At 36.8% G+C, this 72,089-nt stretch overlaps 1 protein-coding gene and 3 pseudogenes across 1 annotated transcript; all 4 read left to right on the top strand.

The window, feature by feature from the left end:
* The first annotated feature begins 12,620 nt into the window (after window positions 1-12,620).
* LOC113295200 lies at window positions 12,621-17,795 on the top strand (annotated as a pseudogene).
* Window positions 17,796-19,355: 1,560 nt separating this feature from the next.
* LOC113295199 (cytosolic enolase 3-like) lies at window positions 19,356-25,020 on the top strand. The gene is made up of 13 exons (XM_026543545.1): window positions 19,356-19,413; window positions 19,528-19,670; window positions 19,781-19,935; window positions 19,998-20,091; window positions 20,702-20,773; window positions 20,863-20,979; window positions 21,902-21,982; window positions 22,993-23,099; window positions 23,179-23,282; window positions 23,386-23,484; window positions 23,590-23,675; window positions 24,136-24,222; window positions 24,946-25,020. Exons 1-13 carry the CDS (start codon window positions 19,356-19,358, stop codon window positions 25,018-25,020), a joined length of 1,278 nt encoding a protein of 425 aa, XP_026399330.1.
* Window positions 25,021-36,677: 11,657 nt separating this feature from the next.
* Window positions 36,678-45,371, top strand: LOC113295198 (annotated as a pseudogene).
* Window positions 45,372-46,810: 1,439 nt separating this feature from the next.
* Window positions 46,811-52,577, top strand: LOC113295196 (annotated as a pseudogene).
* Window positions 52,578-72,089: the final 19,512 nt, after the last annotated feature.

Raw genomic sequence — 72,089 nt, 5'->3', positions numbered from 1 at the left:
TCAAAAGAAACTAGTCGTGCCTCGAAAACAACATACAATCAGTTGGTAATACGTATTGATAAACCTCCGATTATACTACTCGAATGAAACTGAGAATTCTGTTGACAAAACAACCTATAATCGGCAGTGAGAAACTATCATTAGCTTCTGATTATTCATAATCGGTAGCTTTGGTTCAACAATTTCCTACCGACTGTATGGAATAATTGTACGTAATTTCAGTACAGTTCTGCAAAGGTACGCATCAACGCCCATATTTTCAAAAAATAAAAAAGAGACGTTGGGACTCTCATCTATATAAGGAGGGCAAACTCTTGTTATTTATGCACTAACCAACATATATATAGCATCGTGTATTCTACATATAGATTTTCCACCGTCTACTCTTGTGAATTCATTCTATATTTCGACATACAAGCATGGAAACGTTTGACACAGCTGAAGATTTGGTCATTGTGAAAACATGGTATCATGAAACATGACGTGAAGATGTCATAGCAGGAAGGTTAACACCCGAAGTCTTTTGGGAGAGGGTATATAGCCAATTTGTGATAGAGTATGGAAATCCAAATCAAAGATCACTCTAACAAGTTCATGATCCTTTCCGAGTTGTCCAAAAAGGGGTAAATGATTACAGAACGATACAAAAGAGGACATTTAACACCAACCACTTAAGCTTGTCGATCCAACAATTTGTAAGTATTTGCATAATTCTTTTAAATAACACCGGGTGTCTAATATTTCTTAGTAAAACGAAGTTAACATTATTTTGTGTTTGTTTATGTGGGAGACACTCGCAAAAAGACAGTACTTAGTGGAAAAGGGTGAAGAATTCACTTATGATGGGAGTTATGAATTCCTGAAGTCCGTAACAACAGTATAAAGATTGATCGATAGTTGCAATCGGATGTTATTAAGTTACCAATCCTAACGATTATTTTTAATTGGAAGTTTATGTAATATGTTGTCTACCGATTCTGGGAAAATTTTCAGTTTTTTTTGTCAGAGTTTGGTGACAATCGGATGTTTATGTAATATGTTTCCTACCGATTCTGGGAAAAAATTTCAGTTTTTTTTTGTCAGAGTTTGGTGACAATCGGATGTTTATGTAATATGTTATTTACCGATTCTGGGAAAAAATTTCAAATATTTTATCATGGTGACAATCGGAAGCTAAATTATAAAAGTTAATAACCGATTATAACATTGATTATGTCTGTTTATAAAAGCTTGTACAATCGGTTGATATATTACTAATATATAACTACCGATTATAGCTTAATACTTCACAGTATTTTCCAAAAAACTCCAAAAAATACATCTTTCAAAAGTAACGATCATTCATCTTCATCATCCGAGGGAACCAATTCGAGTACGCCTTCCGGAAAGTTTTCTTTCATGACACGATCCCAATCCAACATGTTGTTCTCATATTGTTTTAACCAATCCTTACAATGATTCGTTGGGAAGTGCTCCGTCCAACCACCCACCGGAGGTAATGGGCAATCTTTCTTTACTCTTAAACCGATAAAATGCATCTCATTCACAAATTCCATAACAATTCTTCTATCTTTAACCGATTCATCGCAAACCGCCCTTGTAGGTGCAAACGTAAAAGAATGTCCATACTTAGGAGGAACAAAGAAATGTACCACGCAATTCAAAATGTCCGCTAAGAGATATCCACATTTAGGAATTGTCATCCAATACTTGGATAGATTGTCTTCAATCCCTTTCGGCACTTTACACGCGCAACTAAGTCTTTGAATTATAGTTCTTTGTCGTGTCTATCTCCTTCCTTCATCATCCCAATATAGAAATCCTTGTCCTTGATTAGTTGTACCGCCATCTTAGTTCTTAAATCTTTCCATTGGGTGACATCTTCGTTCACCGCCTCTCCAAAGTAACCAATTTGTTTCGTAGCGACGTGAAACCCACAATTTCTATCCCCATAAACCTCGTCGGTGGACAAAAAAAATGGAACAAGGAGTGGAGGGAGTTGTTCCATATACTCTTCTATAATCGTATACCTTGATCGTGTTGGTCTTCCATTAAAATCCCTAGGACAACGAAGAGTACCATACTTCTCTCTTATAGTCACCATTTCCGTTGATTGTGTTTGTTGCGAGTCGCTCATTTGATCAATAACTACGAAGCTAGTTTGGGTCTCCACCAACACAACTTCTTCCACCGCTTCCGCTTGACTTACTTGAGAAGGCTCGGTAGAGACCTTTGGCCTCACTTGTCGGACGGTCGGTACACTTTGATCTTTTCTTGGACGACCAATTTTCTTTGGTACCGGCTCATCTTCAAATTTGGCTTCCGAACGCTCATGCCTACACAATATTCTTTTATTAGACAAATACTCCTTCAATTCTTTTCTTTCAATGGTCCTAAACACTTTGGTGTTTGGCCTACCCGCACTCTTTTGCTTGATAGGTTCATCAACCTCCCTTCAACGAGGGTGAAGAGCTTGCTCCAAATCATGAATCAATATTTGCTTCTTGGCGCCATTTGATGAGCATAACACTCGGATATTCTTGCACACAATTCCGACTCCATGAACGACGGACCATCAACTACGGGGGTGCTTGGAGTGAAAGTTAATTCCTTCCAAAATGGATGAATATCATTGATGTCAATCACATCGACGTACCTACCCATTTTATGATGACATGGGAGACCAATACCTATCATGTCCTTGCAAACACAAACCGTATTCTCGTCATCATAAGCTTTATATAACTTCAATTGTTCCATCATGTGATTTATTGCCCATTTTGAAACTTTATGAACTATGCCCCTTAGAAGCAATCTTTCTTTTTCATGTTCCGTAGGAAATTTATGCACACAAATTGCATAGAATCCTTAATCTTTACGAGATCACGATTGGTGAATTCATGGATTGCTTCTTGGATCGACACAACTTCATTTTGATTACCTATAAGTATTTTCTTTAATCGGCCATGAGACCCCTCTGCAATTCTCGTCGCATCGTTCTTGAAGTTACGATATTCATATGTCTATGTATACACAAACCTCTCCTTAATCGGTAACCATTGTGTTTTACAATACTCAACGGCCTTTGGGTAGTCCGTTCCATATTCATCCTCAAACTTCTTCAAGTTACATTCGTATCTTTCCTCGGTTATTGACCAAACGATCTTGTCCCATGCTTTCATGAACGCTCTCCAAATCATTCCATCCTCCTTCCATTTTTCATCAAATAACCTCTTCTCTTCCTCTCTTTGTTCCACGGTTAATTTACTAATGCGCTCGTCCTCTTCCTTCGACATCTTGGTACCTTTCCTTGGTTTTTTAGCTTGGAAATGGAGATGGAAATTGTGTTTGATGTTGCATTGAATGTGCCACGTACATTGCAAATTTCAGGCTTTAGGAAACACTAACGCTATTGCATGCATTAAGGCTTGATAGTTATCCGTTACAATAACCCTTGGAAAATTATCGCCATTATAAATGGACCTCAACGTCTCCAACATCCAAATGAAACTCACGTTGTTCTCATGATCGAATATATTCTAATACTTCTGGCAAAAGTATTCCTTGCGTTTATCAGAGAAATTCTGGTACATTCAAGTCTAGAAAATGGAGTCCCATCCATTCTGATCCCCTTGAACCTGTTTCAAGAGGTCCTAGACTTAGTCCTCAGAAGAAGCTTTCAGAAGGATATGTTAAAATTGATATGTCCTATGTTTATGGACTGAGGAATAACCATAAAAGGAAGGCCAAACAAAAGCCATAGTCATCTAATGAGCTAAATGCTCATACTTGTGCTAATTAATCACAAGGTTGATCTCTCACCCATCAAAAATCCTAGTGGTGTGAGAATTGAATAGGTATACTTTATGGAAAGTAACCTTGATTATCTAGCTATTTTATTATCATTCTTAGATAGATAATCAGTATCTTACTCATGGGTATTTTGGCTTTGCGTTTAAACTCTTTGATAGTTGCTTTTGCCTATTTCTTTTTATTTCTTACCCGAGTTTCGTTTATGGGATTTCAGTTTTACCCATAAGGGCTTGTGTACGGTTTGGGTTTTGACTAACATCTTTATCTTCAAACCCTAGTTCTCTCAAACCATTTATATACCCTTCCTATTGTGTGGTGGCGTTCACTCTAGGTTTCTTTTCTATGGCTTCTTCTTCATGGGATTTTCCTAAAGACTTTGTTGACAACGGTATATATTTTGAGTTTGATAAAGAGAAAGGAAGTCTTGTTGAAGTTGAAGGATCTCTTTCTCAACCTCTTGTTTTCCACTCAGATTTTGAGGAAAAGATTCTATCTAAAGTGATGATTGATTCTCAACAACTAGTTGGGACTATTAAGTGTCTTGATGCTATGATAGCTAAGATTGAAAAGGTTGATTGTTATCTTGATCCCTTGAAGAACCATGTTAAAGGGCCTCACAAAAAGGATAGTTCCTCTAAGGTTGCCAACTCTCAGAAGCTCAATAATCACAAGACTCATGAACCTTCAGAATCGTCCAATTGATGTTATTGTATTTGGTTTTTGTTAAGAGTCTATCTTGTTTAGTTGCCTAGGAAGTCTTCTTTTTGGATTAGTTGGAAGAATAACTTGTGTTATGATAGCCAAGATTGTGACTACACATAGCTATCTTTTGTTTCATTCTCTTTTGTTATTTTTTAGGTTTTTGGTATTAAAATTCTAAAAATATTTTGAGGATGATTGTTATTGCAACTTTTATTGGTTTCATATATTGCAATATTGTTTATGGGATATGTATTGTTCACGGCCGTGAACTTGAAGGTCCCATATGTTGTCGAAAGTAAAGTCGTTAATAATCGGTATTCGGACGAATCGACTTTTGACAATTACAAACGTTAAGCCTATGCAATCATGTATTTGATGGAAAATAGGATGTGAACGTTTGTTTTGCAAGGATAAAGTCTATTATGTCACTTTGTGATGCAAAGATAGAATTGATCCTTGTATATCCACGGTTTTGGTCTTCATTGATCTATCTTATGAAAAACCGTGAAGGCTCCATTATGTGTCTTATGTCGAGTACCTTACAACTAATTCGATTATGTTGGCTTTGTTGGTTATTCCATGAGATACTATATGTTGATCATATGAAACTAAATTAATCGACTAGTTTGGTTATTTAGTTTTGTACTCCGTAAGTCTTCTTTTCTTCTTACTTATGTTGAGTATTGTACGGTTAGGTGTGTCAATCCTTTGATACCTTAATCGGGGTTCCATAAGTTTTCTTGTGTTGAGCCCAAAATAATTAAATTGATTACTTCGGTGATTAGTTTGGTTATTGGTTTCTTTGTATTCCAATTAGATTAATTATAGGTTCACTTGTAATTAATCTAGTTGAGTTTTCATATATTCCACAAGTTCTCGTGTTGCGTATATGAACGGCTACACTATCATGTTCTATTGGTTTATGTAGTCATTTATTCCGTAAGGTTTTCCGTATGTTGAGTATCCTAATATTCCGTAAGGTTCTCCTTATGTTGAGTATCCTAATATTCTGTAAGGTTCTCCTTATGTTGAGTATTTGAACGGTTAAGTTGGTTATCTCCGTATGATTAACTTATTCGTAGCTCGTTGCTCCGTGAGTTTACTTATGTTGAGCACCTTTCATTTAAATTGATCACTTTTGTGGTTTTGATTTAATTGCTTATTCAGTTAAGATATTCATGGGTTTACTTGTGAGTATTTTGGTTGAGTATTGGATATAGAAAATCATTCGCGTGGTTTTTGGTGTCCAAATAAAATCCTTATTTTCTTTCGAAATTAAGGTCGCTCATGTTGTTCTCTTGGGAATGACATCAAATGGGGAGAGTTCTTTTTAACTTGTGCTTAATGGCAATATCTTGCGGGGAGTGCGGCTGTGGAATTTTGTAGGGGTTATCTTGTATCTTCAAACTCCTTGATGAATGTTGTTAGCTTCGGCTATAGGATTGCATCTAAAAATTTAAGATGATGTGTGTCTTTTATTTTGGTCATGAAATGTCTCTTGTGGAAATTTCATTATGAACCCGTTCTTTTACCTTTGCCGATTTTATTGACAAAAAGGGGGAGAAATATTGTAGTTCACACTACATAATACATATGGTTTTCAGATCATTGTGTAAGGGGGAGTGGTTTCCATGATCGATATAGAGTATTGACTAAGGGGGAGTGATACATATCACCATAGTATTATTGTTAAAGTCGTGATGCAATTGGACTTTGATGTTTCATAATAATACTATGACATTGTTTAATAATGATTGAGAATATCGATTTCTCTCATTATTTATGCTATGGATCTTCAATAACGGTGATGCTAAACTTACAACCTTTGGGATCATTGGAGTACTTGGAAGGACGAATATTTCAAGGAACGTTGAAGATTAGACTATGGAATAGGAGCCACTAAAGTTTATCTTTTTTTGTATTCAATATGTATTAATAGTTTTGTCACTAAAATTGACAAAGGGGGAGATTGTTAGAGCATAGCTCGGTTAACCTCGCATGCGTTGCTATATCAAGCATGTTTGTCAATGTTAGTGACCAAAACTATAAAGTCTTGATTTCTAGCCTATTAACAAAGTCTCGGACTAGGATAGGAAAAGTGTAGTTGAGCTCAAGGACTTTATGGCGATTCAACGACAACGACGAAGATCTACACAAGGAAGCATGGAACTTCATCAACAAAAAGGTATGTGAAGACTTGAACTTATCTATCACTCAAAAGTCTATCTATTCTATCTCCTACTTCTTATGATACAAAAGTCGTATGCTATATAGACTAGATCAAACACATTTTAGATTTCAATCTGAGTATTCAATGCTTATCTTTTTCTCGAAATTCATTTGTTGGTAAAGATTTTTGCTTTGATCAGGTTTATCTTCATCTTTCAATCACTAAGTTGAGAATTGCTCTGTCGTGAAGACAATCTGTGAATAACGGTTGAGATAGCGCCCTCTGAGAATGTCTCAATGATTGAAATGAGAGTTAGATTACATAACCATGTGTTCCTTGATCCTAAGTTCTTTGAACTTTGTTGAGCAAGAGAAATCGGTAGGATTGTGGAATTGGCTTGCCAAGTCCGCGAACTGACGGAAGTTCTCGACCGAGAATTTCTGCTGGGATTTCCTAAACTCTTTTGTGTGATCAAGTCCGCGAACTGGCAGAAGTTCTCGACCCGAGAATTTCTACTGAGTTTTGGAAAACTCAAACCGATGCTTAAGTCCGCGAACTTGTTTGTGTACTTAAGAGGTTATGATCTAAAGATGTGCTCTATACATAAACATTAAATTACTAAGGAATGCTTAATGCAAACTGTGGCTATAATGTTCACTGAGCCGATTCAATCGAATCTAAAACATCTTGAGTTCAATTGTGTCTTGTGTAGTTACATAAGATCTCATAGCAATTGAATGACTCTCTAACTAGTTTGTTTGAAGCCAAGTGAACTAGTTATGATGAATGAGGAACCAGGTCAATATGAGAAGCTCATATGGTTGCCTTTTGGTTACTGAATTGAACCAACATGAACGTACACGTTTGGGACGGTTTTCACGAACCTGGAAAAAGTTTACAAGTGTGTTTGACAAGCTTTGTTTTTCGATCTAACGGTTGAGAAATATTAGCTTGAATCTAAATCAGGTTTCATCTAACAGTGAATAGAGTTTGCTTAATATCTAAGAAAAAACCCTGATTTGAAAGGATATATAAAGGAGACATCTAGCTAAAGCAAAACTTAATCCCCACACACCTTTCTTGTGTGATACTAGTGCGCTCGCTAGAGTTGATATCCATTAACCCTTGAGTTTCTTCTCTAAATTCAGGTTAACGACTTAAAGACTTTATTGGGATTGTGAAGCCAGACGGATACTACTTTTATCGTAGTTGTGTGATCTGATATTACTTTTCTATCGTACGAGTACAATCGATTGATTGGGTTGAGAACGTTTGAGTTCTCCGATAGGTAAGATAAAGAAGTCACGAACGTTCTTCGTCTCACCGTTTGCGATTCCTCGATATTCTTCTTGTGTATTCAGGAATTGAGTATTGAGAGGTGATTGATTTATCTAGGCCGTTCTTCGGGAATATAAGACTGGATTAATCAATTGGTTCCTGTGCTACCTTGATCATATCAAAAAAAAGGAACAAAACTAGGGTATATCTATGGGAGACAGATTTATCCTTTGATAGACATTTCTGTGTGATACAGATTTGTTTATTATCAAATCCTGCGATTTTGGGCGTAGAAACTCTTTGTTGTGGGTGAGATCAGCAAAGGGAATCAAGTGCGTAGTATCCTGCTGGGATCAGAGGCGTAGGGGTGCAACTGTACCTTGTATCAGTGGGAGACTGATAGGGGATCAACTATAGTCCAGTCCGAAGTTAATTGGTAGTAGGCTAGTGTCTGTAGCGGCTTAATACAGTGTGTATCTAATCTGGACTAGGTCCCGGGGTTTTTCTGCATTTGCGGTTTCCTCGTTAAAAAAATTTCTGGTGCCTGTGTTATTTCTTTTCCGCATTATATTTTATATAATTGAAATAATACAGGTTGTGCGTTGAAGCTTAATCAATTAGAGATCCAATCTTGTGATTGTTGATTTCATTGATTAACACTTGGATATTGGTTTTTTGATACCGTCCAAGTTATCTCTTGTGTTTGATTATAAAAGACTCGCTATTGTTTAGCTTGAGTAAATCAAAACAAGAAGAGAGGTAATCACTCCTTGAGACACTATATTCTAGATTGAGTCTGACTGTCTAGTTGATTCTTTAGTAGAGTGTTTAGGAGATTGTCCATACAGATTGCTAACCGAAATATTGGGTGGTGTTGTTAGACCCCCTCTTTTTCAGTAAGTTCTTGGGGAGTGCGTCCGTCTTGATGTCGTATAGGTGTGTCCTCTCCATGTGCTCCTAGGTGTGCGTCATTAAGTTGAAGGATAGTCCTGTCCCGTCTTCCTTCATCTCCTAGAGATCCTTCATCATGGGGTTGTGGGGTAAGCGCTGCGATGCGTGCTGCTAACTCGATACGTCGCTTTTCTGTCAACTGAAACTCGATTAGTGTCTGTTGGAGTTCAGTGAGTACTTCGACATCATTGTTGTCAGTACGTTGTGCGCCATCGCTCCCTGCAGCAGCAATCTGTTCCAAGTGTATCATAGTCAGTGTCCTATCTCTGAGATCAGAGGTCAGTGGAGTCGCCAATGTAAATAAAGTATAACTTCCATAGGATCAAACCTCTAAGTTACACTAAAATTGATAGAAAATAACTCTGATCCAGAAAGTAGTACACTGCTCTAGTTTACACATAAATGGAAAAGTATTCAAAATGAATCTAAACTTCTCTCTTGAGGGGGTATTTATAGCTTTCCAAAATTCCTTTGAGTCATCTGATGACGTACAGGTGTACGATGTTGACCTTATGAATATTTTCGTACGCTGATCATGGTACACGTGTCTCTGCTGACGTCATCTTTCTTTTGGCATCCGTTTAACAGGTTCTGGGCAGTCTCCGATGGGACCCACTACTGCTGACGTGTGCTTTCCCTTTTAAACTATCTCTTCCTTCTCGTTTGCTCGTTCTTTCTTTCTTCTTCATATGCATTCTCCATGTCTTCGGTCAGTGCACCTCTAAACGCACTCTTCATGATTCTTGCCAGTGCGTCTCCCAAACACACTCTCCATAGTCCCAGACGCACTCTCCGAGTTCCATACGCACTCTCAGCAGCTCTGGCAAGTGCGCTTCATCGACGCACTCTCCAAGTCCTCCTGTCAGTACGTCCCTTGGGTGTACTCTCTGCATCCCTGGCCAGTGCGTCTCACCGATGCACTCTCCATCATACTCTTCAAATCTAGTGTCTATGACCAGTACCCAGGTAACAAATCTAGAGTCTGTGACCAGTACCAAGGTAACATATAAGGTGCCGATACAATAATTTGTAAACCTTTTCACCCTCTCTAAACCCAATTTACCTACATAGATATTGTTAAAATGATTACACCTCCCTTCTAATGTCTGTACTATTTGATTTGCTTTGCAGTCATCGATCACAACGACATTTCTGCTATATTTGGGGGATTTGACTAGGTCGTTGCTACGATTATCATCGGCCTCCCAGCTGTGGACATGGTTTTCCCGTCAAAAGTACACCACATACTCTTAGCACCCTTCCATGTTATTTTATTTTCTATGTTTCACTAACCTGTTGTGTACTGAGTTAGTTAACAAGTTGTTTGTTACCTTATTGCGCATGTTGTTATTGGAACGGACAATGGGAGAGGCCCCTATAATTGCGTCATTAGAGAAGATTATAAATATGGAGGTTGATTATAAGATTGTTAGCCATTCCTTCTCATATACAAATGTTAATCAAAGCTTTAATGCCACCAATACCCATCAACGTCTTTTCATTCAATACATAGTTCTGACTTCTTATAACATCTGCCGGGAGCTAATGCGTTACTCATGTTTTTGTAACATAACAGACAACCAGTTCAGACATGTCAAACATTTCTGAATTCATGACAAGCTTTAGTGTTTCAATGAGATAAATGAACCTATTGGGTAGGACTCCCATTAAAGTTGCTTATTTTAGATTAATGCAATCATGTAGTAAATGTTGGCTAAACAGCTTATTCTTCTAATTCATCGTTGAGTGTTGCTTTTTTAGATCTATAAGATGTTTGATACCAGTGGTAATCCCAATTTTTGATTGACTAATTTATTTCTAAAAGTGTTTTGGGCTTATTCTTGGTTACAAGATGAAGTTTCCATCCAGGTTTGAATAGCTATCATTTTGTTAAATGCTTATTGTAGCCGTGGTCAAATACTCAAGCCATCAAAATTTAGTTACTGGCAAGAGAATATGACTCTGTAGGATCATATATATTGAACCAGTGATTAACTTTTTTATATCTATGGTCCCTTGATTGATTTTCATACAAGTAATCCAGCTAGATTTTCCGGTAAGAAAGAACGTTGTTAATATACGCACTAAACCGTGAAATTATGGTTACAGGATCCGTTCACTAACCCCATGTGCATGATTCCCTTTTTTACCCAAAAACTAACTAAAAGAAAATGTGTAGCATTAAGCAGGGTAGTACCAAGATGTGTTCCTCGTCCAAGGCTAGAAATCTGCTCTAATACTAGCCGCGACACATCAAGGCTAAAGATCTGATCTCTTAGGTAAAACTCCTCCGCACAAAGTGAAGCACTGCCTGACAGTCGCTAACAAAAACAAAATCCTGTAAAATGCTATGCAAAAACTGTAAATAAATTTCGCAATTACCTTCTTAATGCGACAAATTAAAGCTATTTTGAATAATAATAAAGAAAAAATGCTTAAACCTACTAGAAGAAACAATTAGAAATACCTTGATGAGAGACCAATTAAGTAAGTAGGGGACATGAAAACAAAAACAATTTACGTCATAAAAAGTCGTTCTTTGGTTTAAATTATTTTAAAATTGTATTCTCAAACTAATTTTTAATAATTTTTTAAAATATATCCATACCCTATATATAATGATTTTTGTACAAAATTTAGGTTCATGTAAGATGCATATGTTGGAACCAAATTTTTTATTTTTTTTGAGAATAAGGCGATTTATATTTAAAACCCGCTAACTGACTTGGAAAATCAATATTGGACCCAAGTATAAAAAAATAATTTATGCACCGGTTAGCATCGACTACATTAACAAATTAACATTGGAATGTAGCAAGAACAAACCAAAGCCGGCGAATTTTTCCGTATTGGTCGTTTGCGAATAATACTGCCGTCTGAATGCAACTCCGTACCATTAACATTGGAATGTAGCAAGAACAAACCAGTATTGGTCGTTTGCGAATAATACTGCCGTCTGAATGCAACTCCGTACCATTAACATTGGAATGTAGCAAGAACAAACCAAAGCCGGCGAATTATTCCGTATTGGTCGTTTGCGAATAATACTGCCGTCTGAATGCAACTCCGTACCTGAGTTATGCAATTAGTTACTGGGCCCATTATAGAAACGCCTACTAACTCCCAACTATGGGCCCAATCGCTCATTTCCCATGTTTTATTTCGATTTTCCAAAAATCGTTCACAGAGAGGTTCGAACCTTAGCGTCTTTGGTTATTGCTCCAATGCCAAACCACTGACTCACGTCTCAATTGTTGCATATCAGTGTGAGTATTACATATATACAGTGTAAAATTGAGAAATCATACCAAACTCGTATAAAAATATGTTTAATTATTATTTAGTATACGCCGAATTTTGTGTGCCGAACTCATATTTCAAAAACGAATTATACACGTACGTATGCTGTTCCGTTTTATAGCTGAACCACGAACTGTTGACCGAATTTGATCATTAGGAATCCGAATAATACACGTACGTTTATCGTTCCGTATGTTTGTCGTTCTACGAATTACTAACTAGGGTCACACCCTAGTGTCCATATATATGTTGAGGTGCATACCTACATAATAAACAAACGCAGCCAAGTAATTAAAACATGAAAGAGATTACAACAACTCATCTCTCTCTTCAATCTTCAAACTTCCCACTTACTCTCTCTCTTTCTCTTTCTTCGTTCTCCCGTAAAACCCTAGTTACGAAAAACATGTCGAATTCCAGATATGAAAATTCTTCTTCATCAGTAAGCAGTGAAAGAGTAGCAGTTATTCGGAAAGATCACAATGTTAAGGTACATATCTTGTTCTCTGATTTTTTTTTTTTTTCAATTTCTAGGATTTTGTCCTGTGTCTAAAATTAGATTTTGGATAATATCAATCTAATTTTTGTGCAGGTTGTCATTCGAATACGTCCTCTTAGTACTTCTGAAATATTAATCGAAGGCCTAAACAAATGTGTTAGGCAGGATAATACTCATACAATTACTTGGACATGGCACCCAGAGTCTCGTTATACATTTGATCTTGTTGCAGATGAGAATGTCACCCAGGTAGGCTTTGTCCTATTATTGATGATTACTGTGTTTTACTGTCATAGTGTATGGATCTCAATATTACTATATTGTAACAGGAAAATCTGTTCAATGTGGCTGGATTGCCAATGGTTGAGAATTGTCTTTTGCATATGGAAAAGTGAGTTATTAAATTGCTGCACAAATAAGTGGTTTAAGTGGTTTTATGTTTATTTGCTCTACTTTTTAGAGTTTATAATAATTAAACCTTAATTGTTTGGTGATTAGTTTTGTTGAGCATTCATACTTCTCTTCATAGATTGTAGTCTAAAGGTTTAACAAAATTTTCTTTACAGACTGGGAGTGGGAAGACATATACAATGATGGGAGACATTGATGGAGGAGCCCAAGGTATGACACCGAGAGTTTTTGAGCACTTGTTCACAAGAATCCAAAAGGTATGAGTTATTCTTCTAAACTTGTAACATATGAAATTGAAAAATCTATTCCATCTTTTATGTTTTTGCTAAGTGTTTCAATTTCTATCTTCAGTGGTTTTTATAATTGTGTTGGATTTTGTTTCGTAAGATGAAGAGGCTCGCAAAGATGAAAAGCTGATATTTACTTGCAAGTGCTCATATTTGCAGATATACAAAGAGCAGATTTTAGATCTTTTAGACCCATCAACAACTAATTTACATGTAATAAACAATAACTTGCTTGTATGCATCTTTTTTCCATCAACCATATCTCTCCACATCATACTTGTGTATTTGTTAGTTCTCTTCAATAGAACACTACTTAGAATTCTTTTAATATCTTATGCTTTTAACTCTTTCAGCTGAATTATTTAAGGAATAACGAGACTCTAAATTTGTTCCATCATCTTTCCTGTACGAATTTAATTTCATTTTTTCTATTTTAGTTGAAATTTTGGTTTATCTTCTTTCAGATTAGAGAACATTGTAAGAAAGGTGTTTATGTGGAGAATCTGAAGGAGATGGAAGTTACTTGTGCACGGGAAGTTATCCAACTCCTCGCTCAGGTATATAACAACCTTCTTTTTGCTCTACAGTAGACAGTTGTTACATGATTATATGCCGGCCGGGTTGGAGATTAGTTACTGGTTTATGCATTGCACCTCAGCATTTCTAATGTACCTTCATTCAGCTTGATTATCCTGCTGATATAATGTTTTAAGCATTTCATGAGTGTTTGAAAATAACATACATTGTATTATCCGTTGCTAATGGTCAAAGCATTGGCTGAGCAGTGAGTAATTAAGAATGATTATGCTCATGTTTACAGCGAACAAATAACAGAAAGGTGGCTCCCACAGAGATGAACAATAAAAATAGTCGTTCTCATAGTGTTTTCACATGTATAATTGAGAGTAAGGTGGGTATATGTTACCAACAACAACAAGTAAAGCTTACATATTTTTGGGGTTTATTTTATAATCATATGATATGAACGGTTTTCGTTTTTTTATGCAGTGGGGGGTTTAAGGTGTTACTCACCATCGATTTGCACGGCTTAATCTTGTGGATTTAGCTGGTTCAAAGAGGTAATACCCGTATAATATTCCATAACCAATATTAAGAGGATATCTATTTGGAAAATTAAAAATGTTTCTCTCCATATCTTTTTGATCATAAAGGCATGGTTAAATTGTAGGCAAAAGAGATCTGGTGCTCAAGGTGAATGCCTAAAAGAAGCCTCAAATATCAACAAGTCGCTTTCGACCTTGGGGTTTGTACCATTGCCAAATGTCATTTTTTTTAACCTTATGTAGACGTGTCTGTGCATTTGGAAGAAGTTATAATTGAGTTTGTTTGGTGGCCTGCAGTAAAGTAATTATGAATCTAGTAAGCATCTCCCGTGGAAAGTCAGTTCACGTCAACTACCGTGATTCGAGGCTCACATATTTGCTTCAGGTAGATAATCCATTAAAAATGCTAATGTTGTTTCCACTATATGTATCTTATCACTATTATATACCGTGCAAGTGTACCCTTGATACTATCATTGAAATTCTTAATTTCTTATTTTCTTGGTGACATAAGATTGAGGTTCCGACAGAAAGTGTGAGTAAGTTAAAATACTTGCAATATTCTCGACTGTTGCACGAAAAAGAAACAAATAGCCATGACTGTATTGTTACGGCAGGACATGTGAACATGTTTGTAAATATCAATGCCACTTTTGTCCAGGACTCACTTGATGGGAATTCAAAAACAACAATGATTGCTAATATAAGTCCTGCTAATTGGTCAGTGATTCATCTAAACCGTTATTTTTTCTTTTGTTAATTTCTCCAAGTGTCTTTGTATTTACAATTACCTTACCTCGATGTTCTTAGTTTATTATTTTTATCTTCTCCGGCTTTACGCAGTAACTCACTGGAGACTCAGGACACTCTGAAATTTGCACAACGTGCTAAATTTATCAAGAACAATGTATGTGTGATTCGCTTTTCCGCTTGTGAATCTACCCCCCTCATGATGTGTAATTGTTTACTTGAAGAGATAAAATGATTCATTATACCCGATGCTTTAACAGCTATAATTGTCCATTTCCGCAGGCATTCGTGAATGAAGATGCATCTGGAGATGTGCATGCCATGCGTATCCAGATTCAACAACTCACGGTTTTGATTACATCCGCTTTCCTTATTTAAGTACTGGATTGCTATGATATCTATTGGGTGTCAGATTAATAGTTCACCAAAACTTCTGGCTTAATCAATATGAACGTTTTAAAATTACATTCTCTAGTATTTGATCATCCTAAATGGCCTTCCTGTTGCTATTATATCTTTCATGTATACATTGGATCATATCAAAAACTTCTACAGTGAACTTTCACTTATTTAGTTTACCAAATTTATCTTTCTTTCTTACGTCCTATTGTTAAGTTAAGATATTGTAGCTCATTTCTGATTTTGGTTTACATACAGAAAGAGGTGAACCAACTTCGGGGTTTGGTTACAGGAGGAATTGAGAACTAGGAAGTTGATTTTCCTAGTGTCTCCTTTTCCGGGTCTCCAGGCTCCTTTAAGTGGGAAGGATTACAGGGATCATTTAGTCCACTAAGTCCACTAACGTGTGATAGAAAGAAGCCCGATGTATGGGTTCAACCACTCTTAAATTTGTTGGTGCTGCCTTATCCCCTAAAATATTAATATCTGGTTAATATGTTACAGAATAAGGAGTTTGAAGCTGCTCTGGTTGGGGCCTTCAGGAGGGAAAAGGAGAAACAAATAGCAATGCAGTCACTGGCTGCTGAAAATCGGCAGCAATGCAATTGGTGAGAGAGCTGACTTCATATCTTGCATGATAAAATCTAGCTTGTTCTTTTATTTTTTCAGGAAATTGTTGCTGAAAGATTTAGGCTCCATCTACTTTGAACAGGTCAAACGAAGTGAAGACAAGATACATAATCTGGAAATGCTGCTTCAGTCTCGTGAGGCCGGAATCAAAAGGTTGGAGGATGTTGCATCTGGGAAGATGTCAGCTTAGGTGAATTTCTTACTGGAAAAGGAGGAAAACCTGAGAGAGATAGAGGTTCTCTGTCACCAGGTGGATAGTAACCTTGAAACGACCAGATTTGAGATGGAAAATCTACATTTGAAAGAAGAAATCCAAAGGCATGTGTTTCTTTCTTCCATTCAATCTTAGTTTATTTATTTTAACACTTCAAATTGTTACTTCGTGCACTAAAAACTATGCTAGTTAGTCTAGTATAATCAGCCTACAATTGTATTTTATCGATTGTAAAAAGAAAGGAAAGCTCTGTTAGGTTAGAATGGAAAAAGATATTTCGAGGAGACGTTTCTTAGATAACACACATGCACTTTTATGCAAGTCTATTAAAAGTCGTTTGCACTTGAGCATTCTTCTCAATTTAATTGAAATCATTGATAGAATCTGTGACATATCTTCTTATCTCGGTGTTGAACATTTGATATTCCAGATTATGGGTTTTTTCTAAGGAGGGAGAGCGCGAGATGATGAGTGAATAAATCATGATACTACGCAGTAAGGTATTCGGTGGGTAAGAATTGATTTTTGTCATTAGTTTGTATACCCTTCATTTTTATTTATTCCACTCTTTGTGCTTATATCATGTATAAATTGCAGTTGCTAGAAGCATTAGATTGGAAGCTTATGCATGAATCTGAATCTTCGATGGATCAGGTGGACAACATGCTTCTTTTGATGTTTTAAAGCATTTTGGATTAAACGATTTTATTTAGTTAACTGAAATTCTGAATTTGTTTCTTCGTTCAGAAAGGAAATTCTAGTCTGGCCAGCTTTGAGGATAGTTTGCTGACTTCTAGTCAGGTATGAAAGCCACCTTGATTCCAAGCATGCTTATAGTATAGATGCAGTTAAATAAGAGAGCTTGATTAGTTGTTTTACTTGAGCATCTCCACCATATGTCGGTTTCCTCTTTTAGGGGATACAATCACAAAGTTTCTAGGATCCTTTTATTGTCTAATGTTTTTTTTATGTATGTTAACTACTAGGATCCCACATCATCCTGCGGTTCTTCTATGAGTGCGGAGAATGAATTCCTTCGTATTCAGGTGATTTTCAACTACTTTTGGCTTGTTTAGATGGTTTCAAGTTTGTTTATACTTTAAATCAATTTCAATAACATATTGCTGAATTTTCTTGATTTTGCAGAGCAAAGTTGAAACACTTCAGAAGAAACTAGATTCATGCCTTGAAGAAAAAGAAAATCTGCAGAGGTTCTTGTTTTTTTTCTTTTTCTAACTTATTTCCTTTGCAGATTATACGGTTCATATGTTTGTTTCATGTTCGTTTCTGTAGTATTAACATGAGTGGGAATAACTCTATTGTATGATGAGAATGTGGTCATGGGGGATGGTATTTTGTGGTTATGTGGTGAACCTAAAGCTGTGATTTAACATAGTATGAACTGTTTTGAAACCGAATGAAAACATAAGAACTAGTAATATGGAGGAAGAAGCAAGAAATAATCAGATGGAGCTTAAAACCATGGTTGACGCAGTTTCAGATGCAAGTGAACGAGAAGCTAAAGCTTCTGAAACGGCAAGTATCCCGGCGAAGGAGAATGAAGAACTTCGTATCCAGGTGATTTTCAACTACTTTTGGCTTGTTTAGCTGGTTTCAAATCAATTTCAATAACATATTGCTGAATTTTCTTGACTTTGCAGGATACTCAAAACCAGAGAGGAGCTGTAACACTGCAGAAGAATCTAGATTCCTGCCTTAAAGAAAAAGAAAATTTTCAAAGGTTCTTGTTTTTTTTCTCTTTCAAACTTATTTCCTTTGCAGATTATACGATTCATATGTTTGTTTCAAGTTCGTTTCTGTAGTAGTAACATGAGTGGGAATAGCTCTATTGTATGATGAGAATGTGGTCATGGGGGATGGTATTTTGTGGTTTATGTGGTGAACCTAAAGCTGTGATTTAACATAGTATGAACTCTTTTGAAACCTTGCAGACAGGTTGATGGACAAGTCAACAGGGCTGAGAAAACTGAAGATAACACGATTGACCTTGCTTCTCAACCTGAGGAAGAAATAGATTCAGGAGCAACTCCAACTACAAGAATCTACCTTGAATGGAAATCATATGAGATTAAATTGTTGAAGACGCGTGCTAAAAACTTTGTGAAGGATGAAAAGATACAGTGGCAAAAGATTTTGACGATGGGGGGGGGGGTTCCAGGTAGGTCGGACCAAAAAGTAAACTGCAGAGCGAATGGCAGCGACTCATTAGTGCTGAAAAGAGGTTGGATAGCAGAAGTGGAAATTTGAGGAAGCCTCAAGGGAGGGTAAAGCCAGAAAAGAAGGATTAGGGGAAGTTGTGGGTAATAAGTGGAAAATCTGTTTTCAGTAGTTCTTCCTCAGCTATTTCTTCAACAAGTTTAGTCTTGGGACATAGTGATAAGTTCAGTTTTTCAATGGTACTTCAATTTTATCAACTGGTGCTGCTGTTACTTCATCGAATTGTGTTACATTCATCACTACTGTCCTGGTACAATTACTGTTGTAGTTGCTTCTTCTACAAAATTTATAACTCTGCTTACTGCAGCTGCTCCGCTACTTCTGATGCTATTTCATACTACTGCTGGGCTTGTTGCTGCAGTATTCATTGTTCTTTTGATTTTACTCTCTTGACTGTTGTTTAAGGGAGTGATTAATATTTTCAGTTTGGGTATCTTTACTGTTCTTTTCTCTTCAAACTGTTTCAGCCTCTACCTGTAACGTTTGAGAGGGGTGTATTAGGATAGTCTAGTCAGTCAGTTGACTATTGTCATTGTAATGCAGTCTGTGCAGGTTATGTGTCTTCTATAAATACTTATCTCATGTATTCTTAACAAACATCTAATAATATACCTGTTGTAAGCTTTCTACTGATTTCTCAAATATTACCATGGATCTGTCAGACAATATGGAACAGAATAAAGGAACTTCTTTTAAGGATTCAATTTGTACGTAGCCTAAGATAAATAAATTTCTCAGCTAATTCTCTTGCTCCATCTCCTCCGAGTTTCAATATTCTTCGAAATAGGGCATATAACATTTAGGGAAATCTTTTGTTTCAGTACTTCTTGATTTTGATCTAAAGGAGCTAGGCTCACAAATGTCAGTTCAGGAATATCTGGATAAGCATTTGCTTTCTCGTAAAATTGAAGATGTTGTAAATGCCGCTGTTAGAGCTAAGGCTCCAGACCCTGTATTGTTCATCGTAAGTCATTTTAGCCCTAACTATTCACTAATCTTCATCATTATTTATCTGAGATTTTTTTATTTTTTTGACTTGATGTCTTTTTGATAATTTTTAAAAATTTTGTTTAGTCGAATCATACGAGGAAAGCAGTCTGTTGTGTGATCACGAAGATTAAAGCTAGGCAAATCCTCGATAGCAAAGGGGTTCCCACTGTAGAAGTCGACCTTTACACGAATAAAGGGATGTTTAGAGTTGTAGCTCCGAGCGGAACTTCTTCTGGAATGTAGGTTTTGGCAATGTTCTCTAGTAATTAGAAAGTACATTTGTTTTTAGATATTTGTGAAGATTCTTATCTACATATGCTAATCTCACGTATGAGGCTCTTGAGTTACGTGATGGTGACAATGGGAAATATCTTGGAAAAGGTGTTAGCAGAGCTGTTAATAATATCAACGAGAATAGATTCTTGCACACACTTAGAAGCTCTAGGATACAAATGTTTTTTTACTTGGTCAATAAAATATATTAAAAAAGAAAAAACTATACAGGTCCCAGGCCTAATAGAAGCTATCCAAGAGGCCACCTTCTAAACAAGCCTATTTAAAACAGAAATAAACCTAGGATACAAATGAAAGGATGATTTTGGTGAGGATTGCCTCCAATATATTGAGATCTCTTCAGGAAATTCCTGTGCCATATGTATGGTTTTGGTGAGGATTGTCTTCAATTTTATTAAGATCTCTTCAGGAAATACTTGTGCCATATATGTAAACTCCATCTAGTCGCAACTAGGAAATTGATTACATCAGCAGCCTTTTCATGCTTTAAAGAAGAGTTTTGTGAAATAAGGAGTAACATAGTCTTGTCGGGTGAAAGGCTTAGAGATTCAAAAGATTGAAAACATTGATTTGATAGAATGAATTAAGAATGATCTAAGTAATTGTAAATGATATAATGTCGTAGGTTTTACCTTACACCACGTTGACAACAACCTTGTATCACTGTGAATGGTTAAGCACCGAACCTTGCTTTTATTATTTTTCATGCAGGGTCAACTTGGCGTAAATGCTATACTAGCCGTTTCAATTGCTGCTTGTAAAGCTGGTGCCGCCGAGAAGGAGGCATGAGTGCTACCATAACATTATCTCATTTATACTCAGTTTTGAGAATAAAATGCTTATTCTAAGAGCTTTCATATGGTCCATCGCAGGTTCCACTTTACAAGCACATAACAGATCTCTCTGGTAAAACCAACCTCGTTCTTCCTGTCCCTGCCTTCACAGTTATTAGTGGTGGAAAACACGCGGGAAATAATTTTTCCATCCAAGTATGCTCTATATAGATTCAGGTTACAAAGCCTTTGTTTATCTGTTAATATCTTCTCAAAATATATCATAAATACGTTGAATTTGATGTGAAAATTGGGGCCATCAGAAATTCTAGTGAGACGATTTTGAGCATCTAGGCTAGCTATGAGATGAGAAATTCCGGTTTGCATAATGCAACAACTACTAAGGTGCATCCTTCAGACTTACACCCACCAGTCAATTGCATCAAATTGTGTCAGTGCGACTCCGCATAAGTTCTCGGTTCATGAATATACATTTGAAACAATGATATATAAAGTTCACTAAACTTTAATCGAATCAAATTTTTATCTTCAGTATATCTAATTACATTACCTCTCATCTCATGAGAGAGAAAAGCCTTTTCGAGGTTGGTGATAGATGTAGTATGCCTAGTTGCTCGGTTACTTCTCAACACCCTTTTGATAGATGATTGTGTAGACATAATATCGGGTTAAACTGGTTGATGGCTCTTATAATATTTGATGTTCACATCCTTCTTGCTTGTACCTCTTAATTTGCATTGTCATGGTATCACTTTTAAGTCTCAAGTAACATGACAAGCTTTCATTTGCTTATGAGAGATATACATGAAAATAGGGCCATTTGGATCTCGAATAAGAATGTAACAGTGAGCTCTTATATTGTTATAAAGTTTGGAATCTTTGGATCTTGAATAAGAATGTAACAATGAGCTCTTATATTGTTATAAAAATGGAATTGCCTCTTACCTCTAGGGCATGTATTAGCAAATGAATTATTTAGTGGCTGAACATAACCCCTGAATTTTATGGTTTTTATCTGGTTACTATTTCAATTATAACATCACAGACATAGTTACTCCCAGATTATAGTTTTCCCTGAATTTCGTTCGATTTGAATTGACAATTGAAATACAATCAGGAAATCATGATTCTCCCTGTTGGTGCAAACTCATTTGAAGAGGCAGTGCAAATGGGCTCCGAGACATATCATTATCTGAAGGTAATTTCTCTAAAATATGTGTGTCTTTGTTATTTATATTTTGTATTGCATTGCTTGAGAGTTTTGATAGCTAATGTATGTTGGCCTGTATATTTGATGATACAAATAACTTTTCTAGGTCTTGCATTAGTCGGGATGTCTGTATGGTGAACTCGGAAATAGCTGGGCATATAGCCGCCTGTTTATTTATATTATCTGTGTATTGTTAAATTTCCTGTAATACTAAGATTTGCTCAGATGAGTTGTAGCCTTTTTGTTTTTGTTTTGTGTGTGGTTAGATCTATTCAAGTTGTAAAGGTCACATCTTTCAGATGAACCAAGAAGTATCACATCTCTGATTCCCATATCACCAAAGTGTAATGTTGTTATATTTTATACCAAATAAAGTTAATGCTCCATAATATTTAAGTTATTGTTCGTAAGTAATTTTCAAACATCTTCCCTTCTTTTTTAAGCTACAGGATGACCTTTTCGTGCTACTTCACTGAATACTTCACTGAATCCTTCAGTTATTGTTATCAGTTGAATCAAGTAATTGTTTGTTGGATCTTCACCTAGTTTCAAGAATCTGAATCCCAGGAATAACCTTCTTGTCCTGTCCCCTACTTGTCATGAATTCTCCATGCAGTGTCTGTGGATGACTTACAACTTTCCCTTATAAATGAAGTTTAATAGTCGTTTGTGATTAGTAATTCAATTGGGTCTCTCTCTTAGAAACCTCTTCATGATAGGAAACATAGTACATGAAAGGTTGGGGGTTATTAGGTGCCATATTGCATAGTGCAGGTACCATCCTGATGAGGGTACTTATTTTCGGTTCAGTGCAGCACATTGTCACGAAATGTTGGGGGTTATTAAGTGCCATATTGCATAACACAGGTACTGAAGTACCATCCTGATGAAGGCACTTATTTTCAGTTCAGTGGAGCACATTGTCACGAACTATCTGTTTTTCCGCTGAATGTGTCCTATGCTTTTTCTTTCTTCAACTCATGCGTCCTGCTTATTAGATAATTCTAATCCAATCTCAATCAGAGCAGGCTATTATCATCGAAAAGTACGGAAGAAATGGATGCAATGTCGGTGAAGATGGTGGATTTTCTCCAAATATCTCAAGGTAAGATGTGTTAAAACTTGCTGCGCGTGGAAGATAATTTATGGTGATGATTTAGTTGTTGCGATTTTTGTTCTGCCAGTTTCACTGAAGGCTTGGATCTCGTCAAGCAGGAAATTGACAGAGCAGGTTATAGTGAGCGAATTAAGATAGCCATGGATGTTGCGGCTACTGATTTTTGCATAGGTGAAGATTAATTCTTTTCCAATTGCAATTGATACAGCTAACGTAAAAGCATTTGACTATATGTTATTTTTTAACTGAAGAAAAAAGATGTGTTAATTCTTAGGTACAAAGTATGATTTAGACTACAAATCTCCCAATAAATCGGGGCAGAATTTCAAGACAGCAGAAGATATGGCCGAGCTGTATACAGAACTCTGCAAAGGTAGTGTTTTCTTGGTTCTGCTGAAGTTTGGGTTACTCTGTTATTTTATGGAGTTCTGTCATCCTAAAATTGTTCATTGTTCTTTTATTTGTTTGTTTTTGCCAGTTTACCCAATTGTGTCTATTGAGGATCCGTTTGACAAGGATGACTGGGAACATACAAAGTTATTTACAAGCCTTGGGATCTGCCAGGTCTGTTATCTTTCTGTTGGAGATCATAAGTTACAGTAAAAGATTTCTACATAACATGTCCGTTCCTTGCAGGCAAGCACCATTTGATATCTCATCTAGGGAATCACCAACAGAACTTATACAATATCTACAGAGGAGTCCATTTATTAGATCTAACTCTGCCCTTAGTATAATCACCCCTGTGGTATTGATATTTGGTGCAAATGAGTATTTTTATTTGACCAGTCACTTACTAATGTTTATCAATGATAATCTATAATTGAAATTTCATTCGGAACATTGTCATATAGTATATGTAGTTGGCCTACCGCTAACAGATACAGATTGTGGTATGTCTTGTCTTTTTGCCATATTCTGGCCAAGTTTGGTCGATGACATCATCATCTTTCATTATTTCCTTTCATAGAACTGTATCATGCAAAGTAAAAGCAAAGACAACTTTACAGAATTATTTTTCCAGGTTGCTGGAGATGACTTGTTGATGTCAAACCCGAAACGTACTGAGAAAGCAATAGATGAATTCACTTGCAATGCACTCGTTTTGAAGGTATTCTTACTGATGGTATTGTGTATTGGGATTAGTCTCCATTACCCTATAATAATATTTGGGTCTTTACATTTGGCGACTTCACTTGGACTAATCTTCGGTACCAATATCGTCTTCTACCCTACCCCGGAAAATATCTAGCCACTCCTACCTTACCTCGGAAAATGCTACCAACATCTACCAAGTCTTCAACCTCAATAGCAGCCTCGGCTTGGATATCACAAAATATTTCCAACCTAAAAAGCATCATCGTACCCATTTCTCCCCCTTTGCTCATCATCACAGTGAACCCCGAAGGCTTGGCTTATGTTGAATCCAAGGGAAAATTGGTTGTTCGATTTGGATTCGATTGAGAAGAGATGGAACAGAGGGAAGTTGATGGCTGCACATAAACTTCTTGTAGAATCCCACAGAGAAGAGTTTTCAATATTCAACCACCAGAGCTCCCCCGAACCATTAAGGAACGCAAGATGTGTTGCTTCTCTGCTGAAACAAAGAGAAAAGATGATGAGCGAAGCTGCATTGGAGTAGCGACAACAGTTCAAACGTAGCCGCAATCTCGAGCAGATAATTAACAGGATAACCAGAGCATGAACTTGGATACCTCAACATCTCACCCCGGCTTACTTTTTCTTTTATATCTCTTCGTGTTTTCTTATCGTGAATTTCCTAACGAGTCAATTCAATTACGTGATTACTAACTTCATTTACTTGCTGTTACAGAAAGATGAAGAACTGGACGAGTCACATGTACAACAACAAAGTAGACACATCGTCATACAAGACCCGGGAAAGTGACGAGCTAAGCATGTACATAAAAGCATCAACAAACACAAGCTCCCGATCACAAAATATTATCAAACCATCACCCCAACGTCAGTCGAAAGGAAAAGAAGTATCTAAGGTGGAGTGCAACTTTTGGGGTTGACGAACCGGCCGTACGCAAGTGTTGCTGTGGGTTACCAATGGTAGGGTAGGGTTGGCGGGTACGGGTAGGGTATGTGCACCCCTAGTTACCATCCTCAACTCCACCACCTGAACCCATTGCTTGGAATCGATGTCCAACTAGAGAAACAAATAAGGAGCGACAATGACTAGGGATCTCTGCATCCAGGATTTCAACATACAGAAGTTTAACTTTGCTTAACCTTGTGAGGCCTTAACATTACAAGCTGAAGGCATTATAGCTGGAGTAGTCTCTGACATATGGGAGATGTTGTTGAAGACTTTTATTGATGGAACGTTAGCATGCCCTTGTTGTTGTGCGAACAACCGACCACCTACAGAAACCAACGCAAATTTATTATCATTTATTAGTGATGAGTGATTAAGATTCACCCAAAATGATTTCACGAGTATGATAGCCACAACCATCTCAACTCATGACAGTACCACCAAGCTGATAGCATGGTCATCGTCACCTCCACTCCAAGGTGCAACATCGGGTCTACTACCTCCCGCCATGACAGTATTCATCCGCGTTCATCACTTACGACATCGACAACCCAAAATTTTCATCTAATAAATACCCAGCACAGTTGCCGACAGCGACTACTGACGAATTTTAACTGCCACCAAAAATTCACACCCACCATCGGATCATAACCCTTCCATGCCCGGAAGACACTACTGCCTTATACCATTAATCGCCGAAGTCAGCAAGAGGCATCATCAAATTTAAATACGAAGATCCAATCATCGAAATTAAAAAGATCCTCAAGAGACTACCGATTGTTTAAGTATGCAAATAAGAAATATTTAGAATTTTGCAATGGTGAAATTTGGGGCTCCTATATAATCGGAAGGCTAATAACAACCGATTATGCTAGTTCCCAAATTCGAAAAATTGAGATTTTTCCAAAAACCAAATTTGGGGCAACTGTATAATCGGAAGCCATATTAATTACCGATTAGTATAGTTCTCAAATTAAAAAAAAAATGAGATTTCTGCAAAAACAAAATTTGGGACAAATGTATAATCGGAAGTTACAACACCTTATTAGGCTACCAATTATACAGTTGCCCAAACAAAATAGAGCCATTGAAACTCTAAACTCTATATAAGGATTGTATCCTTTTACCCTCTATGGAACACAAATACCTTTAAACTCTCTCCAACATCATCTTCAACATGATGGCCCAACCATTCATTAATCCTACAGAGTTCACGATTGAAGAAGATTTATCTTTATGTAGGCGCTATGTTCAATTCTATCCGAGACGAGGAGAAGAACGTAGGCAAGGAGGCATAATGAGTATGAGTTATTTGGGGAGAATTCACGAAAAATTCTGCGCCGACACCGGGAACCCAAACAACCGCCACTCCGCTGATCTTTTCTGCCGAATTGGTTCAATAAACGGACACGTCGAAGAATTCGTCCATTTAACTTATCTTGTGAATGAATATCGATTGAGGGGTGAAACCAATGATGAGATTATAGAAAGATCTCTCGGCGAATGGAGGAGATGGAAAGGATCAAACTTCCGTTATGAAGCTCATTTTAGAATCCTTAGGGCGATGAAAAGATTCAATCCGTTTAGGACTCGTCCAACACGTCCAAGGCGGTAATCACAGTACTTTGTAATAGAATTGTGGAAGTTCAATGTAAAATTATGATGATGTCTAGGTGATATTGTTATGAATTTAAAAATATTTATGAAAATCAGAAGTTTTAATTAATTATCTAACTACCGATTATACTCTAACGGATATTTCGTTCAAAAGAAACTAGTCGTTCCTCGAAAACAACATACAATCAGTTGGTAACACGTATTGATAAACCTCCGATTATACTACTCGAATGAAACTGAGAACTCTGTTGACAAAACAACCTATAATCGGTAGTGAGAAACTATCATTAGCTTCTGATTATTCATAATCGGTAGCTTTGGTTCAATAATTTCCTACCGACTGTATGGAATAATTGTACGTAATTTCAGTACAGTTCTGCAAAGGTACGCATCAACGACCATATTTTCAAAAAAAAGAGACGTTGGGACTCTCATCTATATAAGGAGGGCAAACTCTTATTATTTATGCACTAAACAACATATATATAGCATCGTGTATTCTACATATAGATTTTCCATCGTCTACTCTTGTGAATTCATTATATATTTCGACTTAAGAGCATGGCAACGTTTGACACAGCTGAAGATTTGGTCATTGTGAAAACATGGTATCATGAAACAAGACGTGAAGATGTCATAGCAGGAAGGTTAACACCCGAAGTCTTTTGGGAGAGGGTATATAGCCAATTTGTGCTAGAGTATGGAAATCCAAATCAAAGATCACTCCAACAAGTTCATGATCGTTTCCGAGTTGTCCAAAAAGGGGTAAATGATTACATAACGATACAAAAGAGGACATTTAACACCAACCACTTAAGCTTGTCGATCCAACAATTTGTAAGTATTTGCATACTTCTTTTAAATAACACCGGGTGTCTAATCTTTCTTAGTAAAACGAAGTTAACATTATTTTGTGTTTGTTTATGTAGGAGACACTCTCAAAAAGACAGTACTTAGTGGAAAAGGGTGAAGAATTCACTTATGATGGGAGTTATGAATTCCTGAAGTCCGTAACAACAGTATAAAGATTGATCGATAGTTGCAATCGGATGTTATTAAGTTACGAATCCTAACGATTATTTTTAATCGGAAGTTTATGTAATATGTTGTCTACCGATTCTGGGAAAATTTTCAGTTTTTTTTGTCAGAGTTTGGTGACAATCGGATGTATATGTAATATGTTTCCTACCGATTCTGGGAAAATTTTTCAGTTTTTTTTGTCAGAGTTTGGTGACAATCGGATGTTTATGTAATATGTTATTTACCGATTCTGGGAAAAAATTTCAAATATTTTATCATGGTGACAATCGGAAGCTAAATTATAAAAGTTAATAACCGTTATAACATTGATTATGGATGTTTATAAAAGCTTGTACAATCGGTTGATATATTACTAATATATAACTACCGATTATAGCTTAATACTTCACAATATTTTCCAAAAAACTCCAAAAAATACATCTTTCAAAAGTAACGATCATTCATCTTCATCATCCGAGGGAACCAATTCGAGTACGCCTTCCGGAAAGTTTTCTTTCATGACACGATCCCAATCCAACATGTTGGTCTCATATTGTTTTAACCAATCCTTACAATGATTCGTTGGGAAGTGCTTCGTCCAACCACCCACCGGAGGTAATGGGCAATCTTTCTTTACTCTTAAACCGATAAAATGCATCTCATTCACAAATTCCATAACAATTCTTCTATCTTTAACCGATTCATCGCAAACCGCCCTTGTAGGTGCAAACGTAAAAGAATGTCCATACTTAGGAGGAACAAAGAAATGTACCACGCAATTCAAAACGTCCGCTAAGAGATATCCATATTTAGGCATTGTCATCCAATACTTGGATACGATTGTCTTCAATCCTTTTCGGCACTTTACACGCGCAACTAAGTCTTTGAATTGTAGTTCTTTGTCGTGTCTATCTCATTCTTTCATCATCCCAATATATAAATCCTTGTCCTTGATTAGTTGTACCGCCATCTTAGTTCTTAAATCTTGCCATTGAGTGACATCTTCGTTCACCGCCTCTCCAAAGTAACCAATTTGTTCCGTAGCGACGTGAAACCCACAATTGCCATCCCCATCAACCTCGTCGGTGGACAAAACAAATGGAACAATGAGTGGAGGGAGTTGTTCCATATCTCTTCTATAATCGTATACCTTGATCGTGTTGGTCTTCCATTAAAATCCCTAGGACAACGAAGAGTACCATACTTATGTCTTATAGTCACCATTTCCGTTGATTGTGTTTGTTGCGAGTCGCTCATTTGATCAATAACTACGAAGCTAGTTTGGGTCTCCACCAACACAACTTCTTCCATCGCTGCCGCTTGACTTACTTGACAAGGCTCGGTAGAGACCTTTGGCCTCACTTGTCGGACGTTCGGTACACTTTGATCTTTTCTTGGACGACCAATTTTCTTTGGTACCGGCTCATCTTCAAATTCGGCTTCCGAACGCTCATGCCTACACAATATTCTTTTATTAGACAAATACTCCTTCAATTCTTTTCTTTCAATGGTCCTCGACACTTTGGTGTTTGGCCTACCCGCACTCTTTTGCTTGATAGGTTCATCAACCTCCCTTAAACGAGGGTGAAGAGCTTTCTCCAAATCATGCATCAATATTTGCTTCTTGGCGCCATTTGATGTAGCATAACGCTCAGATATTCTTGCACACAATTCCGACTCCATGAACGACGGACCATCAACTACGGGGGTGCTTGGAGTGAAAGTTAATTGCTTCCAAAATGGATGAATATCATTGATGTCAATCACATCGACGTACCTACCCATTTTATGACGACATGGGAGACCAATACCTATCATATCCTTGCAAACACAAACCGTATTCTCGTCATCATAAGCTTTATATAACTTCAATTGTTCCATCATGTGATTTATTGTCCATTTTGAAACTTTATGAACGATGCCCCTTAGAAGCAATCTTTCCTTTTCATGTTCCGTAGGAAATTTATGCACACTAAATTGCATATAATCCTTAATCTTTACGAGATCACGATTGGTGAATTCATGGATTGCTTCTTGGATCGACACAACTCCATTTTGATTACCTAGAAGTATTTTCTTTAATCGGCCATGAGACCCTTCCGCAATGCTCGTCACCTCGTTCTTGAAGTTACGATATTCATATGTCCATGCATACACAAACCTCTCCTTAATCGGTAACCATTGTGTTTTACAATACTCAACGTCCTTTGGGTAGTCCGTGCCATATTCATCCTCAAACTTCTTCAATTTACGTTCGTATCTTTCCTCGGTTATTGACCAAACGATCTTGTCCCATGCTTTCATGAACGCTCTCCAAATCATTCCATCCTCCTTCCATTTTTCATCAAATAACCTCTTCTCTTCCTCTCTTTGTTCCACGGTTAATTTACTAATGCGCCTCGTCCTTTTCCTTCGACATCTTGGTACCTTTCCTTGGTTTTTTAGCTTGGAAATGGATATGACAATTGTGTTTGATGTTGAATTGAATGTGCCACGTACATTGCAAATTTCGGGCTTCGGGAAACACTAAGGCTATTGCATGCATTAAGGATTGATCTTTATATGTTACAATAACCCTTGGAAAATTATCGCCATTGTAAATGGAACTCAACGTCTCCAACATCGAATATATTCTAATACTTCTGGCAAAAATATTCCCTGCGTTTATAAGAGAAATTCTGGTACATTCAAGTCTAGAAAATGGAGTCACATCCATTCTGATCCCCTTGAACCTGTTTCAAGAGGTCTTAGACTTAGTCCTCAGAAGAAGCTTTCATAAGGATATGTTAAAATTGATATGTCCTATGTTTCTGGACTGAGGAATAACCAGAAAAGGAAGGCCAAACAAAAGCCATAGTCATCTAATGAGCTAAATGCTCATACTTGTGCTAATTAATCACAAGGTTGATCTCTCATCCATCAAAAATCCTAGTGGTGTGAGAATTGAATAGGTATACTTTATGGAAAGTAACCTTGATTATCTAGCTATTTTCTTATCGTTCTTAGATAGATAATCAGTCTCTTACTCGAGGGTATTTTGGCTTTGCGTTTAAACTCTTTGATAGTTGCTTTTGCCTTCTTCTTTTTATTTCTTCCCTGAGTTTCGTTTATGGGCTTTCAGTTTTACCCATAAGGGCTTGTGTACGGTTTGGGTTTTGACTAACTTATTTATCTTCAAACCCTAGTTCTCTCAAACCATTTATATACCCTTCCTATTGTGTGGTGGCTTTCACTCTAGGTTTCTTTTCTATGGCTTCTTCTTCATGGTATTTGCCTAAATACTTTGTTTACAATAGTATATATTTTGAGTTTGATAAAGAGAAAGGAACTCTTGTTGAAGTTGAAGGATCTCTTTCTCAACCTCCTGTTTTCCACTCAGATTTTGAGGAAAAGATTCCATCTAAAGTGATTATTGATTCTCAACAACTAGTTGGGACTATTAAGTTTCTTGATGCTATGAGAGCTAAGATTGAAAAGGTTGACGGTTATCTTGATTTCTTGAAGAACCATGTTAAAGGGCCTCACAAAAAGGATAGTTCCTCTAAGGTTGCCAACTCTCAGAAGCTCAATAATCACAAGACTCATGAACCTTCAGAATCGTCCAATTGATGTTATCGTGTATGGTTTGTGTTAAGAGTTTATCTTGTTTAGTTTCCTAGGAAGTATTGTTTTTGGATTATTTGGAAGAATAACTAGTGCTATGATAGCCAAGATTGTGACTACACATAGCTATCTTTTGTTTCATTCTCTTTTGTTATTTTTTAGGTTTTTGGTATTAAAATTCTAAAAATATTTTGAGGATGACTGTTATTGCAATATTTTATTGGTTTCATATATTGCAATACTGTTTATGGGATAGGTAATTTTAACGGCCGTGAACTTTAAGGTCCCATATGTTGTCAAAAGTAAAGTCGTTTATAATCGGTATTCAGACGAATCGACTTTTGACAATTACAAACGTTAAGACTATGCAATCGTGTATTTGATGGAAATAGGATGTGAACGTTTGTTTTGTAAGGATAAAGTCTATTATGTCACTTTGTGATGCAAAGATAGAATTGATCCTTGTATATCCACGATTTTGGTCTTCATTGATCTATCTTATGAAAAACCATGAAGGCTCCATTATGTGTCTTATGTCGAGTACCTTACAACTAAGTCGATTATGTTGGCTTTGTTGGTTATTCCACAAGTTATTGTGTTGAGTATATGAACGACTACACTATCATGTTCTATTGGTTTATGTAGTCATTTATTCCGTAAGGTTTTCCTTATGTTGAGTATCCTAATATTCCGTAAGGTTCTCCTTATGTTGAGTATCCTAATATTCTGTAAGGTTCTCCTTATGTTGAGTATTTGAACGGTTAAGTTGGTTATCTTCGTATGATTAACTTAGTCGTAGCTCGTTGATCCGTGAGTTTACTATTAAATTGATCACTTTTGTGGTTTTGATTTAATTGCTTATTCAGTTAAGATATTCATGGGTTTACTTGTGAGTATTTTGGTTGAGTATTGGATATAGAAAATCATTCGCATGGTTTTTGGTGTCCAAATAAAATCCTTGTTTTCTTTCAAAATTAAGGTCGCTCATGTTGTTCTATTGGGAATGACATCAAATGGGGGAGAGTTCTTTTGAACTTGTGCTTAATGGTAATATCTTGCGGGGAGTGCGGCTGTGGTATTTTTATAGGGGTTATCTTGTATCTTCAAACTCCTTGATGAATGCTGTTAGCTTCGGCTATAAAATTGCATCTAAATTTAAAATGATGTGTGTCTTTTCTTTTGGTCATGAAATGTCTCTTGTGGAAATTTCATTAAGAACCCGTTCTTTTACCTTTGCCAATTTTATTGACAAAAAGGGGGAGAAATATTGTAGTTCACACTATATAATACATATGGTTTTCGGATCATTGTGTAAGGGGGAGTGGTTTCCATGATCGAGATAGAGTATTGACTAAGGGGGAGTGATACATATCACTATAGTATTATTGTTAAAGTCGTGATGCAATTGGACTTTGATGTTTCATAATAATACTATGACACTATTTAATAATGATTGAGAATCTCGATTTCTCTTATTATTTATGCTATGGATCTTCAATAACGGTGATGCTAAACTTACAACCTTTGGGATCATTGGAGTACTTGGAAGGACGAAGATTTCAAGAAACGTTGAAGATTAGACTATGGAATAGGAGCCACTAAAGTTTATCTTTTTTTGTATTCCATATGTATTAATAGTTTTGTCACTAAAATTGACAAAGGGGGAGATTGTTGGAGCATATCTCGGTTAACCTTGCATGCATTGCTATATCAAGCATATTTGTCAATGTTAGTGATCAAAACTATAAAGTCTTGATTTCTAGCCTATTAACAAAGTCTCGGACTAGGATAGGAAAAGTGTAGTTGAGCTCAAGGACTTCATGGAAATTCAACGACAACGACGAAGATCTACACAAGGAACCGTGGAACTTCATCAACAAAAAGGTATGTGAAGACTTGAACTTATCTATCACTCAAAAGTCTAACTATTCTATCTCCTACGTCTTATGAGACAAAAGTCGTATGTTGTATAGACTAGATCAAACACATTTGAGATTTCAAACTGAGTATTCAATGCTTATCTTTTTCTCGAAATTCATGTGTTGGTAAAGCTTTTTTCTTTGATCAGGTTTATCTTCATCTTTCAATCACTAAGTTGAGAATTGCTCTGACGTGAAGACAATCTGTGAATAACGGTTGGGATAGCGCCCTCTAAGAATGTTTCAATGATTGAAATGAGAGTTAGATTACATAACCATGTATTCCTTGATCCGAAGTTCTTTGAACTTTGTTGAGCAAGAGAAATCGGTAGGATTGTGGAATTGTCTTGCCAAGTCCGCGAACCCAGTCCGCAGACTCAGTCCGCGAACTGACGGAAGTTCTCGACCGAGAATTTCTGCTGGGATTTCCTAAACTCGTTTGTGCGACCAAGTCCGCGAACTCAGTCCGCAGACCCAGTCCGCGAACTGGCGGAAGTTCTCGACCCGAGAATTTCTGCTGAGTTTTGGAAAACTCAAACCGATGCTTAAGTCCGCGAACTTGTTTGTGTATTAAAGAGGTTATGATCTAAAGATGTGCTCTGAACATAAACATTAAATTACTAAGGAATGCTTAATGCAAACCGTGGCTATAATGTTCATTGAGCCGATTCAATCGAATCGAAATCATCTTGAGTTCAATTATGTCTTGTATAGTTACATAAGATCTCATAGCAATTGGATGACTCTCTAACTAGTTTGTTTGAAGCCAAGTGAACTAGTTATGATGAATGAGGAACCAGGTCAATATGAGAAGCTCATATGGTTTCCTTTTGGTTACTGAATTGAACCAACATGAACGTACACGTTTGGGCCGGTTTTCACGAACCTGGAAAACGTTTATAAGTGTGTTTGACAATCTTTGTTTTTCGATCTAACGGTTGAGAAATATTAGCTTGAATCTAAATCAGGTTTCATCTAACGGTGAATAGAGTTTGCTTAATATCTAAGCAAAAACCCTGATTTGAAAGTCTATATAAAGGAGACATCTAGCTAGAGCAAAACTTAATCCCCACACACCTTTCTTGTGTGATACTAGTGCGCTCGCTAGAGTTGATCTCCATTAACCCTTGAGTTTCTTCTCTAAATTCGGGTTAACGACTTAAAGACTTTATTGGGATTGTGAAGCCAGACCGATACTACTTTTATCGTAGTTGTGTGATCTGATCTTACTTTTCTATCGTACGAGTACAATCGATTGATTGGCTTGAGAACGTTTGAGTTCTCCGATAGGTAAGATAAAGAAGTCACGAACGTTCTTCGTCTCACCGTTTGTGATTCCTCGATAGTCTTCTTGTGTATTCAGGAATTGAGTATTGAGATGTGATTGATTTATCTAGGATGTTCTTAGGGAATATAAGAACGGATTAATCAATTGGTTCCTGTGCTACCTTGATCATATAAAAAAACGGAACAAAACTAGGGTATATCCGTGGGAGACAGATTTATCCTTTGATAGACTTTTCTGTGTGATACAGATTTGTTTATTATCAAAGCCTGCGATTTTGGGTCGTAGCAACTCTTTGTTGTGGGTGAGATCAGCAAAGGGAATCAAGTGCGTAGTATCCTGCTGGGATCAGAGGCGTAGGGGTGCAACTGTACCTTGTATCAGTGGGAGACTGATAGGGGTTCAACTATAGTCCAGTCCGAAGTTAATTGGTAGTAGGCTAGTGTCTATAACGGCTTAATACAGTGTGTATCTAATCTGGACTAGGTCCCGGGGTTTTTCTGCATTTGCGGTTTTCTCGTTAACAAAATTTCTGGTGCCTGTGTTATTTCTTTTCCGCATTATATTTTATATAATTGAAATAATACAGGTTGTGTGTTGAAGCTTAATCAATTAGAGATCCAATCTTGTGATTGTTGATTTCATTGATTAACACTTGGATATTGGTTTTTTGATACCGTCCAAGTTATCTCTTGTGTTTGATTATAAAAGACTCGCTATTGTTTAGCTTGAGTAAATCAAAACAAGAAGAGAGGTAATCACTCCTTGAGACACTATATTCTAGATTGAGTCTGACTGTCTAGTTGATTCTCTAGTAGAGTGTTTCAGAGATTGTTCATACAGATTCCTAATCGAAATATTGGGTGGTGTTGTTAGACCCCCGCTTTTTCAGTAAGTTCTTGGGGAGTGCGTCCGTCTTGATGTCGTATAGGTGTGTCCTCTCCATATTCTCCTAGGTGTGCGTCATTAAGTTGAAGGATAGTCATGTCCCGTCTTCCTTCATCTCCTAGAGATCCTTCATCATGGGGTTGTGGGGTAAGCGCTGCGATGCGTGCTGCTAACTCGATACGTCGTTTTTCTGTCAACTGAAACTCGATTAGCGCATGTTGGAGTTCAGTGAGTACTTCTCCATCATTGTTTTCAGTACGCTGTGCACCATCGCTCCCTGCAACAGCAATCTGTTCCAAGTGTATCATAGTCAGTGTCCTATCTCTGAGATCAGAGGTCAGTGGAGTCGCCAATGTAAATAAAGTATAACTTCCATAGGATCAAACCTCTAAGTTACACTAAAATTGATAGAAAATAACTCTGATGCAGAAAGTAGTACACTGCTCTAGTTTACACAGAAATGGAAAAATATTCAAAATAAATCTAAACTTCTCTCTTGAGGGGGTATTTATAGCTTTCCAAAATTCCTTTGAGTCATCTGATGACGTACAGGTGTACGATGTTGACCTTATGAATATTTTCGTACGCTGATCATGATACACATGTCTCTGTTGACGTAATCTTTCTTTTGGCATCCGTTTAACAAATTCTGGGCAGTCTCCGTTGGGACCCACTACTGCTGACGTGTGCTTTCCCTTTTAAACTATCTATTCCTTCTCGTTTGCTCGTTCTTTCTTTCTTCTTCATATGCATTCTCCATGTCTTCGGTCAATGCACCTCTAAACGCACTCTTCATGATTCTTTCAAGTGCGTCTCCCAAACGCACTCTCCATAGTCCCAGACGCACTCTCCATAGTCCCAGACGCACTCTCCGCAGCTCTGGAAAGTGCGCTTCATCGACGCACTCTCCAAGTCCTCCTGTCAGTACGTCCCTTGGGCGTACTCTCCGCATCCCTAGCCAGTGCGTCTCCCCGACGCACTCTCACTCATAATCTTCAAATCTTCAGCGTGTTATTTGGTATATGCTCCCAAATTTTGGGGTATCTACATTCCCCTACAGTAAAATTATAGTGGTCCAGATGATTTCTATATAGAGCTTTCTTGCAGGAGAACATTTGTGTTACTAATAAATAGGCCACAAGACAGTATCAAGAGAAATTGGAATATAAATGAATGCAAGTAGTGGCGGAGGAATGTTATCGTTAGTGCAGCAGGTACAAATCTAGAGTCTATGACCAGTACCCAGGTAACATATAAGGTGCCGATACAATAATTTGTAAACCTTTTCACCCTCTCTAAACCCAATTTACCTACATTGATATTGTTAAAATGATTACACCTCCCTTGTAATGTCTGTACTATTTGATTTGTTTTGCAGTCATCGACCACAACGACATTTCTGCTATATTTGGGGGATTTGACTAGGTCGTTGCTACGATTATCATCAGCCTCCCAGCTGTGGACATGGTTTTCCCGTCAAAAGTACACCACATACTATTTGCACCCTTCCATGTTGTTTTATTTTTTATGTTTCACTAACCTGTTGTGTACTGAGTTAGTTAACAAGTTGTTTGTTACCTTATTGCGCATGTTGTTATTGGAACAGACAATGGGAGAGGCCCCTATAATTGCGTCATTAGAGAAGATTATAAATATGGAGGTTGACTATCAGATTGTTAGGCATTCCTTTCACTCATATACAAATGTTAATCAAAGCTTTAATGTCACCAATAACCATCAACATCTGTTCATTCAATATATAGTTCTGACTTCTGATAACATCTGCCGGGAGCTAATGCGTTACTCATGCTTTTGTAACATAACAGACAACCAGTTAAGACATGTCAAACATTTCTGAATTCATGAGAAGCTTTAGTGTTTCAATGAGATAAATGAACCTATTGGGTAGGACTCCCATTAGAGTTGCTTATTTTAGATTAATGCAATCATGTAGTAAATGTTGGCTAAACAGCTTATTCTTCTAATTCATCGCTGAGTGTTTCTTTTTTAGATCTATAAGATGTTTGATATCAGTGATAATCCCAATTTTTTGATTGACTAATTTATTTCTAGAAGTGTTTTGGGCTTCTCCTTGGTTACAAGCTGAAGTTTCCATCCAGGTTTGAATAGCTATCATTTTGTTAAATGTTTATTGTAGCCGTGGTCAAATAATCAAGCCATCAAAATTTAGTTACTGGCAAGAGAATATGACTCAGTAGGATCATATATATTGAACCAGTGATTAACTTTTTTATATCCTATGGTCCCTTGAATGATTTTCATACAGGTAATCCAGCTAGATTTTCCGATAAGAAAAAACGTTGTTAATATAGGCACTAAACCGTAACATTATGGTTACAAGATCCCTTCACTAACCCCATGTGCATGATTTCCTTTTTACCCAAAAACTAACTAAAAGAAAATGTGTAGCATTAAGCAGGGTAGTACCAAGATGTGCTCCACGTCCAAGGCTAGAAATCTGCTCTAATACTAGCCGCGACACATCAAGGCTAAAAATCTGATCTCTTAGGTAAAACTCCTCCGCAAAAACTGAAGCACTGCCTGACAGTCGCTAACAAAAACAAAATCCTGTAAAATGCTATGCAAAAACTGTAAATAAATTTCGCAATTACCTTCTTAATGCGACAAATTAAAGCTATTTTGAATAATAATAAAGAAAAAAGCTTAAACCTATTAGAAGAAACAATTAAAAATACCTTGATGAGAGACCAATTAAGTAAGTAGGGGACATGAAAACAAAAACAGTTTGCTTCATAAAAAATCGTTCTTTGGTTTAAATTATTTTAAAATTGTATTCTCAAACTAATTTTTAATAATTTTTTAAAATATATCCAAATCCTATATATAATGATTTTTGTACAAAATTTAGGTTCATGTAAGATGCATACGGTGGAACCAAATTTTTTATTTTCTTTGAGAATAAGGCGATTTATATTTAAAACCGGCTAACTGACTTGGAAAATCAATGTTGGACCCAAATATGAAAAGATAATTTATGCACCTATTAACATCCACTACATTAACGATGGAATGTAGCAAGAACAAACCAAAGCCGGCGAATTATTCGCGAATTCTTCCGTATTGGTCGTTTGCGAATAATACTGCCGTCTGAATGCAACTCCGTACCTGAGTTATCCAATTAGTTACTGGGACCATTATACAAAAGCCTACTAACTCCCAACTATGAGCCCAAACGCTCATTTCCCATGTTTTATTTCGATTTTCCAAAAACGTTCACAGAGAGGTGAGAGGTTCGAACCTTGGCGTCTTTGGTTATTGCTCCAATGCCAAACCACTGCCCCACGTCTCAATTGTTGCATATCAGTGTGAGTATTACATATATAGTGTAAAATTGAGAAATCATACCACCTTACTACCAAACTCGTATAAAAATATGTTTAATTATTATTTAGTATACGCCGAATTTTGTATGCCGAACTCATATTTCAAAAAAGAATTACACACGTACGTATGCCGTTCCATTCTATAGCTGAACCACGAACCGTTGACCGGATTTTTGACCGAATTTGATCATTAGGAATTCGAATAATACACGTACGTTTGTCGTTCCGTATGTTTGTCGTTCTACGAATTGCTAACTAGGGTCACACCCTAGTGTCCATATATGTTGAGGTGCATACCTACATAATAAACAAACAGCCAAGTAATTAATACAGGAAAGAGATTACAACAACTCATCTCTCTTCAATCTTCAAACTTCCCACTTCCCACTTACTCTCTCTCTTTCTCTTTCTTCGTTCTCCCGTAAAACCCTAGTTACGAAAAACATGTCGAATTCCAGATTTGAAAATTCTTCTTCATCAATAAGCAGTGAAAGAGTAGCAGTTATTCGGAAAAATCACAATGTTAAGGTACATATCTTATTCTCTGATTGTTTTTTTTTTTTCAATTTCTAGGTTTTTGTCCTGTGTCTAAAATTAGATTTTGGATAATATCAATCTAATTTTTGTGCAGGTTGTCATTCGAATACGTCCTCTTAGTAATTCTGAAATATAAATCGAAGGCCTAAACAAATGTGTTAGGCAGGATAATACTCATACAATTACTTGGACAGGGCACCCAGAGTCTCGTTATACATTTGATCTTGTTGCAGATGAGAATGTCACCCATGTAGGCTTTGTCCTATTATTGATGATTATTGTGTTTTACTGTCATAGTGTATGAATCTCAATATCATTATATTGTAACAGGAAAATCTGTTCAATATGACAGGATTGCCAATGGTTGAGAATTGTCTAAGAGGTTACAACAGTTGCATCTTTTCATATGGACAAGTGAGTTATTAAATTGCTGCACAAATAAGTGGTTTAAGTGGTTTTATGTTTATTTGCTCTACTTGTTAGAATTTATAATAATCAAACCTTAATTGTTTGGTGATTAGTTTTGTTGAGCATTCATACTTCTCTTCATAGATTGTAGTCTAAAGGTTTAACAAAATTTTATTTACAGACTGGGAGTGGGAAGACATATACAATGATGGGAGACATTGATGGAGGAGCCCAAGGTATGACACCGAGAGTTTTTGAGCACTTGTTCACAAGAATCCAAAAGGTATGAGTTATTCTTCTAAACTTGTAACATATGAAATTAAAAAATCTATTCCACCTTTTATGTTTTTGCTAAGTGTTTCAAGTTCTATCTTCAGTGGTTTTTATAATTGTGTTGGATTTTGTTTCGTAGGATGAAGATGCTCGCAAAGATGAAAAGATGATATTTACTTGCAAGTGCTCATATTTGCAGATATACAAAGAGCATATTTTAGATCTTTTAGACCCATCAACAACTAATTTACATGTAATAAACAATAACTTGCTTGTATGCATCTTTTTTTCATCAACCATATCTCTCCACATCATACTTGTGTATTTATTTGTGCTCTTCAATAGAACACTACTTAGAATTCTTTTAATATCTTATACTTTTAACTCTTTCAGCTGAATTTTTTAAGGAATGACGAGACTCTAAATTTGTTCCATCATCTTTCCTGTACGAATTTAATTTCATTTTTTCTATTTTAATTGAAATTTTGGTTTATCTTCTTTCAGATTAGAGAACATTGTAAAAAAGGTGTTTATGTGGAGAATCTGAAGGAGATGGAAGTTACTTGTGCACGGGATGTTATTCAACTCCTCCCTCAGGTATATAACAACCTTCTTTTTGCTCTTAAGTAGATAGTTGTTACATGATTATATACCGTCCGGGTTGGAGATTAGTTACTGGTTTATGCATTGCACCTCAACATTTCTAATGTACCTTCATTCAGCTTGATTATCCTGCTGATATAATGTTTTATGCATTTCATGAGTGTTTGACAATAACATAATTGTATTATCCGTTGCTAATGGTCGAAGCATTGGCTGAGCAGTAACTAATTAAGAATGATTATTCTCATGTTTAAAGCGAACAAATAACAGAAAGGTGGCTCCCACAGAGATGAACGATAAAAATAGTCGTTCTCTAAGTGTTTTCACATGTATAATTGAGAGTAAGGTGGGTATATGTTACCAACAACAACAAGTAAAGCTTACATATTTTTGGGATTTATTTTATAATCATATGATATGAACGGTTTTCGTTTTTTTATGCAGTGGGAGGATCAAGGTGTTACTCACCATCGATTTGCACGACTTAATCTTGTGGATTTGGCTGGTTCAGAGAGGTAATACCCGTATAATATTCCATAACCAATATTAAGAGGATATTTATTTTGAAAATTAAAAATGTTTGTCTCTATATCTTTTTGATCATAAAGGCATGGTTAAATTGTAGGCAAAAGAGATCTGGTGCTCAAGGTGAACGCCTAAAAGAAGCCTCAAATATCAACGAGTCGCTTTCGACCTTGGGGTTTGTACCATTGCCAAATGTCAAGTGGTTTTACCTTATGTAGACGTGTCTGTGCATTTAGAAGAAGTTCTAATTGAGTTTGTTTGGTGGCCTGCAGTAAAGTAATTATGAATCTAGTAAGCATCTCCCGTGGAAAGTCAGTTCACGTCAACTACCGTGATTCGAGGCTCACATATTTGCTTCAGGTAGATAATCCATTAAAAATGCTAATGTTGTTTCCACTAGATGTATCTTATCACTATTATATACCGTGCAAGTGTACCCTTGCTACTATCATTGAAATTCTTAATTTCTTATTTTCTTGGTGACATAAGATTGAGGTTCCGACAGAAAGTGTGAGTAAGTTAAAATACTTGCAATATCCTCGACTGTTGCACGAAAAAGAAACAAATATCCTTGACTGTATTGTTACGGCAGGACATGTGAACATGTTTGTAAATATCAATGCCACTTTTGTCCAGGACTCACTTGATGGGAATTCAAAAACAACAATGATTGCTAATATGAGTCCTGCTAATTGGTAAGTGATTCATCTAAACCGTTATTTTTTCTTTTGTTAATTTCTCCAAGTGTCTTTGTATTTACAATTACCTTACCTCGATGTTCTTAGTTTATTCTTTTTATCTTCTCCGGCTTTACGCAATAACTCACTGGAGACTTATGATACTCTGAAATTTGCACAACGTGCTAAATTTATCAAGAACAATGTATGTGTGATTCGCTTTTCCGCTTGTGCATCTACCCCCCTCATGCTGTGTAATTGTTTACTTGAAGAGATAAAATGATTCATTATACCCGATGCTTTAATAGCTATAATTATCCATTTCCGCAGGCATTCGTGAATGAAGATGCATCTGGAGATGTGCATGCCATGCGTATCCAGATTCAACAACTCAAGGTTTTGATTACATCCACTTTTCTTATTTAAGTACTGGATTGCTATGATATCTATTGGGTGTCAGATTAATAGTTCACCAAAACTTCTGGCTTAGTTAATATGAACGTTTCAAAATTACATTCTCTAGTATTTGATCATCCTAAATGGCCTTCCTGTTGCTATTATATCTTTCATGTATACATTGGATCATATCAAAAACTTCGACAGTGACCTTTCACTTATTTAGTTTACCAAATTTATCGTTCTTTCTTACGTCCTATTGTTAACTTAAGATATTGTAGCTCATTTCTGATTTTGGTTTACATACAAAAAGAGGTGAACCAACTTCGGGGTTTGGTTACAGGAGGAATTGAGAACCAGGAAGTTGATTTTCCTAAGTCTCCTTTTCCGGGTCTCCAGGCTCCTTTAAGTGGTAAGGATTGCAGGGATCATTTAGTCCACTAAAGTGTGATAGAAAGAAGCCCGATGTATGGGTTTAACCACTCTTAAATTTGTTGGTGCTACCTTATCCCCTAAAATATTAATATCTGGTTAATATGTTACAGAATAAGGAGTTTGAAGCTGCTCTGGTTGGGGCCTTCAGGAGGGAAAAGGAGAAACAAATAGCGATGCAGTCACTGGCTGCTGAAAATCAGGCAGCAATGCAATTGGTGAGAGAGCTGACTTCATATCTTGCATGATAAAATCTAGCTTGTTCTTTTCTTTTTTAAGGAAATTGTTGCTGAAAGATTTAGGCTCCATCTACTTTGAACAGGTCAAACGAAGTGAAGACAAGATACATAATCTGGAAATGCTGCTTCAGTCTCGTGAGGCCGGAATCAAAAGGTTGGAGGAAGTTGCATCTGGGAAGATGTCAGCTGAGGTGCATTTCTTACTGGAAAAGGAGGAAAACCTGAGAGAGATAGAGGTTCTCTGTCACCGGGTGGATAGTAACCTTGAAACGACCAGATTTGAGATGGAAAATCTACATTTGAAAGAAGAAATCCGAAGGCATGTGTTTCTTGCTTCCATTCAATCTTAGTTTATTTATTTTAACACTTAAAATTGTTACTCCGTGCACTAAAAACTATGCTAGTTAGTCTAGTATAATCAGCCTACAGTTGTATTTTATCGATTGCAAAAAGAAAGGAAAGCTTTGTTAGGTTAGAATGGAAAAATATATTTCGAGGAGACGTTTCTTAGATAACACACATGCACTTTTATGCAAGTCTATTAGAATTCGTTTGCACTTGAGCATTCTTCTCAATTTAATTGAAAACATTGGTAGAATCTGTGACAGATCTTCTTATCTCGGTGTTGAACATTTGATATTCTAGATTACGGGTTTTTTCTAAGGAGGGAGAGCGCGAGATGATGAGTGAATAAATCATGATACTACGCAGTAAGGTATTCGGTGGGTCAGAATTGATTTTTGTCATTAGTTTGTATACCCTTCATTTTTATTTATTCCACTCTTTGTGCTTATATCATGTATAAATTGCAGTTGCTAGAAGCATTAGATTGGAAGCTTATGCATGAATCTGAATCTTCGATGGATCAGGTGGACAACATGCTTCTTTTGATGTTTTAAAGCATTTTGGATTAAACGATTTTATTTAGTTAACTGAAATTCTGAATTTGTTTCTTCGTTCAGAAAGGAAATTCTAGTCTGGCCAGCTTTGAGGATAGTTTGCTGACTTCTAGTCAGGTATGAAATCCATCTTGATTCCAAGCATGCTTATAGTATAGATGCAGTTAAATAAGAGAGCTTGATTAGTTGATTTACTTGAGCATCTCCACAATATGTCGGTTTCCTCTTTTAGGGGATACAGTCACAAATTTTCTAGGATCCTTTTCTTGTCTAATGTTTTTCTTATGTATGTTAACTACTAGGATCCCACATCATCCCGCGGTTCTTCTATGAGTGCAGAGAATGAATTCCTTCGTATTCAGGTGATTTTCAACTACTTTTGGCTTGTTTAGCTGGTTTCAAGTTTGTTTATACTTTAAATCAATTTCAATAACATATTGCTGAATTTTCTTGATTTTGCAGAGTAAAGTTGAAACACTTCAGAAGAAACTAGATTCATGCCTTGAGGAAAAAGAAAATCTGCAGAGGTTCTTGTTTTTTTTCTCTTTCAAACTTATTTCCTTTGAAGATTATACGGTTCATATGTTTGTTTCATGTTCGTTTCTGTAGTATTAACATGAGCGGGAATAGCTCTATTGTATGATGAGAATGTGGTCATGGGGGATGGTATTTTGTGGTTATGTGGTGAACCTAAAGCTGTGATTTAACATAGTATGAACTGTTTTGAAACCGACTGAAAACAGAAGAGCTAGTAATATGGAGGAAGAAGCAAGAAATAATCAGATGGAGCTTAAAACCATGGTTGACGCAATTTCAGCTGCAAGTGAACGAGAAGCTAGAGCTTCTGAAACGACAAGTATCCTGACGAAGGAGAATGAAGAACTTCGTATCCAGGTGATTTTCAACTACTTTTGGCTTGTTTAGATGGTTTCAAATCAATTTCAATAACATATTGTTGAATTTTCTTGACTTTGCAGGCTACTCAAAACCAGAGAGGAGCTGTAACACTGCAGAAGAATCTAGATTCCTGCCTTAAAGAAAAAGAAAATTTGTAAAGGTTCTTTTTTTTTCTCTTTCAAACTTATTTCCTTTGCAGATTATACAGTTCATATGTTAGTTTCAAGTTCGTTTATGTAGTAGTAACATGAGTGGGAATAGCTCTATTGTATGATGAGAATGTGGTCATGGGGGATGGTATTTTGTGGTTTATGTGGTGAACCTAAAGCTATGATTTAGAATTATAGAAATTGGGTAATTTAGTTTTGCTTTCCTGTAAATAGTTTTTAATCTAGGTTTGGGACACAGGTCACACAACCCAGTCCTCCTTGGTGCTAAATTCCCATAAATAACTCTACCATTTACAACTTCTAGATGCGAAGATATTGAATGTGTAAATTTGTGAATCTACCTTGCAGACAAATTGATGATTTAGTAGGAGTCCTAGAGACTGAAAAAAGAAGAGATAGTAATATGGAGGAAGAAGCTAGAAACAAATCAGATGGAGCTTAAAACCATGGTTGACGCAATATCATCTGCAAGTGATCGAGAAGCTAAAGCTTATGAAATGGCAAGTACCCTGGCGAAGGAGAATGACGCAATATCATTTTCAACTACTACTTTTGGCTTGTTTAGCTGGTTTCAAATCAATTTCAATAACATATTGCTGAATTTTCTTGATTTTGCAGGCTACTCAAAGCCAGAGAGAAGCTGTAACACTGCAGAAGAATCTAGATTCCTGGCTTCAAGAAAAAGAAAATTTGCAGAAGTTCTTGTTTTTTTTCTCTTTCAAACTTATTTCATTCGCAGATTATTGAATCTCTTTCGCGATATCCCTTATCTACTCTAACATAGTATGAAACTCTTTTGAAACCTTGCAGACAGGTTGATGAACAAGTCAACAGGGCTGAGAAAACTGAAGATAACACGATTGACCTTGCTTGTCAACCCGAGGAAGAAATAGATTCAGGAGCAACTCCAACTACAAGAATATACCTTGAATGGAAATCATATGACATTAAATTGTTGAAGACGCGTGCTAAAAACTTTGTGAAGGATGGAAAGATACAGTGGCAAAAGATTTTGGCGATGGGGGGGTTCCAGGTAGGTCGGAACAAAAAACAACTGCAGAGGGAATGACAACGACTCATTAGTGCTGAAAAGAGGTTAGGTAGCAGAAGTGGAAATTTGAGGAAGCCTCAAGGGGGGCGGCGTAAAGGGCGGGTAAAGCCAAAAAAGAAGGATTAGGGGAAGTTGTGGGTAATAAGTGGAAAATATGTTTCCAGTAGTTCTGCCTCAGCTATTTATTCAACAAGTTCAGTCTTGGGACAAAGTGATAAGTTCAGTTTTTCAATGGTGCTTCAATTTTATCAACTGGTGCTGCTGTTACTTCATCGAATTGTGTTACATTCATCACTGCCGTCCTGGTACAATTACTGTTGTAGTTGCTTCTTCTACAAAATTTATAACTCTGCTTGCTGCAGCTGCTCCGCTACTTCTGATGCTATTTCATACTACTGCTGGGCTTGTTGCTGCAGTATTCATTGTTCTTTTGATTTTACTCTCTTGACTGTTGTTTAAGGGAGTGATTATTATTTTCAGTTTGGGTATCTTTACTGTTCTTTTCTCTTCAAACTGTTTCAGCCTCTACCTGTAACGTTTGAGAGGGGTGTATTAGGATAGTCTAGTCAGTCAGTTGACTATTGTCATTATAATGAAGTCTGTGCAGGTTATGTGTCTTCTATAAATACCTATCTCATGTATTCTTAACAAACATCTAATAATATACTTGTTGTAAGCTTTCTACTGATTTCTCATAGATTACCATGGATCTGTCAGACAAGATGGAACATAATAAAGGAACTTCTTTTAAGGATTCAATTTGTACATAGCCTAAGAGAAATAAATTTCTCATCTAATTCTCTTGCTCCATCTCCTCCGAGTTTCAATATTCTTCGAACTAGGGCATATAACTTTTGGGGAAATCTTTTGTTTCAGTACTTCTTGATTTTGATCTAAAGGAGCTAGGCTCAAAAATGTCAGTTCAGGAATATCTGGATAAGCATTTGCTTTCTCGTAAAATTGAAGATGCTGTAAATGTTTTTGTTAGAGCTAAGGCTCCAGACCCTGTATTGTTCATCGTATGTCATTTAGACATAACTATTCACTAATCTTCATAATTATTTTTCTGAGATTTTTTTATTTTTTTTGACTTGATGTCTTTTTGATAATTTTTAAAAATTCTGTTTAGTCGAATCATACGAGGAAAGCAGTCCGTTGTGTGATCACGAAGATTAAAGATAGGCAAATCCTCGATAGCAAAGGGGTTCCCACTGTAGAAGTCGACCTTTACACGAATAAAGGGATGTTTAGAGCTGCATCTCCAAGCGGAACTTCTTCTGGAATGTAGGTTTTGGCAATGTTCTCTAGTAATTAGAAAGTACATTTGTTTTTAGATATTTGTGAAGATTCTTATCTACATATGTTAATCTCAGGTATGAGGCTCTTGAGTTACGTGATGGTGATAATGGGAAATATCTTGGAAAAGGTGTTAGCAGAGCTGTTAAAAATATCAACGAGAAGGTCTCTGAAGCTCTAGATGGAAAGGATCCAACACAACAGTCCCAAATTGACCAGGCTATGATAGACTTGGACAAGACTGAAAATAAGGTATGAGAGTTTACTTGGTACTCGGGTATCTTGTACATCAAAATATTTTGATATTTAAGTTGTAGGAAACTATACTTAACAAGAAATATAGTGGTGGAGATTGTCGACAATAGCTTCTTGCACACACTTAGCATCTCTAGGATACAAATGTTTTTTTACTCGGTCAATAAAATATATTAAAAAAGCAAAAACTATACAGGTCCTAGGCCTAATAGAATCTAGCCAAGAGGCCACCTTCTAAACAAGCCTATTTAAAACGGAAATAAACCTAGGATACAAATGAAAGGATGATTTTGGTGAGGATTGTCTCCAATATATTGAGATCTCTTCAGGAAATTCCTGTGCCATATGTATGGTTTTGGTGAGGATTGTCTTCAATTTTATTAAGATCTCTTCAGGAAATACTTGTGCCATATGTAAACTCCAGCTAGTCGCAACTAGGAAATTGATTACATCAGCAGCCTTTTCATGCTTTAAAGAAGAGTTTTGTGAAATAAGGAGTAACATAGTCTTGTCGGGTGAAAGGCTTAGAGATTCAAAAGATTGAAAACATTGATTTGATATAATGAATTAAGAATGATCTAAGTAAGTGTAAATGATATAATGTCGTAGGTTTTACCTTACACCACGTTGACAACAACCTTGTATCACTGTGAATGGTTAAGCACCGAACCTTGCTTTTATTATTTTTCTTGCAGGGTGAACTTGGCGCAAATGCTATACTAGTCGTTTCAATTGCTGCTTGTAAACCTGGTTCCGCCGAGAAGGAGGCATGAGTGCTACCATAACATTATCTCATTTCTACTCAGTTTTGAGAATAAAATGCTTATTCTAAGAGCTTTCATATGGTCCATCGCAGGTTCCACTTTACAAGCACATAGCAGATCTCTTTGGTAAAACCAGCCTCGTTCTTCATGTCCCTGCCTTCACAGTTATTAGTGGTGGAAAACACGCGGGAAATAATTTGTCCATCCAAGTATGCTCTATATAGATTCAGGTTACAAAGCCTTTGTTTATCTGTTAATATCTGCTCAAAATATATCATAAATACGTTGAATTTGATGTGAAAATTGGGGCCATCAGAAATTCGAGTGAGACGATTTTGAGCATCTAGGCTAGCTTTGAGATGAGAAATTCCGGTTTGCATAATGAAATAGCTACTAAGGTGCATCCTTCAGACTTACACCCACCAGTCAATTGCATCAAATTGTGTCAGTGCGACTCCGCATAAGTTCTCGGTTCATGAATATACATTTGAAACAATGATATTTAAATTTCACTAAACTTTAATCGAATCAAATTTTTATCTTCAGTATATCTAATTCCATTACCTCTCATCTCGTGAGAGAGAAAATCCTTTTTCGAGGTTGGTGATAGATGTAGTATGCCTAGTTGCTCGGTTTACTTCTCAACACCCTTTTGATAGATGATTGTGTAGATATAATATCGGGTTAGACTGGTTGATAGCTCTTATAATATTTTAAGTTCACATCCTTCTTGCTTGTACCTCTTAATTTGCATTGTCATGGTATCACTTTTAAGTCTCAAGTAACACGACAAGCTTTCATTTGCTTATGAGAGATATACATAAAAATAGGGTCGTTTGGATCTCGAATAAGAATGTAACAGTGAGCTCTTATATTGTTATAAAGTTTGGAATCTTTGGATCTCGAATAAGAATGTAACAATGAGCTCTTATATTGTTATAAAAATGGAATTACCTCCTACCTCTAGGGCATGCATTAGAAAATGAATTATTTAGTGGTAAACATAACCCCTGAATTTTATCGTTTTTATCTGGTTATTATTTCAGTTATAACATCACAGACATAGTTACTCCCAGATTCTAGTTTTCCCTGAATTTCGTTCGATTTGAATTGACAATTGAAATACAATCAGGAAATCATGATTCTTCCTGTTGGTGCAAACTCATTTGAAGAGGCAGTGCAAATGGGTCCGAGACATATCATCATCTAAAGGTAATTTCTCTAAAATATGTGTGTCTTTGTTATTTATATTCTGTATTGCGTTGCTTGAGATTTTTGATAGCTAATGTATGTTGGCCTGTATATTTGATGATACAAATAACTTTTCTAGGTCTTGCATTAGTAGGGATGTTTGTATGGTGAACTCGGAAATAGCTGGGCATATAGCCGCCTGTTTATTTAAATTATCTGTGTATTGTTAAATTGCGTGTAATACTAAGATTTGCTCATATGAGTTGTAGCCTTTTTTTTGTTTTTTTTTTTGTGTGTGGTCAGATCTATTCAAGTTGGTAAAGGTCACATCTTTCCGATGAACTAAGAAGTATGACATCTCTGATTCCCATATCACCAAAGTGTAATGTTGTTATATTTTATACCAAATAAAGTTAATGCTCCATAACATTTAAGTTATTGTTCGTAAGTAATTTTCAAACATCTTCCCTTCTTTTTTAAGCTACAGGATGACCTTTTGGTGCTACTTCACCGAATACTTCATTGAATCCTTCAGTTATTGTTATCAGTTGAATCAAGTAATTGTTGGATGGATCTTCACCTAGTTTCAAGAATCTGAATCCCAGGAATAACCTTCTTGTCCTGTCCCCTACTTGTCATGAATTCTCCATGCAGTGTGTGTGGATGACTTACAACTTTCCCTTATAAATGAAGTTTAATAGTCGTTTGTGATTAGTAATTCAATGGGGTCTCTCTCTTAGAAACCTCTTCATGATAGGCAACATAGTACATGAAAGGTTGGGGGTTATTAGGTGTCATATTGCATAGTGCAGGTACCATCCTGATGAGGGTACTTATTTTCGGTTCAGTGCAGCATATTGTCACGAAAGGTTGGGGGTTATTAAGTGCCATATTGCATAACGCAGGTACTGAAGTACCATCCTGATGAAGGAACTTATTTTCAGTTCAGTGGAGCACATTGTCACGAACTATCTGTTTTTCCGCTGAATGTGTCCTATGCTTTTTCTTTCTTCAACTCATGCGTCCTGCTTATTAGATAATTCTAATCCAATCTCAATCAGAGCAGGCTATTATCATCGAAAAGTACGGAAGAAATGGATGCAATATCGGTGAAGATGGTGGATTTGCTCCAAATATCTCAAGGTAAGATGTGTTAAAACTTGCTGCGCGTGGAAGATAATTTATGGTGATGATTTTGTTGCTGCGATTTTTTTTCTGCCAGTTTCACTGAAGGCTTGGATCTCGTCAAGCAGGCAATTGACAGAGCCGGTTATAGTGAGCGAATTCAGATAGCCATGGATGTTGCGTCTACTGATTTTTGCATATGTGAGGATTAATTCTTTTCCAATTTCAATTGATACTGCTAACGTAAAAACATTTGACTATATGTTAGTTTTTAACTGAAGAAAAAAGATGTGTTAATTCTTAGGTACAAAGTATGATTTAAACTACAAATCTCCCAATAAATCGGGGCAGAATTTCAAGACAGCAGAAGATATGGCCGAGTTGTATACAGAACTCTGCAAAGGTAGTGCTTTCTTTGTTCTGCTGAAGTTTGGGTTACTCTGTTATTTTTATAGAGTTTTATCATCCTAAAATTGTTCATTGTTCTTTTATTTGTTTGTTTTTGCCAGTTTACCCAATTGTCTCTATTGAGGATCCGTTTGACAAGGATGATTGGGAACATACAAAGTTATTTACAAGCCTTGGGATCTGCCAGATCTGTTATCTTTCTGTTGGAGATCATATGTTACAGTAAAAGATTTCTACATAACATGTCTGTTCCTTGCAGGCAAGCACCATTTGGTATCTCATCTAGGGAATCACCAACAGAACTTATACAATATCTACAGAGGAGTCCATTTATTATATCTAACTCTGCCCTTAGTATAATCACCCCTGTGGTATTGATATTTGGTGCAAATGAGTATCTTTATTTGACCAGTCACTTACTGATGTTTATAAATGATAATCTCTAATTGAAATTTCTTTGGGAACATTGTCATATAGTATATGTAGTTGGCCTACCGCTAACAGATACAGATTGTAGTCTGTCTTGCCTTTTTGCCATATATTGGCCAAGTTTGGTCGATGACACCATCATCTTTCATGATTTCCTTTCATAGAACTGTATCATGCAAAGTAAAAGCAAAGACAACTTTACAGAATTATTTTTCCAGGTTGCTGGAGATTACTTGTTGATGTCAAACCTGAAACGTACTGAGAAAGCAATAGATGAATTCACTTGCAATGCACTCGTTTTAAAGGTACTCTTACTGATTCTCTTCCTTCTCTTTTCCAAATTTGGTTGTAAATAAGTCCATCTGTAGTGTACCCAAGTCTGTCAACCTTCTTTTTTATTTTTTAGTGTTTTGGCTTCTGAAATTCCTCTAGTTGCTTGTTCTCTGTCTGATAATCCCTACGAGTAAATGCTTCTAACCGTAGACGGTAGAAAACGTATCCTATGTGGGAAAAAAGAAAGAAAAGAGGAACAGTCATTTTTCTTGCATAATGATCAGTGCATGTTACTTTTAGCAATGGCCATGTGACCTTGAGGAACAGGGCATTGAAAGTTGTATTTTCAGTGTCTTGTAAAACTGGATTGTATTGGCATCAGCGTTACTAGTACCATATATTCTTACAATCTTAGTGTGGGAGGAAACAGGTGAATCAGATTGGAACTGTTACTGAAGCCATTGAAGCTGTGAAGATAGCTAAGGATGCCAACTGGGGAGTAGCAACTTCCCATAGATGTAGGGAGACTGAAGATTCCTTCATAGCTGATTTAGCTGTTGTCCTGTCCACTGGTCAGATAAAAGCAGGTGCACCTAGCCGGGGTGAACGGCTTGCAAAATATAACCAGGTTCACTTTCTTTCTTCTGATATACTTGCATCCTTTTTCAGTTGTCAGCAGATCCTTCTGGTTTACATCTATATTTCCTGATTCAAAACGAACACAAAAGAAACTGGTTTTTGAATGATCATAATTGAATTCTTGACCTTCCTATTATTATTTTTCCAGATGCTTCAGATAGAAGAAGAGATGGGTGATCAAGCAGTTTACGCTGGCGAAAATTGGAGAGTCCAATGATCTGATCACGTCATCTTTTCTTTATTCTTATTGATCGTCACCCGCTGGGGGATCAAGAGAACAACTTCTTGTGATGCATATTCTGTTCAATTGGTATTGTTGATAAACTTGTGTTTTCTCTTGGAGGGGCCTTTTTGTTAGTCGGCGGGGATGCTATACCCTCCTTTCTCTAGGATGATCGTAATCTCGTTTAGAACGGAAAACAACCAACAGATGTATCAGATGCATGGAAGTATAATAGAAGTCACAAATAACAGATAACCAGAAGTATAACTTTACCATTTTCCTTTTCAATACTGTTCCTACTTCCTGTATTTTGTTAAAGTTGTGAACCCTTTTTGGGCAAGTGGGATTAGTCTCACGTGAAAGCAATGAAATTATATACCCCAAGCTTTTAACCTTCTACCCTTGGATATAGCCAAGGAATTTCCGGCTGTCAATTTGGAATTATTGTTTTCTTTAACAATGTAGCTCAATCACCTGAAGCTGAAGGTACTTTTCTCAGACTTTGAGCCAAATGTGAACTTAAAAGATGGAAATATGAGGCACTAGGAGACTGTAAACATGGGAATTTGACAACATGGGTGTGCCCGTAGTAAAAGAGACGTTGTTGTATAGTAAAGCTCATAATTGTAAGGAGGTTGTCCACTTGAGGTCAACAATAAACCAACTCTTCCTATAAAAGGAGGTTTCTCAAGAAGAAAGAGGGTAGAGCTAGTAGAATATCTTAGAAGAGAGAGAAAGAGTTCTCCAGAGAGAATGGTATTGTGTATTGGGATTAGTCTCCATTACCCTATAATAATATTTGGATGTTTACATTTGGCGACTTCACTGGGACTAATCTTCGGTACCAATATCGTCTTCTACCCTACCCCGGAAAATATCTAGCCACTCCTACCTTAGCTCGGAAAATGCTACCAACATCTACCAAGTCTTCAACCTCAACAGCAGCCTCCGCTTGGATATCACAAAATATTTCCAACCTAAAAAGCATCATCGTACCCATTTCTCCCCCCTTGCTCATCATCACAGTGAACCTCGGAGGCTTGGCTTATGTTGAATCCAAGGGAAAATTGGTTGTTCGATTTGGATTCGATTGAGAAGAGATGGAACAGCGGGAAGTTGATGGCTGCACATAAACTGCTTGTAGAATCCCACAGAGAAGAGTTTTCAATGTTCAACCACCAGAGCTCCCCCGAACCATTAAGGAACGCAAGATGTGTTGCTTCTCTGCTGCAATAAAGAGAAAAGATGATGAGCGAAGCTGCATCGGAGTAGCGACAACAGTTCAAACGGAGCCGCAATCTCGAGCAGACAATTAACAGGATAACCAGGGCATGAACTTGGATACCTCAACATCTCACCCCGGCTTACTTTTTCTTTTATATCTCTTCGTGTTTTCTTATCGTGAATTGCCTAACGAGTCAATTCAATTACGTGATTACTAACTTCATTTACTTGCTGTTACAGAAAGATGAAGAACTGGACGAGTCACATGTACAATAACAAAGTAGACACATCGTCATACAAGACCCGGGAAAGTGACGAGCTAAGCATGTACATAAAATCATCAACAAACACAAGCTCCCGATCATAAAATATTATCAAACCATCACCCCAACGTTAGTCGAAAGGAAAAGAAGTATCTAAGGTGGAGTGCAACTTTTGGGATTGACGAACCGGCCGTACGCAAGTGTTGTTGTGGGTTACCATCCTCAACTCCACCACCTGAACCCATTGCTTGGAATCGATGTCCAACTAGAGAAACAAATAAGGAGCGACAATGACTAGGGATCTCTGCATCCAGGATTTCAACATACAGAAGTTTAACTTTGCTTAACCTTGTGAGGACTTAACATTACAAGCTGAAGGCATTATAGCTGGAGTAGTCTCTGACATATGGGAGATGTTGTTGAAGACTTTTATTTATGGAACTTTAGCATGCCCTTGTTGTTGTGCGAACAACCGACCACCTACAGAAACCAACGCAAATTTATTATCATTTATTAGTAAAATGGGAGATGGTTGGAGCATATAACTCTTAAACGAAGTACATCCACTTAATAGATATGCGATCATCAGCATCATCACATCTCCATATCGATACTATTCCGGCCCAAGATACTAATATGAAACAATATTATGATGGTTCATAATTAGTAGATATCATTACCTTGGGTTTGAATAAACAAAAAGTAGGATTCTCTGGTCTCAACCGTCAAAATAAGAAAATGAAACGGTGTTGCAAGCATGTTTATTGCCTCTGAACTAAAAAAGTGGTTTATTACAATCCTAAAATGTTCAAAACATCAATTTGAATTGAAACTAAAGTCGAACTACTAAAACACAAACAAACTTTTTAAATACATTATCTTTCTCGAATGGACTTAATTAGTATAATCCTTAATTAGAAAACTAATTTCAAACATTATCCAACAACAAGCAATGGGAAAATACTATACACGTTTCCATCTGTCTCATTCTTTTCTCATCTTTTTTTCTCTTTTCTTGGTTCTTTCTTTCCATTTATAGACCAAACAACCAACCAAGCACAAATAAAATAAAGAAAAAGTTTTTCTATTAAGATTCATCCAAAATGATTTCACGAGTATGATAGCCACAACCATCTCAACTCATGACAGTACCACCAAGCTGATAGCATGGTCATCGTCACCTCCACTCCAAGGTGCAACATCGGGTCTACTACCTCCCGCCATGACAGTATTCATCCGCATTCATCACTTACGGCATCGACAATCCAAATTTTTCATCTAATAAATACCCAGCACAGTTGCCGACAGCGACTACTGACGAATTTTAACTGCCACCAAAAATTCACACCCACCATCCGATCATAACCCTGCCGTGCCCGGAAGACACTACTGCCTTATACCAATAATCGCCGAAGTCAGCAAGAGGCATCATCAAATTTAAATACGAAGATCCAATCATCGAAATTAAAAAGATCCTCAAGAGACTACCGATTGTTTAAGTATGCAAATAAGAAATATTTAGAATTTTGCAATGGTGAAATTTTGGGCTCCTATATAATCGGAAGGCTAATAACAACCGATTCTGCTAGTTCCCAAATTCGAAAAATTGAGATTTTTCCAAAAACCAAATTTGGGGCAACTGTATAATCGGAAGCCATATTAACTACCGATTATTATAGTTTTCAAATTCAAAAAAATGAGATTTCTGCAAAAAAAAATTTTGGGGCAAATGTATAATCGGAAGTTACAACACCTTATTAGGCTACCGATTATACAGTTGCCCAAACAAAATAGAGCCGTTGGAACTCTAAACTCTATATAAGGATTGTATCCTTTTACCCTCTATGGAACACAAATACCTTTAAACTCTCTCAAACATCATCTTCAACATAATGGCCTAACCATTCATTAATCCTACAGAGTTCACGATTGAAGAAGATTTATCTTTATGTAGGCGCTATGTTCAATTCTATCTGAGACGAGGAGAAGAACGTAGGCAAGGAGGCATAATGAGTATGAGTTATTTGGGGAGAATTCACGAAAAATTCTGCGCCGACACCGAGAACCCAAACAACCGCCACTCCGCTGATCTTTTCTGCCGAATTGGTTCAATAAACGGACACGTCGAAGAATTCGTCCATTTAACTTATCTTGTGAATGAATATCGATTGAGGGGTGAAACCAATGATGAGATTATAGAACAATCTCTCGGAGAATGGAGGAGATGGAAAAGATCAAACTTCCGTTATGAAGCTCATTTTAGAATCCTTAGGGCCATGGAAAGATTCAATCCGCTTAGGACTCGTCCAACACGTCCAAGGCGGTAATCACAGTACTTCGTAATAGAATTGTGGAAGTTCAATGTAAAATTATGATGATGTTTAGGTGATATTGTTATGAATTTCAAAATATTTATGAAAATCGGAAGTTTTAATTAATTATCTAACTACCGATTATACTCCAACGACTATTTCGTTCAAAAGAAACTAGTCGTGCCTCGAAAACAACATACAATCAGTTGGTAATACGTATTGATAAACCTCTGATTATACTACTCGAATGAAACTGAGAACTCTGTTGACAAAACAACCTATAATCGGTAGTGAGAAACTATCATTAGCTTATGATTATTCATAATCGGTAGCTTTGGTTCAACAATTTCCTACCGACTGTATGGAATAATTGTACGTAATTTCAGTACAGTTCTGCAAAGATACGCATCAACGGCCATATTTTAAAAAAAAAAAGAGACGTTGGGACTCTCATCTATATAAGGAGGGCAAACTCTTATTATTTATGCACTAAACAACATATATATAGCATCGTGTATTCTACATATAGATTTTCCGTCGTCTACTCTTTTGAATTCATTCTATATTTCGACTTACAAGCATGGCAACGTTTGACACAGCTGAAGATTTGGTCATTGTGAAAACATGGTATTATGAAACAAGACGTGAAGATGTCATAGCAGGAAGGTTAACACCCGAAGTCTTTTGGGAGACGGTATATAGCCAATTTGTGCTAGAGTATGGAAATCCAAATCAAAGATCACTCCAACAAGTTCATGATCGTTTCCGAGTTGTCCAAAAAGGGGTAAATGATTACATAACGATACAAAAGAGGACATTTAACACCAACCACTTAAGCTTGTCGATCCAACAATTTGTAAGTATTTGCATACTTCTTTTAAATAACACCGGGTGTCTAATCTTTCTTAGTAAAATGAAGTTAACATTATTTTGTGTTTGTTTATGTAGGAGACGTTCGCAAAAAGACAGTACTTAGTGGAAAGGGTGAAGAATTCACTTATGATGGGAGTTATGAATTCCTGAAGTCCATAACAACAGTATAAAGATTGATCGATAGTTGCAATCGGATGTTATTAATTTACGAATCCTAACGATTATTTTTAATCGGAAGTTTATGTAATATGTTGTCTACCGATTCTGGGAAAATTTTCAGTTTTTTTTTGTCAGAGTTCGGTGACAATCGGATGTTTATGTAATATGTTTCCTATCGATTCTGGGAAAAATTTTCAGTTTTTTTTGTCAGAGTTTGGTGACAATCGGATGTTTATGTAATACGTTATCTACCGATTCTAGGAAAAAATTTCAAATATTTTATCATGGTGACAACCGGAAGCTAAATTATAAAAGTTAATAACCGATTATAACATTGATTATGTCTGTTTATAAAAGCTTGTACAATCGGTTGATATATTACTAATATATAACTACCGATTATAGCTTAATACTTCACAGTATTTTCCAAAAAACTCTAAAAAATACATCTTTCAAAAGTAACGATCATTCATCTTCATCATCCGAGGGAACCAATTTGAGTACGCCTTCCGGAAAGTTTTCTTTCATGACACGATCCCAATCCAACATGTTGGTCTCATATTGTTTTAACCAATCCTTACAATGATTCGTTGGGAAGTGCTTCGTCCAACCACCCACCGGAGGTAATGGGCAATCTTTCTTTACTCTTAAACCGATAAAATGCATCTCATTCACAAATGCCATAACAATTCTTCTATCTTTAACCGATTCATCGCAAACCGCCCTTGTAGGTGCAAACGTAAAAGAATGTCCATACTTAGGAGGAATGAAGAAATGTACCACACAATTCAAAACGTCCGCTAAGAGATATCCACATTTAGGCATTGTCATCCAATACTTGGATACGATTGTCTTCAATCCCTTTCGGCACTTTACACGCGCAACTAAGTCTTTGAATTGTAGTTCTTTGTCGTGTCTATCTCCTTCCTTCATCATCCCAATATAGAAATCCTTGTCCTTGATTAGTTGTACCGCCATCTTAGTTCTTAAATCTTGCCATTGAGTGACATCTTCGTTCACCGCCTCTCTAAAGTAAACAGTTTGTTCTTTAGCGACGTGAAACCCACAGTTGCCATCCCCATCAACCTCGTTGGTGGACAAAACAAATGGAACAATGAGTGGAGGGAGTTGTTCCATATACTCTTCTATAATCGTATACCTTGATCGTGTTGGTCTTCCATTAAAATCCCTAGGACAACGAAGAGTACCATACTTCTCTCTTATAGTCACCATTTCCGTTGATTGTGTTTGTTGCGAGTCGCTCATTTGATCAATAACTACGAAGCTAGTTTGGGTCTCCACCAACACAATATTCTTTTATTAGACAAATACTCCTTCAATTATTTTCTTTCAATGGTCCTAAACACTTTGGTGTTTGGCCTACCCGCACTCTTTTGCTTGATAGGTTCATCAACCTCCCTTCAACGAGGGTGAAGAGCTTGCTCCAAATTATGCATCAATATTTGCTTCTTGGCGCCATTTGATGAGCATAACACTCGGATATTCTTGCACACAATTCCGACTCCATGAACGACGGACCATCAACTACGGGGTTGCTTGGAGTGAAAGTTAATTGCTTCCAAAATGGATGAATATAATTGATGTCAATCACATCGACGTACCTACCCATTTTATGATGACATGGGAGACCAATACCTATCATGTCCTTGCAAACACAAACCGTATTCTCGTCATCATAAGCTTTATATAACTTCAATTGTTCCATCATGTGATTTATTGCCCATTTTGAAACTTTATGAACGATGCCCCTTAGAAGCAATCTTTCCTTTTCATGTTCCGTAGGAAATTTATGCACACTAAATTGCATAGAATCCTTAATCTTTACGAGATCACGATTGGTAAATTCATGGATTGCTTCTTGGATCGACACAACTCCATTTTGATTACCTAGAAGTATTTTCTTTAATCGGACATGATACCCTTCCGCAATGCTCGTCGCCTCGTTCTTGAAGTTACGATATTCTTATATCCATGCATACACAAACCTCTCCTTAATCGGTAACCATTGTGTTTTACAATACTCAACGGCCTTTGGGTAGTCCGTGCCATATTCATCCTCAAACTTCTTCAAGTTACGTTCGTATCTTTCCTCGGTTATTGACCAAACGATCTTGTCCCATGCTTTCATGAACGCTCTCCAAATAATTCCATCCTCCTTCCATTTTTCATCAAATAACCTCTTCTCTTCCTCTCTTTGTTCCACGGTTAATTTACTAATGCGCTCGTCCTCTTCCTTCGACATCTTGGTACGTTTCCTTGGTTTTTTAGCTTGGAAATGGAGATGGAAATTGTGGTTGATGTTGAATTGAATGTGCCACGTACATTGCAAATTTCGGGCTTCGGGAAACATTAACGCTATTGCATGCATTAAGGCTTGATCGTTATCCGTTACAATAACCCTTGGAAAATTATCGCCATTATAAATGGACCTCAACGTCTCCAACATCCAAATGAAACTCACGTTGTTCTCATGATCGAATATATTCTAATACTTCTGGAAAAAGTATTCCCTGCGTTTATAAGAGAAATTCTGGTACATTCAAGTCTAGAAAATGGAGTCCCATCCATTCTGATCCCCTTGAACCTGTTTCAAGAGGTCCTAGACTTAGTCCTCAGAAGAAGCTTTCAGAAGGATATGTTAAAATTGATATGTCCTATGTTTCTGGAGTGAGGAATAACCAGAAAAGGAAGGCCAAAAAAAATCCATGGTCATCTAATGAGCTAAATACTCATACTTGTGCTAATTAATCACAAGGTTGATCTCTCACCCATCAAAAATCCTAGTGGTGTGAGAATTGAATAGGTATACTTTATGGAAAGTAACCTTGATTATCTAGCTATTTTCTTATCGTTCTTAGATAGATAATCAGTCTCTTACTCATGGGTATTTTGTCTTTGCGTTTAAACTCTTTGATAGTTGCTTTTGCCTTCTTCTTTTTATTTCTTCCCTAAGTTTCGTTTATGGGCTTCAGTTTTACCCATAAGGGCTTGCGTACGGTTTGGGTTTTGACTAACTTCTTTATCTTCAAACCCTAGTTTTCTCAAACCATTTATATACCCTTCCTATTGTGTGGTGGCTTTCACTCTAGGTTTCTTTTCTATGGATTCTTCTTCATGGGATTTGCCTAAAGACTTTGTTGACAACGGTATATATTTTGAGTTTGATAAAGAGAAAGGAAATCTTGTTGAAGTTGAAGGATCTCTTTCTCAACCTCCTGTTTTCCACTCAGATTTTGAGGAAAATGTAGTTGCAGGAAATCCTACACTACACCCCTCATATGATTTCATTGATGATCAACTCATTTTTAGGTTAACACTCTTAATTTTATTGATTAAATTTTGAATGTTCTTACAAGAAAGATAAAGAAATCAAGACTCAACTCTGCTCTGAACTTTCTCTCTCCTATTACTTGTTTCTTACCTCAAAAAAGATCTCTCCCCTCTTTGCAACTCGAATGACTATTTATAAGGAAATACATAGTGGATGACAGCTAATCTGTCCTTTATTTTCGGATATGGTTTGCGACATTCTCGCAACCTTACAAATGTTCATTTCGCAAGCTCTCTTATTTTCGCAAGACTATCATACCTTTCTCATTATCCTTGCTGACGTCGTTTCTGAAATTGTTCTGCGACGCTATTGTGCAATACCATTGATAATTTCGCTGAGACATAATTGTTGCGAGATTCTGATCCTACATCTTGCCTTTTCTCATATCTTCTCTGCAAAGTAGAGAATGATATGAGAAATGCCGCAACTTCTTATCTTTTCATATTCCACATTTATCACACGTACTCTCTCTTCCATTTATTTCTTGACACGTCTTCTGTAACCGCTATCTTTCAACCGCTGATGAGTGCCTAATAATGTATATATTTATCTCTTTTTATTGGCATTTAACTCATCTTTTGTGCATTAATTCTACATTTTATCCCATATTCTGTATTTTCATTGTTTTCAAGAATAAATATTTTTCTTACTTAATTTTGCATTTTTAGGTAATAAATAAAGTTTGGATGAATAGCAGAGCGGAAAAGAGCAGAAAAGTAGTGAAAAGCCGGAAGAAATTACGCAAGGAAGCCACAAAGAATGGAGCGCACGTCCAAAAAGCTAGGAATGGGCTCAAGAAGGAAGAATTGTTCTTAAAGAAGATATGGGCTTGGCATACCCAAGGCCCAAAACCCTTACCCAAACCCATTTTCTATAACCAAAACCGCCTCCATCTTCAGCCGTCGGATTGGATCCATCTCATCATCCGATGGTCGCTCCTTCATCGCGCATCAAAATCTGAAGCTTTTGCAAAACACCATAGTGCCTAAATTCCAAGCCTTCAGATTAGATTGTAGTTGAATCCAACTATCGCTTCTTTGCCTGCGCATCAAATCTCGATACTTCCGCTTAACACTACAACACATAACTCCATCTGATGCCGTGAGTTTCGTTGTACTTAAGCATCCGACGGTCGCTCCTCGCATCCGTCCATTTAGCCGCTCGATTCTTTCCAAACTCCACAATCCAACAGATCTCCTCGCTGTTCATCAACACCCGATGACCCGGACACACACTGGAGCACCAAACCCTACACTACCCTAAATCGACCAAAAGAGAACCTAAATCTAATTTCCATCTCCTCATTTCTCTGCAACTACTCCACCCCCATACCTTCTCCATGTCCGCCACCACCTCTCCCTGCCACCATCTCTACCACCTCACCTCTGCAGCGCCATCACTTCTTCACCATCATCACCCGACACCACACCATCCCCCTAGCCGAGTTGCTTTAACTCCTCTCACCAACTGACCTAGGTGAGGGTTGATAAAACACCTCGAATTAGGGAGCAATTGACGCAATTGGAGGCAGAGAAGGACCGAGAGAGAAGAAAAGAGACATGGGTCGACGTCAATTCAAAGTTTAGGTGAAAAATTTTGGGAATTGAAAAACCCTAATTTCTAATTTTAGGGTTTGAAAAAATTGGGTATTTGTATGCTATAAATAGAGAGTGTGTAGAGCAAGTTCAGGGTGTTCTTGGGCTAGCCGAGATTCCCCCAAAATTGGGTTAGTTTAGGTTTAATTTCAGTTCTTAAATTTCAATTAGATTTCAATTTAGGGTTTCAATTTTAATTTCAAGTTCTGTTAAATTCTGTCAATTTTTATTGCAATTTGTGTTTTAATTTTAAGTTCCTGTTAATGTGCTTGTTTTAATTTCATGTTTTAATTTCATGTTTTCATATCCTGTTTGTCTCCTGTTAAATGTGCTCCTGTTAAAAATTTTGCTCCTGTTTAATCATGTGTTCTGTTAATGTGTGTTGTTACTGTTAGATGTTGTTTACATGTGTCCTGTTTAATGTTAATGCATGTTTAGTTCCATGTAATGTTAATATACCTGTTTTGTGATACATGTGAAGTGATAGAATGCTAGGCTAGAAACCTTTGAAGCACTGAATTGATTGAGTAATGGAAGAAATCAGTGCTCATAGCAAGCTGATTATCTTGCCATTCCATTTTTGTATGCTTAGGTTGCACTGATTTGATTGAGCATTGGGAGAAATTAGTGCTCATAGCAAGCTAATTCTCTTCCCATTCTTTATGAATGCCTTAGCTTTGCTTTGTTACTTCTTCTCCACATCCCTGCCCTTGGCCTTAGGCCTTGGTTCATTTATCTTGTTCACACTGTTTTCTTCATTGTCATCTTTCTTTGATGTCTAGTATTTCCATTGTTGTTGTTTACTGCATTGCCTTTGCTTTATTGCCTTGTTTTCCCACTGTTTTCTTCCTTGCTTGTGCTACTGCTGCTGTTGCTTCCCTTGCTGTTGCTGCAGCTGCCTTTTCTTTCCCCTGCTACTCAGTGCTTGTGCAGCTGCTTTCTTTGCACTGCTGCTGCTGTTGCTGCTGTTTTCTCCATCTTTGCTGCTGCAGTACTGCTGCTTTCCTTCTTCTTTGCCTTGTGCTGCTGCTGCTGCAACCCTGTTGCTGCTGCTGCTCCCCTTCCCCTGCTACTGCTGCTGCTGCAACTGAGCTTGGCTCAGCTAAGAGTCATTACTAAAGCCCACTGTAATAGTTCACTTTCCAAGCAAAGGCCCAGTTCACAGTTACCAAGCCCAGGTTTGAACCTAAAGTTGAAGCCCAATTCAGTCAACTGTGGGCTTAATCCATAAGCCTAAACTCAAAAGCCCAAGACCAAACCAACTGAGTCCAAGGCTCAGTTCATCATTCAAAGGCCCAAAGCCCATTTACACTTCAAAGACCAACTGAGCCCAAGCTCAGTTCATTTTATTGTTATCAAACCCATTAGTACTCTAAGCCCATTAGCAATTTAGAGCCCATTAGCAATTTAGAGCCCAAATAGCTAAACACAACAAAACACTCCCAATCTCTGTGGATCGACCCGTACTTGCACGAGCTACAACCGACGACCGTGCACTTGCGGTATTACTGTAGGCCCGCGTTTCATTGCGCTTAAATTTTATACGCTTTCCCGGGCCCACCAACCGCTCACGTCCCTTGGTCTTAATGGTGTTTATTTCTTCGAGAAGTAAATTTTCTTTATATACTCTTCTCCCCCCTCTTTCCACTTTTCTTTTTACTTTCTCTTCTATTTTCATTATCTCATCTCTGCAACTCTGTTATTCTTCTGCAAACTCTGCTGATGTAATTTTTTCTTCCTTAAATTCTTTTACTTTCTATACATTCCCATACTCTGTATTCAAACATGGCTCCAAGTGGTCATAGATATGAGAAGAATATACAAGATATCCAAAAAGATTTTGCTAATAAAGGTCTTTCACTCTCCCCCATTCCTGGTGTGAGTGCTAAATCAATTCTTTCTATCAAGCTTTTCTCCAATCAAAATTGTGATGATCAATCAATCATAATTTCTCTAGGTCAACTTCTCGCAGGTCTCCCTATTCCTCTTTATAACCCCGACATTCCTTTGTTTTATGAAATTCTTTCTCATCCAAAATTTTCGCGAGCCATTTTCCAACTAAGTGGGGACTGCATCCGTCTGATGTTAGAGTTCGCTAATCGTGGTGCTGGTAAAGGATCTCTTTACTCCACAGAACTTAGAGATCCAAAATTCGCATACCTAGAAATAGTTGCTGAGAAATATACAGTGGCGAATTTCTTTGAAAACTACGAACTTATCTCCATGAAGAAGGAGAATACTCGCTGGGGTATTCGATTAAGAAGAAAAGATAACATTGATGAAGCCAAAATTCTTATGCAAGATATTTATTGGCATTCTGGTAAAAATACAACTCCTCGCCAGTCCAAAGATGACAAATGGTGTGTCTTTCCTTTAATGCTAAAGGGTCCCTACATTGCTGGATCAAACATTCTTCCTGCGAATCTCGTTGTATATCAACCTTGGGTCTTCTCCTGGCCCGAAAAAGAGAAAGAGGTATGTTTCTCTCCTTTAACTTATTTTATATTTCTTTATTGATTTTTACTATTCTGTTCGCTAACTCTTGCGACCTTTCGCAGATCCAAAAACTAAAGGATAGTTATAACAGGACTGGGAAATCAAGTACTCTATTAGGTCTTCGCTCATACACAGATGAGGTAAGAAACTTTCTCTTATGACTTTAAATAGTACTGTTACTTCCATGCTTCCATTTCTTATTTTTATCTGTGTGTGAAGGTTATTGCTGAAGTAGAAGAATCTGTTGATGCTGCGAAGATTGGTGATAAAGGTAAAGGTACTCTTCGCAAGGAAAAATCAGGTGGTCCTCCTCCAAAGAAAAGAAAAGTTCGTTCTCCTTCTCCTTCAAATGCTCTTCCTAAAGAAAGTTCTGAAAATGATAAGGATGATGAGGATAACGATGATCTTGCTGCACCTGAAGATTCTCCACCTGAATCTTCTATGGCTAAGCTTTCTGGCCTCTTTTCTGATTCTCTACAAGGGATGGGAGATACAAAATTCGCAAATACCTGCAAAGCTCTCGCTACTCTTTGTGATGTCCCTTTACTGGATGACGATAATTCTCTTCGTGGAGTTTCTAGATCCGTGACTCCCGACTTCTTGTATTCTTCAATAGTCTGGTATACTTTTATCTTTTTACTTTTTTATTGTTATAACTCAAAATCTCTTTTTATATTAATATTTTTTATTTCTTTTCGCAGGCTGGAAAAGCTTCTTTTGCTGTTGCCTCAGATCTGGAGAGAAGACGCGAAAATCTTGAAAAGAAAAATCTTCAATTTCGCAAAAAGAATGAAGGATTGGAAGCTGAAGTTAAAAGTCTTCGCGAGAAAAATAGACAATTAGAAATTGATTCTTCCTCGTATAAGAATAAAATTTCTAGTCTTAGGGCTAATAATCAACTTTATGGTATGTTACTTTTCTCTTTTCTCTTTATTCATTCATCATGTTGTTTTATCTTATTTAAATAATAGTTTTTGCAGACGTCTATGGTCTTTCTGATGAAGCCACCCTTCTTCGCTCATTTCCTAATGCCTTGGATAATGATACTCCTCTTGAATGTCTTAACAGTTCCTTAAATAGCTTTTCAAATGATAGAATGTCATCTCTTTCTCTAGATGAACTTAGATCAAAATTTCGCCTCTTAGAAATTGATCATAGATCCAGTTTAGGCTTAGCCAACAGATTTAAGCGTCTCTTTATTGATTCCAAAGAGAAAACCAATGAATTAAGAACCAAAATTAGCGGTCTCATAGATGATAAAGATCGTATCTCTGATCAAGGTGCCAAGGCTTTAGCGAAATTCCAAGAGACTCTTCTTGAAGTTCAACTTGAGCGAGATGAAGCTAACCGCAAGAATATTGAACTCTTCGAAAGGGAAAATCAAATTCGTTCTCGTCTTCTCATAAGTAGTGAGGATGAATTTGTCTGGGCTGCGAAAATTTTAGATGATGCTAGAAAAGATTTAGGCGTAAATGTCTCCAAGCTGAACATACAGCCTTGATTAGAGACATGATTTCTGACAGAGAAGGTTGCTAATTGCTCTTCTTTACTAATCTTTTGCTTCTTATGAATTTTCATCAAGTTAATAATTGGTTGTCTTTTGTTCGCAGATTCTGAAAATAAATATCGTGAAAAGATTGAAGAACTTGAAGCTGAAAAGAAGGAACTCGCAAAGAATCTTTCTTCTCGCAACGACAAGTATGCTAGATTGAAGAATCAAATCATAATCACTGTTGAGAATTTTAAGAATGTCGCTATGCACTTTCGCAATCAAACCATCCAAATGGTTTGTGATGATCATAATATCCCTCATTCTGACTATCCTTGTCTTTTAGAAGAAATCCCACAGAATACTCCCAGCTTGATTATCTCTGATAGCGAAGCTGATGATGAAGAATCTGATAGTGATGGAAGTTCTGATGGTGATAAAGATTCTGACGCAGATGAAGAAGGAAACAAGTCTGGTGAAGATAATGAGAATTAACCAAGAAATAATCTTTACTTCTTTCTTTGGTTCTTTGTAATACTTGTACACTTATTTCTCCCTTCTGTATATTTGTGTTTCTTTCATTTTGACCTGCGTAAATGAAAACAATTCTTCTTTGCAATACAAATAATAAATGTGATTATTAGTTTTTGAGTTTTTGAGTAAATCTCTCATATGGAGACAAATAACATTCTATAATTTCACGGATTCCCATACTTGCCTCTGTTATTTGAATCCAAATGAGAGATGTCATAAAACTTTTCTTATTGTATAATTTCGCAACTTTCTGCGAAGTGGATTTTGTTTCTTTTCAAAATCCCATTCTTGTGTGGTCTTATTTTGCCTTCCTAATTAAAGGTCTTATTATGCCACCTCTTATCATTGCGACAAAATCGCAGGACGTCCTTGTATTTTCATACAAAAACCCATTGATCTTGTCTTAACTTTTTCTTTTGTATTATGGCCTCTTCAGGAATATTGCGACAATATGACAGGCCTAAATATTCTTGCGAAAATAAAGCCCCATGACATTGCCGTCTTGCGACGAAATCGCAGGACGTCTTCGCACTTTCATGCGAAAACCCATTGATCTCGTCTTATCCTTTTCTTTTGTATTATTGTCTCTTCAGGATTATTGCACAAATATGACAAGCCTTAATTTCCTTGCGAATAAAAAGACTCATGACATTTGCGTCTTAAGACACTTATCAACTCCCTAATGGAGGGTGCCTCCCTTATCTCCCCCCTGGTTGCCCCTTCAAGGAGGCGTACTTCTACCATACAAGGTTAGCTCCTCCTATCCAGTCTTAACAACAACCAGTTGTTTTCGCATCCTCTTATCCCTTTTACCTATAGGGCTTATGGTTACGAGACTGCACCCTAAGTGGGGTTTTCTTCAGGACGAGTGCAGTATAAGCCAAGACTTGTCAAAAATGGCAAGGACGCTTCAAACGCCCCCGAAACCCTTGACTCAACCGTGTACCTCGGCGCCTTGATCAGATTCTGCACTCCTTGGGAGAGTCCTTATTACCTTAGTACCCAACCTAAGTCATATGCTTAAGTTAAGAATCCAAGGTGCCTCTCCCAGATGGGCTTCATTGACCCCAAATCTCCATGACTCAGGTTCCGGTGGCGGTGTAGCCTTTCCCTGATCCATGTAACAGGTACCCCCTAATATGACGTACTTTAGGTCTTACATTTTCCTCTTGCGAAATTTTATTCGCGAACTAGGGTGTACGCCATAAAGGTTTGCCTCTTTCTTTTATGTCATTCTTCTCTGATTATTTTCTGTAAAGTTCATTATCTCTGCGAGAGTCTCGCAATTCATAATATTGTATCTGAATTTCGCAATATCAATTTTGTTGTTCAATCAAATGTATTTTGAGGATTTTACTTATTGCGAGATTATCACAACAAATTAATCATTCATACATTTCTTGTTTTTATTACTTTTTCCCTCCTCTGCTTCTTTATGATTTTCTGCTACTGCTTCCTTGGTAATGGTATGTTCCTTCTTTTTATCTTGAACTAGCATTAATTTTGCAATATCTCTTCTCCTTTATTTTCGATTGTATCCACCATCAACTTCTCACTTCTTTGTACATCCTTGATTTTGTGTCGCCAGTTTTCCTTCTTGTTTGCTCTTCCTTCGCAAGATTCTATCTCAGTTTCATAACATTTCTTTCCTTCAACCCAATCTCCCTTTATGATTCCTACACCATTGGGGTGAGGAAATTTTATGCATTGATGGAAAGTTGACGCTACACCTAGAATCCCATGTAGCCAAGGTCGGCCAATTAATGCATTGTAGGGTGATTCTACATCAACTACACAGAATGAGATCTCAGAAGATATTCCCCTCAATGGAATTTGCATAGTAACCTCCCCTTTAGGCTTGTTAGCAGTACCATTAAAACCATATATCTTATATGTTGAAGGTATAAGATCATCATCTCTTCCACCCATGGTTTTATAAGTATGATAAAATAAGATGTTCACAGAGCTTCCAGTATCGACTAGGATTCTATTGATTTCCTATGAATCTTAAGCTTCATCATCCTCATTTTCTTTTGGTTTTGGATTAATTTATAATTTTATTACCAATGGATTATCATGTATCTCTGCTCCTTCGGGAATTTCTTCTGCGGTAAAAGAAATGATTTGTTTCTGCCATTTCTCTAGTCGCGAAATTTTCGCAATATTCATAACTTCGCTACCATTATTATCTCTTGCGAACACTCTACTTAAAACATTATCATGAAAATCTTCAATTATCTTATATGAATGTACGATAGAGTGACATAATAGATTTTTTGCTTTTGCACCAACTTCTATGAAGAATGTTTCTTTCTTTTTCGTCGTATTCACTTTGTGATGTTCTGGCGGTGGTGGTAATGGTTGAGATTGCGTTTATTTTTCCTTGATCTATCATTCTCAAAATAATTCTCTTTACATTTCTGCAATCATTTGTGGTATGTCCATGAAAATGATGATAAAAACAAAATTCATGACTTCTGTGATTTGGGGGCGGTTTCGTTCCCATGTTCCATGGTGTTGGTATATTCTCCATCAAAATTATAGCTTCCCACATATTCTATACACTTGACTTTAGAGGTGGCATCTTGATTTCTTCCCATATTACTTTATGACTTCCTTGCCCTCTATTAAAGTTTGGTCTTTGACCTCCATAAGTTTCTTGCGGTTGATCGAGTCTTTGAATCTTGTTATTTCCTCCACGACTATAGAAATTTCTTTCTCTTTCATACTCTTCTTGATCTCGGCTCCCCATAGCTACCAATTTCTGTTGATTGTTACTTGTCTCCTTTTCTTGTTGTACTTGCGAAATATTCGCCACTGTATTTATTAGCTTGGGTAATAACCTTGCATTCGCTGTTTGTGAGCTGGTGTTCGCAACTGGATATGATTCCATTTCATTTTTTTTTTCCTCTAAAGCAATGTATTCTTCTTGAAGTTCTCGCAATTCAGTCATTGTAGTCGTATTCTTGACTCTGAAGATTTGAACATACAACAAGTTTGTTGCAAACATAGCATTGATAAATGATAATATGAGATATCTCTCATCTACACGTCCAGCCATTTCGCTACACATAATTCTCCATCTTTTAGTCAAGTGTTTCAAACTTTCGCCAATCCTTTGTTTAAATCCAAACACATCTTCTATACCAGGTCGTGAGAAATTATTACTTATATATGATCCCAAGAATGTGGTCTGCAAATGATTGAAGGAGGTTATTGTATTCTTTGGTAAACCTTCAAATCATTTTAATGCTTCTCCTATTAAGCTGGATGCAAAATATTTTCACAATACGGCATCATGATATTCCCATTGTAACATGCACCTCACATAAGCTTTAATGTGCTGAATTGCACAAGTTGTTCCATCGAAAATGCTGGTTAATGCGGGCAAATTGCATTTCGGTGGTATTCCTCCTAATTGTACTTCCCTTGTAAATGGAGTTTTCGCAGCTTCTTCTATTGCTTCATCCAATTGTCTTTTATCTACTTCTCCTCTGTTATTTAGCATTCCTCTCATTTCTTCTAATTCTTTCAAGATTTGTTTATTTACACCTAAATCTTGGCCCATTGGTCTCTTTAATTTTGCTTTTCTTCTTCTGCGTTCACGTCTATCTTCTCTTGCGAAATTTCGTATCTCTTCTTCATTATCCTCATCTCGTCTTCTTCTGCGATTCTCTTCCTCATCCCTATCTTGAATTCGCAAATGATGATGTCATTCATTTTCCCCTCCATAATTTTGTTCATTTCTTATCAACTCTATTCGCCGTCTTTCAGCCATCCTCTTCACTCTATCATACTCCTCATTGAGATGATCATTATTCAGGTTTTGTATACGCCTTTTTTCTCGATTGTCATGATTGTTTTGGCGAATTGTCTCCTGAAGCTCCTGCTCTTCCATTTCCGCTCTCAACCTTTCACGTTCGCAGATTAAACGTGCTTGTTCAACATTATGTCTTTCAATTTCTTCTTCAATTGTCTGTTGATTTCTTTGATTTTCTCTCAAATGTAAAATTCTTCTTCCCTCCTCTTGATTTACTTCGCTATCTTGGTTATTTTGTCTTTGAATTTGCCCGTTCTCTTGATTCCCTCCAATTTTCCCATCATCAAAAGTTTCATTTTGTGGAATGTAACGATCATCATCTCTTTCTCTATTTTCACGATATTCTTCATTAGGATTTGATATTTCTTCTTGAATATTGTTTCCAACATTGATCGTGGGTGAATTTTGCCTCATTTCTCTTCGAGTCGATCTGGAATATGATTTTGTAATACTTCTCGATCTTCTATTCTGTAATCTGATATTCTTCATCCTTAATTCGTGATTTTTCCTTGTTAAATTCGCATGTTCCTCCGCCTCAGCTCTTCTTTCTTCATGTATTCTTCGTCTCAATGTTTCTAATGCCCCAATTTCCTCATTTCCATGAATTATTCCTTCATCTGCTTCTTGATTTCTCTCTTCATGTCTATAATTTCTATTTTGTTGCTCTTCTTCTATTTCTTCTGCTGAATTTGATCGCCAAGTGTGTACGCTCACTCTGTCATAATCTGTATTCCTCTCTTGAACTAATGCTTGTTGAATTGGCGATTGAATTAGATTTTCTCTATTATTTCTCATTCTAGTAGATTCTCCCATTTCACTTCTTTCTCTTCTAGCAATTCTCTTGCTTATTCTAATAGTAGTTGGTTTTTCGGATGTATTTCTTCTTCTAGCCATTTCATCAATGATAACAATATTGCAAAAAATTATGAAAAATTCTTAATCAACCACTTTAAATTTTCACAAATCTCAATATCAATTTTTAGTTTTCTCTAGAATAATCTTCAACTTGTCCCTGTTTCTAGCGCCATTATGTAGTTGCAGGAAATCTTACACTACACCCCTTATATGATTTCATTGATGATCAACTCATTTTTAGGTTAACACTCTTAATTTTATTGATTAAATTTTGAATGTTCTTACAAGAAAGATAAAGAAATCAAGGCTCAACTCTGCTCTGAAATTTCTCTCTCCTATTTACTTGTTTCTTACCTCAAAAAAGATCTCTCCCCTCTTTGCAACTCGAATGACTATTTATAAGGAAATACATAGTGGATGACAGCTAATCTGTCCTTTATTTTCGGGTATGGTTTGCAACATTCTCGCAACCTTATAAATGTTCACTTCGCAAGCTCTCTTATTTTCGCAAGACTATCATACATTTCTCATGAT

Source organism: Papaver somniferum, chromosome 7 (genome assembly GCF_003573695.1).
Source record: "Papaver somniferum cultivar HN1 chromosome 7, ASM357369v1, whole genome shotgun sequence".
Classification (NCBI taxonomy): Eukaryota; Viridiplantae; Streptophyta; class Magnoliopsida; order Ranunculales; family Papaveraceae; genus Papaver; species Papaver somniferum.
This window is presented reverse-complemented; position numbering and strand designations above follow the sequence as displayed.

Excerpts from the sequence above, each read along its gene's own strand:
- LOC113295199 (XM_026543545.1), top strand. The coding sequence starts at position 19,356 with ATGGATCTGTCAGACAATATGGAACAGAATAAAGGAACTTCTTTTAAG. Across the intron at positions 23,676-24,135 it reads CAAGCCTTGGGATCTGCCAG|GTTGCTGGAGATGACTTGTT; the intron begins GTCTGTTATCTT and ends TTATTTTTCCAG. Across the intron at positions 24,223-24,945 it reads GCAATGCACTCGTTTTGAAG|AAAGATGAAGAACTGGACGA; the intron begins GTATTCTTACTG and ends TTGCTGTTACAG.